The sequence below is a fragment of the Haliotis rufescens genome, unplaced genomic scaffold, assembly GCF_023055435.1.
Source record: "Haliotis rufescens isolate VD_foot unplaced genomic scaffold, xgHalRufe1.0.p SCAF_8, whole genome shotgun sequence".
In the NCBI taxonomy this organism is placed as follows: Eukaryota; Metazoa; Mollusca; class Gastropoda; order Lepetellida; family Haliotidae; genus Haliotis; species Haliotis rufescens.
This window is the reverse complement of record NW_025964372.1, coordinates 30,903,524-30,975,612: the sequence shown is the minus strand read 5'-3', so window position 1 is coordinate 30,975,612 and position 72,089 is coordinate 30,903,524. Positions and strand designations below refer to the sequence as shown.

At 40.0% G+C, this 72,089-nt stretch overlaps 3 protein-coding genes across 3 annotated transcripts; 1 reads left to right on the top strand and 2 right to left on the bottom strand.

Moving 5' to 3' along the window:
• The first annotated feature begins 5,500 nt into the window (after positions 1-5,500).
• Positions 5,501-9,972, top strand: LOC125376900. The gene is made up of 3 exons (XM_048389325.1): positions 5,501-5,577; positions 8,038-8,173; positions 8,927-9,972. Exons 1-3 carry the CDS (start codon positions 5,524-5,526, stop codon positions 9,823-9,825), a joined length of 1,089 nt encoding a protein of 362 aa, XP_048245282.1. The 5' UTR covers positions 5,501-5,523; the 3' UTR covers positions 9,826-9,972.
• A 6,085-nt stretch (positions 9,973-16,057) lies between these two features.
• On the bottom strand, positions 16,058-24,326 carry LOC125377004 (salivary glue protein Sgs-3-like). Its single transcript, XM_048389776.1, has 4 exons — positions 24,318-24,326; positions 23,760-24,282; positions 23,123-23,251; positions 16,058-17,684 (listed from the first exon to the last, which is right to left on the bottom strand). The coding sequence occupies exons 1-4, from the start codon at positions 24,324-24,326 to the stop codon at positions 17,431-17,433; spliced, it is 915 nt and encodes a 304-aa protein (XP_048245733.1). The 3' UTR covers positions 16,058-17,430.
• Positions 24,327-48,232: 23,906 nt separating this feature from the next.
• On the bottom strand, positions 48,233-61,063 carry LOC125376962 (cell wall protein DAN4-like). Its single transcript, XM_048389639.1, has 4 exons — positions 60,675-61,063; positions 52,463-53,045; positions 51,828-51,956; positions 48,233-48,994 (listed from the first exon to the last, which is right to left on the bottom strand). The coding sequence occupies exons 1-4, from the start codon at positions 61,005-61,007 to the stop codon at positions 48,741-48,743; spliced, it is 1,299 nt and encodes a 432-aa protein (XP_048245596.1). The 5' UTR covers positions 61,008-61,063; the 3' UTR covers positions 48,233-48,740.
• Positions 61,064-72,089: the final 11,026 nt, after the last annotated feature.

Sequence of the window (72,089 nt, the reverse complement as noted above, 5' to 3'; positions counted from 1 at the left end):
TTGGTTTTCATTGAATGTTAGGCAATATAGTTTGTAAACCAACTATTGAAAAACAAAAGAAATGTGTAACGCTTAATAGACGTACTTACACCTTGATGTCATTCCGACATGTCGAACAGACAACACGCTGACAATTCGTCGACAAGAGTAAAGTGTCATCTGCACGGATACCGCAAGATTAACACTGACAAACTGAATGATCGCTAAAAGATTAAGATATTGCCGTTTCCGTGAACACTCCACAAGAAAGGAGAAAGTGCGAATTTTTCACTGCACCACAAATTCCAGAAACAGCTTTTGATAAGGCAAATTGATTGAGTTTTTTTTCGTAGATGATCAGAAGCTTTGACCACCAGGAAACGCACCAAGGAATCATTGTTTGGAAAACAATTAAATTTTACCGGTTTATTTCAAAACTATTTTTTAGTTCCGATTTGAACCAAATACTTGTGGCATGGTGAAAGGAATGAGTCATCGCCCCTGCTCCTCACCCACGATCCTGTGCCAACAAGAACAGCGTTTAATTGCACTGGATATCCAATGGATGGAAACACAAAAGTTATGGTTTACTCCAGCAAATATGACATGAATAGCTACATCTGCTTACCAAGTTAATTTCAAGACTATAACATAAATGGAATTCCAAGGGTAAAATCACCAGAGTGGCCCATGCATCTTCCCGGGGCAAAAGAAGTTAACTGACTGCACAAGCCCATTTTCCACCCTTGCCGAACTACGCTGGAATTTCGTGGTTCACCACCAATGGTGATTACGAGTTATGTCCCTTCTATGTCCCTCCTACTGATCAATCAGAATCCACCTATCATATCACTTGCATTTGCTTCAAACAAAAGACGATTTTATCAAGATCTCTATGGTAATAAAAAAGGTCTTACCTCGCGAAGGAAATGAAATCACTTGAGCTCCTTGATTACAAACATGAAAAGATCTGGAAAACATCTGACTGTACACCATTTGGTGTTTATTGCAACGTTGGCAAACAGACGAATGCAGTCAGAGACCATCCTCGGAGTGGCAGGCCACGCGTAACCAATAACCGACAAGACAACTGGATTCGAACAACACACTTACGAAATCGATTCCAGCCAGCAACAGTGACTGCAAGAAGCATCCCTGGCCTTCGACGAATATGTTCACAAACCGTACGTCGCCGCCTCAGATGTGCAGGGATTGTCGCCAAAAGACCCGCCAGACGTTCCATTTTGACAGGAAACCACCATCAAGCACATGTACAGTGGTGCAGACAGCGCTACGCTGGACGGCCATGCGGTGGGGACAAGTTCTATTCACTGATGAGTCTCGTTTTCACCTGTTTACACAGCTATGGACGGATTCCAGTGTACCGACGTCGAGGTGAACGTGACGTCAATCATTGGGTCATGGAAGAAGATCGGTTCGGGGGCGTTATGATATGAGGTGGGATAACAGCAAGACAGAGGACCCGTTTGATAGTGGTAAAGGGAAATCTCAATGGACAGGGCTAGCGCGACGAGATCATCGGCCCTGTTGTTCTACCGTTTTTGCGTCGTAGTGTCCCAGGCATTACCTTTCAACATGACAACGTCCGGCCTCATATTGCTCGACTTGACCAGGATTCTCTTCAACAAAACAACGTGAATGTCATTCCCTGGCCGGCTCGCTTCCCTGATCTCTCACCAATCGAGCACATGTGGGATGAGATGGATCGGCGCCTTCGACGTCAACCACTTGTTCAACAGACACTCCAGGAACTTCGAAACATGCTCCAACAGATATGGACAGATATCCCACTTGACTTTGTGCGACGCCTGGTCCATCCCATGAGACGAAGATGTGTTGCTCGCATCGCAACCAGAGGTGGACACAGGTGGACACAGACACTGTTGATTTGTAAATTGACATTTTGGCATGTTCGTATTTTTTTATGAAATCACGCATTTTCTGAAGTCAGTATGGCAAAAGCTTTTATCTGTTGCAAACTGAAATTTGTTTCAGAATTGGTAAAAAAACATAACTTTGCATTAAATCTTATTCAATTTCAAAGAAACTTTTGTTGTTCAGTATATGTATTTCATCTTTTAAACACCACAACGATTGCCTATGTTTTTGTGTCAGGGATGTTATCGCGAATGTTATCGTTACCCGATCGACTAGGTCTTCGCCATTTTGTGAAGCTATACGCGATAAGAACAGTGATCTGACAGGATATCGCATTTGCATGTCAAGGGGCACAATTCGTGATCTACGCGGGATGGGCGCCAGGGTCGGGCCAAGAATGGCCTTGATGTGGCAAGGGTAGAAACTAGGCTTTGAAATAGGCTAGTGGACACGCTTGCCTCGGGAAGATGCCTTCACTGCTGATATACTCATGTCATGATGGATCATGGCTTTTGTGTTTTGTCGCTGAACGTTCCCCATGTTTGTCCATTTTTCAGGTCACAGACCCCTGTTTATTTTACACATTTACTCAGTTGAGTGAATGTTTTGTGGGTATATCACTATGAGATTACATCAAGTCCATATCAAAACCTGTGAAATATTATGCAACTATATGAGACTGAACTTAAAAATCGCTCTTCCCAATTGCGTATATCGATGTTCATGATTTCAATCACTGGATTATTGTCTCATCCAGGCTCCATTGTTTTCAGATTGCCGCCATAACGCTCGAATATTGCTGTGTGCGGCGTTTAGCAACAAACAAAATAAAACATCTAAGGACGGGACAACACACCTGGAATTACTTGAATGTTTATCATCTGGATTGACGACGGCGGCAAAGGAGTACGATCACATTAATATTCATTATTAAATGCGAGCGTTGTCTTTTACGTGTACGATATCAATCGTTGTTTACAAGTGTGTTATTCCTAATTTGTAATGTGACGCAGACTCCAAGGCTTTTGTTGTGACGAGTAAATTCAAAACGTCAACGCGTGAGAATATTCACTTTTTATGATTGTATTCTGTTGTTCTTCCTTAACAAGGTACAAAATTAACAAGCATAAAATACTCATATCACCCGCCAATATGACATGCCCGGTTGTCTGCAAGGCAAGAAATATAGTACGGTTTTTAAGACCTGCACCGGAAACGAGTACTACCGCGACTTTCAGTCTAAGTCAAAGTCGTTGCATTTGAAACACCAAAAATATTTTTTTCAAACATTCAAAACTATCAAAAGCACCAGTCCAACTTGAGCTACATGTATCTGTGCGCCATGTTTGGTAAAGATAGTGTCATGGTTGTTTTAGTTCTGCTCCGGAAACGAAACGTGACGGACCGAAAGCACCCAATCCACTTCGTGGCGGGGGACAATATTTTAACAAATATCTTAAAAGTCGGTAGCAAATAATTCCGAGATGAACATGTTCTAATAACATGTACGCTTGAATAGAATGATCCTTGGCCCCAAGTGTAACTCTTCGATGCCCTTCGAGTGCATCTATTCGAATTTTCTGTTGGAAAAGTAATTAGAAGCGAACGCACCTGAAACGCCTCAACTCCTCGGATGTCACATTAATATTCATCATAAACCGCGAGTGTGTCTTATTTCAAACGTTTTGTTTGTTTGCTCCACAATATTCAAGCTTCATGTATGTGAGCTGTTGACACGATGACACCAAGGCAACTATCCTGTCGACGGGATCCAAATGGTAGCTTCTTCCGACTCGCAGCGGTTGAAGATGAGGTTTTTAAAACCCTGAATCCAGATGGGTAATAAGTGTTCAAAACGATTGTCTGGATTTCTATATTTTCATTAGGACAAATCAAAGTAACTGTGTATTGCTTACTTGTCATAAGAAACAATGACGATGGCAACCATTCCACAAAGTTTACAAATGAACCTGATTGCTTCAATGTGCTGCACGGCGATACGCGAAAAGAGACTAAAATGACCAAACCGGAAGTTCAGTTCAGCACGCGCTAAATTAATGGGTATGTCACTTATAGTCACATCGGCAGCTGCTTAAGTATTGTGACTAAACAAGTGACATATGTTGAAAAAATATAATGAGGGAGACGTAATCTGAATATCAAATTCCATTAGTGGGAATTGTAGCTGATACCTTAATGTGACGAAAGAGTTGTTAAAGTAATCGGTTTTCACTTGATGGTAAGATATTTTAACATAAATTTGAAAAATACTCGATTTTGATTGGTCAGTCAGAGGTTTCAAACCAGCTTGTTTGGCGGACACTTTACCGCGCACTGATATGCATCTGCACTTAGTGCTTTCCCTTCAGATTGTCTTCAGATATGTTTTAAAAATTTCAGTCGAATAAACACGCAGACGACATTTGTTTGGCTTCGTCGGAAGTAGCTCTTGGTCGAGTGCAATATGACTCTAGGGGGCATAGGAATAATCAAATTGAAGTTCTCAGTGACATATCTCAGTGAGATAGTATTTAACAATTAAACATAAGATATTCACTTGAATAATTAGAAACATTGTTACACATGTTTGTTTTCTGTTATATATTTTATGTTGGCATTATATGGAAAAGTATGGGAAAGTAAACCCATCTTTTCATATATGGAGTGTCCTGCTCACTCAAGCAAACGTTCCAACTCAAACCGGTCATTGTAGAATGACGTAAAAGGTGACTATGCTTATCGTAAGATGCGACTGATGGGATCGGGTGGTCAGGCTCGCTGACTTGGTTGATGCATGTCATCGTATCCCAATTGCGTGGATCGATGCTCATGAAATTAATCACTGGATTGTCTGGCTCAGACTCGATTATTTACAGACCGCCGTCATATAGCTGGAATATTGGTGAGTGCGTCGTAAAACAACAAACCAACCAACATGTACATGTATGTTGGTAATGGTCTGCTTGATTAATTGGATAATCGGAAAGTTTTTGGGGCGTCATATCAGGTCACCTTTTGTGTGCAGCGGCCGCCTTAGAACATCTCAAAGGTTTGTTAGATGGTGGCAGCCTAAAGACATATCCACATAGTCTGGCATTGAGCAGGGGTTTTGAATCTCCTCATCATCTGAGCATATTTCTTGGTTTGTGTATGGAGTGAAGTTGTCTCTAAATGGCGTAATTCTGCAATGAAGGGAAACAGCTTATTGTTTAAATAGGTGTCATCGGGAAATGTAGTATGCATATACAAAATATTAAGTTTTGATTTGGAAAGGACACATACATGTGCTGTCACTCGTTTGGGGGCATGGAGGCCCGGTTAAAGTAAGGCGCTTCAATTTGACATTCGTATTGCAGGCGTTCCGGAACAGCGTTGATGTGAGTTCAGATTTAATTACCAGCATACCAGTATGTAAGAGGGTATGTAAAGGTTGCTAAAAACGTCTAGGTTGTCCCTTTCAATGTTGACAAAACTGTCCATGTAAAGTCTCTTTATGTCTCTTTCCCATCCCAGAATAGTTGTTATCCTACCAAGTAGGGATATTAATATATTAAGCAATTACTGCTTGAGTGTATAAAATACGTACATCCGGTTAATGTTAGACAAAGTAGCTGACATTTAAAGGCTATAGGAATCCATTTCAGCATGGCGGTTGTGCGCTTCGAACTGGTTCTGCCGTTGTTCCTTATCCTACAGACGGTAAGAAATTCTTATTATGAAAATTCACAGACTAAACTTAGCATATAAGACTATAGTCAATATTTAACGAGTGACGAGGAATGACGGATTACCTGTCCCGAGTGAAATTAATGTTGTTTCATCATTAATATCACAAGGGACAGATGATCCTCGTCACTAGTTGTGTATTGTTTTTGTTACCCATCGTCAAGTTTACTCTTATAACAGTGGCGACGTCGCATTTCATAATATTCATACGCGTGTTCGTTGAATTTTTCATGATCACACATAGTCTACACTCAACACTTAGATTCAGCGAATACGAAATAGTTCGTTTGAGCAGCATGAATTCATCGACAATTTAAGCAATATAATGAATTTTGGATACATATACATTTTGATTTATATACAATAGTACAACAATGAATTAAACATGACTTAGAATTATTGTTAATACAAAATTCAAACACGTGTAGTTCAAACTGGTCGCCAGTTTCTCTCGGTCGACTTGGCCGTCAGTCGCCTCAAAGTCGGTAGCTCTGATGACCGAGAACAGAAAACCAAAACTTTGGTCGGTCGGCACATTCTCAACACCTTATCTATGTAAACTGATTCTACAACAAATAAGGTATATTTGAGAGATTCTTTCTCGTGAGCATATGAATTACATTTTTTTTTTTTCAAAACGTAAACAATGGAATGTAGCGTGGCCTGGACCTCAAACTGACAGAGCTGGGCCAGAGTGTTTATGCAGCGTTTGCACGCAAATTCGTGAAGCGTTCCATATTTTTTTAAAAGCCTGCAAACTATGCTCATATGTGGCAGCTAAAATATAATGTAAGCAAGAGTGCACTTCTATACTTTGGATGCCACTTATGTATCAATTGGCGATATGCATGTTCCACAACTGAAATCTATTAAATATGCAGGTGTATATCTTAGTACAGATAAATCATCACTTGAACGTACACAATCTGCATGTGAAAAGTTACGAGTACTCATCAACACTAACCATAATAATGGGCTGTACTTTGGTGGTCTGAATCCTTTATCTGCAGCACGTATCTGGGAGAGGGTAATCTTATCATGTGCCCTCTATGGATGCAGCGTATAGGGTATACTTCCTCTTAAAGAGTATGAAATGCTTGAAGTTGTACAACGTCGATTTCAGGGACTACACAGGCGCACTCCCAGTATTGTTGTATTGGATGCTATCGGCATCATGCCACTACAGTATTACATAGATAAAAGAGCACTCTACTGCCTAGGAAAGCTATGTAATGCAAAGTTTAACTGTGTTTTTAAAGTAATGTTTCTAGTTCGCCTGGGTCAATTTATGTGTACAGATAGTTTTACATGCAATGTATGGAGTAGCAAATATGCTACAGCTTGTACAGAAGTGATACACTTGTTAACTATGTCAATAATTGTCAATTTATTAATAAGAAATGCTGGTCCAAGGCCGTGAATGATGCTATTAAATCTCATCGAGACGATGTATAATATGTCCATCTTAATTCAAGACTGTCACGAATAAGATCAAGTAATGAACACTATCTCTGGAAACTGGCCGTGGAGAAGTATGACCATTTAACTAATATTGCAAGGCTTGTATTCTATGGATCAGCTGAAATTTTCTCTACAGAATGCTATTGTAAAACTGTTGCCAATGATATTGTAAAGCACGTGTTTATGTCCTGAACGATCAATATGAATGACCGAAATCTACTTTTTAACACCATATGTGATATCCTGGATGTACATTTTTTGTTAAGATTTTGGAGAAAGATGATTATGTTATTCTTGTGTTTTTACTTGGTGGATGTCCAATAGAATGTATTATGGAACTAGAAAGAGATGTGTGGGCAGAAGTTATAATTAATGTAAGCCGCTTTATAAGGAAATGGCGACACCTGCTAAAAAACTTGTATGTTTATACACATGTGTAAATATACAACCAATTCATGTTAAACATGTAACATAATCATATCTGCTTATTGTAATCTTCATTCAAATGGAGGAAATAAAGAATATCTATCTAGCTATGTTATTGCATAAATTGGTGGGCTGCAACGCCCTTACTTGACAGTGATCGTATCATGTGTTACCTTGAGCTGTGATTACTAATGCGTTAAACATATTAAGGAAAGGTAAGGTGTTTTAATTATGGGGCAAGGACGTGTTTAGGTTTGTGTTGAGAATGAGAGTGAGGACATATTTGCTATAGTGTGGCTTGTGCAATGGTTTTATCGTCATAATTCCGTTTTGGTTTCGACTTAACGTTATTCAAACATAACAATTTACTAAAGTGCCTTGAGATTGATGACTTAATTCGTTGGGGTTTGTTTTTTCAAAAAGACTCATGCATAGTGTAGTAATAAAAACTTTCGCCTTTTCCCGATGTCCCTTGTCGTGGAACTGTTTGAATATTGTTTAATGCGGCTTAAACAAGACTCACTGACTTTTCTTCGTCACCCCCAGGCGTCTGTTTGTAGAAGTGTCCCGGTAGTGACCGATGTCCGGATGTCCGCTGAGGGGAGCATGCGACACATCACAGTGAGTTATGAAGCGGAACACCAACCTATCGTGCTGTGGAAAGTCGGAAGTTTTGTCAGCCGTAAGTATGAAAGTATAATTTTTTTTGCTTACGAAAACCAGTGATTGATATCATGAGCAAATTATCCCGCCGTCTGGATACGTTGACCAATATGAACCAGGTCACTGAACCTGACCAACCGATCCATTTACTAGCCTCGTACAAGAAAAGGTTACTGGAAACGAGAAATCCTATCCGATTAGGAAAATGTATTTGTACAGTTAATATGTGAAATGATGTTAATACAAACAGAAATGTTAAACAACACTTGTGCTATCAAGTGTGTAATTTTGAAGATTATTTCCTCCAGCACGACCATATATTCAACCTCTGCATATAAAGGCTCCGCCTCCGCTGTGTTTTCGATTCAGACTTTGCGATTGATACACTGGACAAATAGCGAAATAGATCTTATTTACGCGCTGCTTTCGATGTTTTGATTACGATATTTGCATAAGCTATGTTACGATCTGCCAAAATCTGTTTATATACCAATGATAATTGCACTTTAAACTTCAACCCCAACATTTAAACCTCAACCCCAATATTTAAACCTCATCCCCAACGTAGGCCAATCGACCAATGGATGATCCGGAAAGCATTTCCCATGTGAGCCAGTTTTGGATACTAAATTTGAATTTCGTTCCCCTTCCTGTCTCGAGACTTTGTAATGAATTGATATAAAACGGCATTATTTGGCTCGAACGATTAAACCCTACGAGTCACATCTTTTCCGCGAGTAATGTAACATTAATTGCTTCTTATGATTTATAGATTTTGACAACACAACCAATAACTTCACTGGATCGGAAGGGCAAGCAATGCTTCATTTGTTCATGGAAGGATATGCAATTAACATCAAGACCTTCATCTATGGAGACAGCTACCAAATAGAACTGATATTTAACAAGGAAGTCATTCTAAACGGCTCATTAGAACAAAACACCATCAACCCTTTGGTGTTCAGATCTCAGCCCGATGGTCTCATCACTTTTGACAAAGGCGAACTTGTTGACATTGATCTGTCTCTTGAGTCCGAGACTCTTGGGTCGCTCGAAATGGATTACACTGTCGGAATACTATCCTCGTTTGATTATGAATCGCTCCCTCCAACTGAAACTCGCATACATTCTTCTAAATCAGAAAGCCACCGGTCTTTTAGGAGAAACTCATTTATCTTACCGGCTCTGAACATCACACGCGCGTCGACTATAGAGCATACATTGGCGCGTATTAACACATCCTTCCCCTACACGGAAGGAGAGATAAGACTCGTGGTCGCATTAAGAGTTGACACTGCATATAACCTTCTTAATAGCATCAAACTCAGGCACTGGGTATATCTGAAGAATCGAAGACACGTTTCTCCTTTTCAGAGCAGTGTGAGTTTTGTTTTTAGTGAACTCGACAGGAATCCAGAATACATTAATTCGAGATGGCCTCACACCCATGCTGAGGCCATGGGCTATCCTAAACCGGTTCTGAAGCTGTTCCGAGATTGTCGCGAGATTACGGAGCAGGAAGTGGAGACTATCACCACCGGAACCCGTTACCGTACCCAAACCTTGTTCCGGTTCAAGAACATTACAGATAGTTTGGAGGGAGCCTATTACGTTAGCGCGTCGAACGGGGAAGGCGAAGTCACCAAGATGTACTATATCGAAATACTGTGATAGTGTACCGTTCGGCGATGTTGATGATAATCTGTGAGCATTTAATATGTACTGGAGATACAAAAAGTATCTTATGATAATCTGTAAGCATTGTATATGCACTGAAATTACATAAATTATGTTATGATAATCTGTAAGCATTTTGTATGCACCGAATTGAATAAATAAATTCAAGATAATATGTTGGAATTCTATAGGAATTCATCAGCATTCGTGGAATTGTACCAGGGATAAGGGTGAAACTGGTATTCGAAACGACGATCATCGAATCCTGGTACTGCTATTGAATGTAACAGCCTTATATCCAGCTGCTGTTAGCCAGTTTCAGAGATGACACGATATGGTTGCATCTGCTCTATTACTTTTGTTCGAGATGCCAGGGTCACTAAAGTATCAGTGAGGGAGCCCACAATAAAGAGAATAATGGTGATGCAGATGTCGTTGAAAGTGTCTTCAAAATATTCTTTTATACCAATATTCTTTTTATTATACATATAATCTCATCGAGTGTCTCTTGGTATCAAATATATCAACACGCGTTGTTAGGACACACAAGATGATATGTAATCATATCCAGTGATAAAGTGGTTGTGACAAGCAAGATGATGACGGTGTTGTGTGAACAGTAAACACCATAATGACCGAAATACAAAACAAAATCATCCGGACTAATGGGGTTTGTCTATTGAAATGTTTCAGTTGAGGTTGGTCGTACCGATCAGGTGATCTCTGGAAAGTATCATCGGTCGGGCATTATAATCATTACGGTTTCCTTCCTTAATAAGTTTGATTTTTTGCCATAAATGAAATCCGTTAGACTCGGTGGGAAAAAGTATTACAAAATAAATGTAGGTTGTGTGCAGCTTCCCGAGGCAAGGGAGCTTACGCCCTTGCCTTGGGAAGATGAGTTGTGTGATGAGTTGTGACATCCTGTTGACTCCAAATGTATCTGTATGTTATGTGTTCACAGCCATGACATGACACTGCATACATCAGCGCGCAATATGACTCACGTACCGGCTCATTTAACATAACAGACGCCTTGCCGATTCCGACGGAGCATATAGGTCAGCAACAGAATATGCTTGTGGTTAGAGCGACTTAAATGGAAAAAGTTATCAGGGTCATGCTTGATTTAGTGCGTGTTATCAAACCCATCGTGCTCATAATATCACTCACTGGTTTGTCAGAGCCCGTCTCGATGTACCGTCACAGAGTTTGAATAGTGATGAATGCGGCGTTAAACAACAAACAAATCAAACAAGTCAACGGATGTTGAGTTGCCTCCCTTAGGTATGCCAGGACTCGAATGTTCCATTTATAATTAGGCCAACTATGTTATTTGGTTTGTCAACACCGTACCGGTGTTCTAGTATTTCGCCACATCAGTTTGACCTCTGCTCCCACTTTAAGCTGAAGCGCTGTTGATAAGTGAGATAATATTTTCAAAGCGGCGTTTATTCCAATTTACTGACTGTCAGCCTGGTTCTTTTACCCAATGGTATAAAATAGACATATTAGGCATATCCTGTTGTTGATAATGGTGTAATTAGAACCTAAATGTAGCCGCTTGATCGGTGTTGTATGGCTTCCACAGTGTTGGCGCTGCAGCCAGCTCTACTTCTGCCATTATTACACGGGATAAGGGTTAGTTTCGTATCTTCTGTAGAAGTGCATCTGTACAAAGATGATAAGATACGATAGAAGTCCTTTATCAAAGAAAATTTGTTTACACTGACTCAATCATGACCTGATCATGAATATTTTGGGGATATGTTTTCGTTGTGAAAACTGAACATACAATTTAATTACAAATGTCCACCACATTATTAATGATCATAACTTCTTTGTTCAGTATATATACACACATAAGCTGGGAATATAATCGTGTACCTGCACTGTAAATGAGTGGGTTAAACGCCCCTTTTAACAGTATTCTAGTTACTATATCGCAGCGTGTCAGCTTAATGTGGGAGGAAAGCCCGAAGTGATGCAGGTCTCAGACGTTTACCGCTTCGGTGAAACCCACGAGAACGGGCATGGTACTGACAAACCTAGAAACATAATCGAGGGGAACCGGGATTCAAACCCACAATCATAGGTTCCTGGTGTACCCAAGGGACACAACTCTGCACAGCGAATCGCGGCGCCTCAGACGACTGGGCCACCCATGCCCACACACAGTAGATGAATGCGATAAGATGTGACATCGCATTAACATCAAATCTTAAATTGTAATCTATCAAGTCAAATAGGTTTTTGTCATGTATCAAATCAAATATGTGATTTTCAGAGGTGCGGTCAAATAGGTGCCTGTAGGCCATGGGCAGAGATCCCTAAAGGCTGTCAAAATTAGCAACTTTTATACAAATAATTCTAGTCAAATATACTGAACAACAAAAGTCCCTGAAACAATTTCGGTTTGCAACAGATAAAAGACTCCTGTAAGTGTTCAAATGGTTAAATATGCCATACTGACTTCATAAAATGCGTGATTTCATAAGAAAGGTGAACATGCCAAAATGTCAATTAACAAATCAATAGCGTGTGTGTCCACCTCTGGTTGCGATGCAAGCAACACATCTTCGTCTCATGGAATGGACCAGGCGTCGCACAAAGACCTGTGGGATATCTGTCCATATCTGTTGGAGCATGTTTCGAAGTTCCTTGAGTGTCTGTGGAACACGTGGTTGACGTCGAAGGCGCCGATCCATCTCATCCCACATGTGCTCGATTGGTGAGAGATCAGGGGAGCGAGCCGGCCAGGTGATAACATTCACGTTGTTTCGTTGAAGAGAATCCTGAACAAATCGAGTAATATAAGGCCGGACGTTGTCATGTTGAAAGGTAATGCCTCGGCCACGACGATTTAAAAACAGTAGAACAAAAGGGCAGATGATCTCGTCGCGGTACCGCTATCCATTGAGATTTCCCTCTTCCACTATCAAACGGGTCCTCTGTCTTGCTGTAATCCCAACCCATACCACAACGCTGCCGCCCCCGAACCGATCTTCTTCCATGACACAATGATTGACGTAACGATCACCTCGAAGTCGGTACACTCGAATCCGTCCATCGCCGTGGCTGAGGTGAAAACGAGACTCGTCATCGAATAGAACTTGTCCCCACTGCATGGCCGTCCAGCGTAGACGCTGTCTACACCACTGTGGACGTGCTTGACGGTGGTTTCCTGTCAAAATGGAGCGTCTGGCGGGTCTTCTGGCGACAATCCCTGCACATCTGAGGCGACGACGTACGGTTTGTGAAGATCTTCGTTGAAGGCCAGGGATGCTTCGATTTCGTAAGTGTGTTGTTCGAATCCAGTTGTCTTGTCGATTATTGGTTTGGTGTGGCCTGCTACTCCGAGGATGGTCTCTGACTGCATTCGTCTGTTGCCAACGTTGCCATAAACACCAAATGGTGTTTCTGTGGACGTTAAATTGTCTTGCAACATCACGTTGACTCGATCCTGTTTCAAGCATACCACAAGCTCGCAGACGCTCATTTTCGGACAGGCATGGCATTTCGTAATGTTGAAAATTTGTGTAATTTTGTTGTTTTTCTGAGTGGTTGTTGTCAGCACGATGATAAACAATACATATGGAATCCCGTTAAAGCACATGTTTTTATACCCATTCTTGATTAGTGAAAAATACATGCTCTTTTGCATGCTCTTCTGTAGCAGTTGCGTTTTTGTGACTTGATTCAATATATGTACAACGATATTGTAAACCAAACTTTACTTGTTTGAAAAATACACTGAACATATTGGTGTCACGGGAACTTTTGTCGTTGAGTATAGAACAAAATATACCTTGTCCACACCACATTACTCCTGAAAATATAAAACGTTAATGCCAGAAAATAACGCGCAGGGGACAGATACGGCAGGGTACGTCTGTATTAATACTAATAGACGTCACGTAACGATGATACATGTACGTTATAATCAGGAATTATATTTTAGGGTTCCACTGTTTGTGAAATATGAACAGAAACTTGACTGTCGAGTATATGTTTAAACTTTATGCGTAAACAGCAAACATATACAAAGATTGCATTAAAAGATTTCTATTTTATTGTCATCAACTAAATCACTGCACTTTAGACATAAAATCAATTTCTTTATTACCAGATAGTGATGAACGGACGCGAATTGCATCTTTTACGCAACGTAACACAATGGTGCACGACGCCATTTTAAGACGGCGTCAATAAGGATACCATCAACGTTAAATGCCGAATCACTTCAGCTCAAATTCGAAGGCCAATCAATTGGCGTCACCATCATCATCAACGTGGTCAATTTAGCATCTGGGAAGTCACTACTGGTAAGTGTGTGTGTGTGTGTGAGTTTGTTGGGATTAAGGAATGTTGTAACAGAACTTCAGTTCCCACACACCGTGTTTTCTTAACGAACGAAGGTCGGAGACGTTAACCGCTTTGGAAAAATCCACGACAGCGGAATGACTGAAGACGCTATCAACGACTTGGTCACCCGTACCCCTTTAAAACCTTGGTGAAACCCAAGAGTGTGAGTCTATGCTTATACACCAAGGATAATAGACCGCCTCCGTGGTCTAGTGGTAGAGCGTCCGCCCGGAGAGCGTAAGGTCCGGGGTTCGATCCCCGGCCGCGTCATAGCAAAAGACGTTAAAAGATGGTACTTGTTGTTACCCTGTCTGGCGCTCGGCATTAAGGGGCTGGTCGGATCGGAGTCAGTATACTGTGTCTGACGGGGGTATTAATGTTCAACTGCGGCATGGTACCTCAGTGAGCTAGCACTATAAATCGGCATCAGTCCGGACTAATACAAGCAGCCACACAAACACATACACGTACATGCACGTCGCTATATAAGTGCAATAATCTTGGACGCGACGGTAAACCTCACCCAAGGATAATAATCAAGACGATTTCAGAATTCTACCCCATAAATATCGGATCCTGGCACTCACATTATTATATTTCACTACTCACCCGTGAGCAGATAACACAAAACGAAACGTCTTTATAAAACAGTATTTAATATCCTCACATTATTCATGTTTTAAGTCCCTCGCTAATGACCCGGGATTGACGCCACTGATTTACTCGAGACAGATTATCCGTAATTCCGAGTTTCGAGTTAATTATTCTTTATATCACTAAGTTGAGTTTTTACATTACCCACAAGCGAAAGTGTATGATATAGGTGACATTATTTATCAGTAATTCTCTCTGAGCCTTATATTAACTGTAACATTGTTGTCGACCCGTGAAGATCAGGGGTAGAATAGGTCTTCAATAACCCATGCTTGCCGTAAAAGGCGACCATGCTTGTAAAACTGCGACTAACGGAATCGGGTGGTCAGGCTTGCTGTCTTGGTTGATGCATGTCATCGATCCCAATTGTGTGGATCGATGTTCATGATATTAATCCCTGGATTATCTGGTCCAGACTCGATTATTTACAGACCATCGGCATATAGTTGGAATATTGCTGAGTGCGACGTTAAACAACAAACCAACCAACAACGTTTTGCGAAGACAGCATATTTATGTTATGACCACAGGAACGTAAGGAGATATGAGCGCATTGTCGCAAATAATTGAAGATGACGATTTTAGTGACGTCGTTTCTACATTTTCTCACCAAAAAATACTATTGGTAATATAAAGATTATGGGTGATTATCTGCTCCAAATCAATTTATTTATAAATTCCTATCCTTGACGAGGAACGCTCAACATTAATTCCTAAAGGGACAGATAATCCGTTTATCCTTGTTGTTCGTAGGTTACTCTCTATACATCAGTCAACTAGTTTACAGGCCAATTTCTCTGTTAATATAAACCGAAGAGGTTGACTCTCGACTTTGGGAAGGGTTTTGTCGCTTTTATTCTCTTATGTTTGATTGGTATAGGAAACAACGAAAATATCTGGGTTCAATTTTATAGCAGTTTCCAAACTGCCGGGCACAATAAAGTATACACTTCAAATTTGGATTTGACCAACACATTCAAAATGTTACCAAACCGTGGCCGAAACTCTGCAAACTTAAGGTCGAAAACAGAACCAGGATACCCGAATCAATACATCACCATACGATAATCATTTCTTGTTAGTATCATTTTTAGCCACCATCAAACATAGTTGTATACTTTCTTTTCCCCGGCAGTTTACATTTAGTAGTAGTATCATAACGAAACAAAACAACAGTTTGAAGATTGTATGAGTTTTATTGACATCATTTTGTGTTAGTAATGAATTATAACGGCGTGTTCAACTATTGAAGAAATGTATAAGCAATTTGACATATATTGAAATGTAAATATTAACAGTGCGTGTTCATCCATAGAAAATATTAGCAGCTTGACACATATTTCAAATGTAATTATAGTAACAAGGTGAGGTGAGGTGAAATGGGGTTTAACGTCGCGTCCAAGATTATTGCACTTATATAGCGACGTGGTAATAGTAACAAAGTAAGCTAAACAAAATGTAGGTACAAATAAGTAATGTCAAAGATGATATCAATATTCATAAGAATCTAGCAGACGTAAGTGAGTAAGTTGGTTGAGCACAGCTGTGAACACAGATTTGCATGATTACCTACATCATGGCATCACAGCTTGGTGTGTTGGAACGCCCGAAGTGATTCGGGTCTAATACGTTTACCGCAATGCTGAAACCCCGAGCATCGGCATATTGCTGCCAAACCTAGAAACTTAATCAGGGCGAAGCTGGCCATATGTTTCAGGCATATCTAAGGGACGCAACTCTGCACAGTGAATTGCAGCGCCCCCGACAACAGTCTGATATTTGAAACAACACCGACAGTACGCAGGACATTAGGAAATCAAAACAAGAGTAATGACATACATCAATTAACCATATTTAAAAAATATTTGTGGTACATACTTACATGTAGTATAAAATTCAAACGTGTTATACAGTGCACACTAAATCATTGAAGGGGCTACACAAGAGATGAAACCCACTGTATTATATTGATAAGTGATTCGAACTGACAGTCAGCGGATCGACAAAGTAAAACGATGGTTAAACCAGGGGTTAACCAAAATATCTATGTAAGGATACCAAGGCCGATGCTTATCAAACTCCTTTAGTTCAACGTTTCAATGTTACCTGCTGTTACAAGAAGAAATGCAGACCACTACTGAATGACTTAATCTCACTTCTTTATGTATGTGATGTGGAAGTGAAATTGTTTATGCTGCTCAAGGGACCCAGGATGTAATAGTTTTCAGTCAAAACCCACGAACTAAACAATTTTTTCAAATATTTGTATTCACAGGTACATTAATACAGGACATCCAATATGACCTGCAAATAGATTTTTCGGGCTGGTGGTTAAAATTGAGGATGCATTAATTTCTTCCCTGTTATATCTGGACCAAATTATTTTCTTCGGAAAAAATCCAAGTAAAATGGTTAATCATTATTATAATACCAGCACCAAACCCTGGACACAATACATTGAAATCATAAGGTCTTGCACTGCTTCTGTGTGCTGGACAAGCACCGATATATAGACAAGCTGTTGCACTTTGGGATTGTTACTCCTGTAGCATAGAATGGCACTCAAGTTCATACCGTAGCTCACCAATTACATCTGCGTTGGCTATGATCGACATATTTCTTATATCCACGTTCACTTCCTGTAACATCATACCAGGAGACTTCCTGCAAAAAACAGCCACTTCCCAACATTTCAAACGATTTACATACGAATGAGGCGTCTAGACACAATTGTTCACATTGTGCTGACGTCTTCAATGAATGGGACTCAAGGTTATGACCGGTGATGGCAGTATCCGTGAAGGTGGTGAAGGTAGATCCAAAGGACGAGCACTCTGTAACGATAACAAATTATTAAAACAACACAGCTGTATTAATCCATCGTGCAAATGAATTACACATGAAAATACTTAACCCCAATCTGTTCATCAAACGTAACCCACTGCACTTGGAGGTTGTGGATGTTGTTTTCTGCGATCTGACTTCACATTCAGTGGCAGTATACTACTCAAAAGATGTTAGAGAGCACCCGATTCTGTCATGTCATCGTATGACAGATTAACTACAGTAATATGGCAAAAATCGGGTATTCTATGACTTCTTTGAGTATTATTTCTGCATGTTTCTAGATTACAACACTTTCGTTTCTGACATAAAAGTTTAATGTTTTTCGATATCTCCTTTTTGCTTTAGACCCGTGAAGATCCGGGATAGAATAGGTCTTCAGCAACCCGTGCTTGCCGTAAAAGGCGACTATGCTTGTCGTAAAAGGCGACTAACGGGATCGGGTGGTTAGGCTCGCTGACTTGGTTGATGCATGTCATCAATCCCAATTGCGTGGATCGATGCTCATGATATTTATCACTGAATTGTCTGGTTCAGACTCGATTATTTACAGACCGCCGTCATATAGCTGGAATATTACTGAGTGCGGCGTAAAACAACCAACCAACTTTTTGGTTTACAGTATTTGGTCTCATTCTCAAGATACATACAAAGATAAATGCATCAATTCTGTCTTTGAAAGTAAATTGATTATTAATGTTCTCTGTGTTATCGTTTTTATTGAACTGATGCAAGTGGACGTGTGGTCGCTGTGTGAGATTGTACGCGCGCATCCGTTGTTATTGGCTTAGGTCCAGTGTCACTGGCGGATCGGGGTATGAGGTGGTAACCGGTGGAGGTGACTGGTGCTGTGAGTACGAGCTGATCAGTAAAACATGTTCATCTTCACCTTTCAAATCCAATGTTACCTTTTTCACATTTTACACCAATAAGAAAACTTGTTGCCAGTGATGTATCAAAGCAACAAGCTCTAAAAATCTCAGGGGCAGCTAACTTTCATATGCGGAATATAGGGAAAATTCGAAAGTATCTTGTCCCAGAGACCGCTAACCTATTGATCCACTCGTATGTCTCATCAAGACTGGACTACTGTAATTCATTGCCAAATAGTTCCTGTTCAATCAACCATCTCAAAAGAGTACAAAACAGAGCAGCAAGAATAACAAGGACCAACTTAGAAAATTACATTTCACCGTTACTTAGGAAACTGTACTGGCTACCAATTCCACAAGGGACAAAGAGTAAACCTCTAGTCTTCACGTAAGGGACAGTTCGAGAGAGAGACAAGCTACCTGACTGATTCCTATATACAAACATGAAGCTTTCGTGTATTTCTTTTCAACTGCCAATGCTTTCAAAGCGCCACTGAACAGGCGCAACATATATAAAAAGGCAGAAACGCTTCAAGGTGGACCTCAAATAGGTTCAAATGCTCTCTGTTCGGTTGTCCGTCATTTATTTTTTTAAAGGGGCACTGATCTAACGCAATTCCCCGGACTGGTTGTTGCCTTTGTTATTGGTTTTTCCCCGTGAGTACCCGGATGATACACAACGCAACTGAGCGTGACCAGAGACTGGGCTACCGTCTGCAAGGACAGCTAAATAAACTTGGAGGCTGGAGGCAATATTTGCTTTACGAATGTTTGCATAAACACTGATTGGTTAACTTGATCTATAAAGATTTCGACAAAGGGCGCATGTTAATTAATTTCTTCAGCCTAAACAAACAGACAAAAGAACGACGGAGCTCATCGGATGTCGTCATTTGGAAATACCCCAGATGGTTATAGTTTAAGGCTATAAAAAGTATCTATGCAGTGAAAGCAATTTCGGATTTCGGATTGCGTCGATAATACGATTACTACTCCCTTGTTGTCATCCACGTTTTCTGGTATAACCCTACACTTGTGTATTTGTCGTCATTCACTTGATGCTCAGTTTATGAATTTATTACAGGTACAATTAGTGGTAGCACCACTTAGATCACCCGACAAAGGTTCCCATTTGACATTTATTGTGTCTGGGGTAATTATTCAATCTAAATCCAGGTTTGAAGTGAGGTGAAATGTGTGTTATGTAATATGCACGTGGCAGACCAGCAAGAGGGGAATGATCAGTTGATTTACTTTTTTTTGTAAATAAACGGATCGTTCCTAGTCATCAAAGGATTAACAGAAAATATGTTGATTGATTAATCACTGTTATCTTGCACAGTGGATATGTCAAAAGTGAGTGTTTACATGTCTAGGTTTACTAAAACAAAGGAAATATACTCATATCATGGCTAAAGTGTCGATGTAAAAACAACATACTTTGTTCAACGGGTTAACTGATAATACGTTGTTATAATTGTTATCTATCTATCTAATGGATTTTTTTAGGATACCGTGGACGTTATGAAAATAGTTGTCACGTGGGCTTTCTCAGCCGACCCTTGAGGCTTGACAACTATGTGAATCACCTGAAACAATCCAAGTGATCAGTTGAGAAACGAACACGGGTTATAATATCCCGAAACGATATATATCTTTTAAAATATTTGATTGTTACAGAGACACGTGACATCAAATAAGTTTCTTTGTACAGCTGCAGACGAGTGGGATATTGTTCCTTTGTGTGGATATTCACGGATACATTCCTCGAACAAGGAAGCTCCTAAAATGTATACACATAAATTTGGTAGGTTGCAATTTTGGTATTTGCATTTTGTTTTCCTTCATTTGAACCGATTCGTTCTTGTTTCTCTACGTCTTGGTTGGGAAATTCTTCAATGCGCGATAGGCGTTGTTTTCACAAGTCTTTTCCTTTGTAAGCGTGTATATATTACCGTCAATTTGTAAAATGTGATTCTCTCAGGCAATTTATAAAATGTGTAAATATTTCAGTCATTTCGACTAAAAGTCTGTCCAGATTGATTAAGATGATCAAAAGGGCCTACAAACATCACAACAGATTATTATGTAGGATTAGAAGCCTAACAACATAGACATGTACTTTTCAACGTAACACATTCAGTCTCTTGGTGATGACATTAAACATCAAATGTTTGGAATTCGTTACCATAATAATACAGATGGAAATGTTTTTCAGTCACTTTGTAAAATAACTGAATATTTAGACTTTTAATAAATTTGAAAATGTTACACATTTTGACAGTAAAAAAATATACACACTTTAAAAAAAGCAATGCTCAGGTGAAATATTTACTTTGTGTTTCAAATCAAAATAGTGTAAACGAAAATCGAAAAATTACCAAGCAAGTGACTTATCAAATCTTCGTTACCATTACCGGTGCTACCCACAAAGATACCTTCATTTCCTTATTATTTTGAAAACTGTATTTCATTTTGTTGATCAATGTGACCATACGCCCTCATTACTACCCATAAAAGTGACTGATACGCTTACGAATTGCGCAGCAGAGGTCGGGAACCAGTCTAGATTTCTGCTATACATCCGGGTACTCACTGGGAAAAAACAATAACAAAGGCAACAACCAGTCGCGGGGAATTGCGTTAGATCAGTGCCCCTTTAAGTTTGTTTCATTTATTTTCAACTGCCAATGCTTTCAAAGCGCCACTGGACAGCTGAGCTAGGCGCAACATATAAAAAAAGGCAGAAACGCTTCAAGGAGGACCTCAATTAGGTTCAAATGCTCTCTGTTCGGTTGTCCGTCATTTATATTTTTAAGTTTGTTTCATCTTAGGACGCATTTTAGTTTGATGAGAGAAATCTTATGAAATAGTCAAATACACTAAACCGCAAAAGAAACGTCACCCCAAGTAACATTGCATGAAAAGTTTTCCTTTTTAAATATCCGGGTAATTTTTGTCAAAGTTTCTAAAATTTAACATTACCTTGTCCGGAAAAATGAAATTTGATGATAGAAAAATATGATGACAATAAAACCGACCGCCCAAACGCATCACGGCAACGGCAATGGTAACCCGATGCACGTGAATTCCGTGAGTTCCTTGCAAATTGAAACATGCGTTCCCCCATTTCTTGCCCTCTAAAAATCCACCCAGATCGGATGGCATTCATTCGTTATTGAATCGCTACCACATGTCAAGATTTAAAAGAAATGAGCGACACCAGGCCCTTGGACGATTGCAAACTGGACAAACCGCCCGACAATTAGCCAATGCATTTCAAGTCCCCGTAAGGACCATATACAGGCTCCAGCAACGGTACCAGACGACCAACAATACAGATACCAGACCACGTAGTGGAAGACCAAGGGTCACCACCCGACGTCATGATCGTCAGAATGTGCGACAGCATCTTCAAGATCGCTTTGTTACTGCTGCGGAAACTGCACGACAGACAATGGGGACACACCAGCGACACATTAGTGTAGACACAGTGAGTCGACGATTGACGAGCCGACACCTCCACTGTCACAGGCCACACCGAGGACCCATTCTGACACCACGTCATCGCCGGGATCGTCTTCAATGGGCAACACAGCACCCACCTTGGCACCACTAGCAATGGAGAAGAGTTCTCTTCTCAGACGAAAGCCGTTACTGTATCTGAACAGCTGATTGCAAAGAGAGAGAGAGAGAGAGACTGGCGACGCTGTGGGGAACGTTATTCGGATGCTTGTGTTGTTGAGAGAGACTCGTGGGGTGGTCCGAGCATCATGGTGTGGGCTGGAATTGGTCTTGCACAGAGGGTCGGCCCTGTGGTCTTCCAGAACATCGGTCCAGGGAGAGGCAATGGTGTCACAGCAGCTCGGTACATTGATCAAGTCTTGAGACCACACGCCATACCTCATTTGGCACGTCGCCGCAACCACGAGTTTCAGCATGATAACGCCCGTGCCCACACTGCGAGAGCTAGGGGAGATGTCCCCCAGCAGAATGGCATCAGAACCATGCAGTGGCCTGCATTCAGTCCCGATTTAAATCCCATTGAAAACCTGTGGGACGAGATTCAAAGACGGCTGTGAATGACGTCCGACTAAGGCCGACAACTGCAGCTGAACTGCGTCGGGTGTTCCTCAGAGTGTGGGCTCATGTGCCCATGGCCTTCATCAACCGCCTCATCCATTCCATGTATCGACGTTACACGGCAGTCATCAATGCACATGGCGGACACACGATGCCATTTTCTCAGAGACTAGTGTTGTGTTTCGCAAAAACATTAGACACTTTAATTTCAACCTTGATGATCAGTTTTTCCAAGTTTCGTCTTTTTAAAATGTCTCAAAGTATGTTTACATCGTTTGGACAAATAAGGTTTCTCATAAATCGATCAATGGTGACGTTTCTTTTGCGGTTCAGTATAGTTTCGACAGCAATCAGTGTCATATTATCTTTAGAATGTCAAAGTGTTCAATATTTACCTAATTATTTCAATATTCTACTGAAGCGATAGTAACACTGATGATGCTCTCTTACTATCAAAAGATATGTCAATATACCTGCTAATGATCTGCATATGCCAGTGGCATCATCCATATCACTTCCCACGGTGCATACGCAGAGGCTGTTTGAACACTCTGTGAAGGGAAGGGAACTGCAGTCACTGTTATCAACGCACGTGCCATCATCTGGGTGAAAAGAACAGTAATTAAGCCAAGGGTTCCGTACGTCCTGCTTAACAGCCGCACTTCATTGCCTCGAACAATTTAAATTAAAATATCAGAGAAAGTTTCTTTACGACATAATTGCTGTAGATACCAAAGCCAAAGGTTAAAGAACATGAGGTAATAATGTTGCAGTTTAATTAGGCAGGTAGGACCAATTCATCGGCTGAGAAGCCTGAAACAAAGTTGGTAAGTGACAAACTGAATGGGTAGTCGGGCTAACTGATAACATCACATCATGTTTTGATGTTTTTGACCATTCGAGCCATATCACTGTGGGGGACACCAATAATGGTCTTAAAGAACTGTACGATGTCAATGTCTTGAATCCTCGGCTAGTTCGAGCTACTGGAACTTCGTCTGCCCCGGAATGCCAACGGAAGTCATTTGTGACATGACCAGCAACTGCCAAGAGCACCTGATAACCTATTGCCTATGGAACCTATTTCTGGGTTTACTCTTGTGTACTTACGGGTAGTAGTTGTTGGTGTAGTCGTTGTTGGTACAGCTGTTGTGGTAGTCGGTGCTGGTGTCGTCGTTGGTGTAGGTGTTGTAGTCGGAGCTGGTGTTGTAGTTTGGGCGAATGTTGTAGTTGGTGCAGGTGTTGTAGTTGTTGGTGCTGCTGTTGTAGTTGGTACAGATGTCGTGGTAGTCGGTGCTGGTGTGGTCTCTGGTGTAGGTGTTGTAGTCGGAGCCGGAGTTGTAGTTGGGACGGGTGTTGTAGTAGTGGGTGATGCTGTTGTAGTTGGTGCAGGTGTTGTAGTAGATGGTGCTGCCGTTGTAGTTGGTAAGGGTGTTGTAGTCGGTGCCAGTGTCGAAGTCGGTGTGGATGTTGTTTGTGTAGGTGTCGTAGTTGGTGCCAGTGTTGTTGTCAACGCCGGTGTTGTATCCTGTACAGAAGTTGTTGCAGCAGTAGGTGCAGTACCGGTCGTTATTCCAGTCGCAGGTGCTTGGTTTGTATGTGTGTCGACGTGTACACATACATAGTTGGTAGACTCGGTCACAGGGACACACACGTGTACATCTCCACAGGGTTCATCTGCGCATGGGTGAGTCTGGGAAGATTTTTAAAAAAAGGAAAGATTGAAATAACTAAAACAACTGACATTACCATACTAAAGATACCTTTGTCTGGAATAAAAGAATAAAGTTCATAGAGCAACTGAAATAAATAATTAGATGTTAGCAAAACTTAGAAAAGCTCGAGTAATCCGATAAAATAAATTTATGAACAGATATCCTGAAACGAGCACGAGGACCATTTAGACAATATTTGTGAGACGTCTAGGTCTCCAAATACTTCGTGATGTGTCAATCAAAAGGGAGAGAGGGCCGGAGTAACGAGAGCAGTCAAATTCTTGAAAACACAACATGACTTTTTGACAAACTGCAAGGCCGCATGTTGGGGTTTTAGATAAGTGATTTTTTCGTATTATTTCAGGTCACCCTAAGAATACAAGCCAACCATATAGGATAATACAAGGCAAATACAAACAAAGCAAATACAAACGGTTTGGTCCCGTGAAGATTCCGTGTTAGAATTGGTCTTTAGCAACCCATGCTAGTCGTAAGAGGCGACTAACGTGATCGGGTGGTCCGCGGTCATATGGATGGAATATTGTGCGGCGTCAAACAACAAACAAACAAACGAAACACAAACGTCTTAATAATGTCGGCAACATAGAAATGCTGCAGAAAAGATGAATCTGCAGTTAATTATTCACAACGAGAATGCTTCTGCATTTCTGATCCTACGTAAGCAGTGCCGCCATCACAGTGTGATGGACATTCTACTTCTCTGAAATCTTGTATGAACTCCTTTATATTTTTCACAATTATATATTCACAGAAAGTATTTGAGACAAGTGGAATTAATACCATGTGGATTCTCAAAAACTCAAAGGAGCTGCTAGACTTTTTCCAGTTTAGAAAAGAACCAAGTTCCATTCTGTCAAAACATTTGATTTTTGAACTTTGTACACAACTATCTCAGATGACAAATTTAAGGGATACAATTCATTCCTTGATCAATGGGGCTTTTGTTACAAATTGTGGTGAACACAGATACAGTTGCGTGCCCTTATTCAGATGTTCAGGACAATTTGTGAAAAATGAAAGCAAATGTCGTCTGAAGTTTACTGAGAAAACAATATTGATAACTACATGCCATTGGCACCAATTGTGGCCCCCTTCCTGCGGATCTGGTTCTTTATACATATGAATCTTAATTTCTGTTCGGATTGCCAAAGTCAAAACAAAGTAAGATGATGTGATATCGTTCAATAACAATCCAATAGCCAATTCCCTTCCCCTGATTTACCCACCTGAACTAGAAATAAAGGAGACCAGTGAGACCGTCTAATTTTGCTGAGTGAGGCGTTAAACAACAAACAAACAAACATCTGTTTCACATTCAGATCTATGCATAAAGATTCAGAGTGACAAAACACTCTCCACAAGACTGTATGACAAGAGGGACGACTTCAACTTTCCTATAGTCAACTTACCATTCATGTCGAGCAGCTCCAGCCTTTGAAGTTCAAATTTCACAACTTTTGATATTCAATCGAGCATGCTCTTTCCAACAAGATTTCAAAGAGCACCATACGACTCTTGTTCAGAAGTTGTTTCATCAAGGTTACAACATTTAAGGCCTCAGTGAAGCTTTCAAAACCTTTTATGGTAGACATTTCCAAATTTGACGCATCAGTGACAAAAATTATGTTCAATGTAATTCCTTATTTTGACTTGTACCATATGTTCTCGTGATATCTATTGAATATGGAAGGGGTTTTGTCCCTTATTTCAAATTGGATACAAAATATGAGTTGGAAAGGGAACATTGCAAATTGCTGTCTTCTTTGAATTCCTTACAGCGAAATATGCTGGAATTGTCGGCAAAAGGTGGGGATTCACCTATTGTACAAGTTCTTTGTTCTCAGTGGATACAATGCAAACGGCTTGTTTGAACAGGATGATTTTAATATGTAGTTATGTATCTTAAAGAAATCGCTCTTGGGGACAGAGATATTTGCTGAGAGAATAAAGTTTTTTAACACAATTTTAGCGATTACCTATCGAACAAGCTAAAATATCGCTTCTCCATTTCGATAACATATATGGCTTGACATGGTTTGTTTTAGGAAAACCACTTTGCGACAATATAAGGTTTGTTTTAAATGTCTGAAGCACAATATATATTTTGCGATAAAATCCTAGCCCAGCCCCAGCTCCAAGATGAGTAAAAAATAATCAGACTAATACCAAAAGTTGATTTTGGATTATTTGACAAGTTCGGATAATGGCGTCTGGTGTGGTTGAACAATGGTTACAGCGTTTGTATGCCACATCAAATATCGATTATATTCCTACGTGTGTAGAAGGCATGACATATAAGAAAAGCTTAGCCAGTCACTGCTTAATCCTACACAACGCCTGGTGTTAATGAGGTTCATGCGTGTATGTTTTACCACACCTTTGCAGTGCGCACATACTATCAACTTTTCTTTCGGTCATTCTAGATGTTTGATTGGCTGAAAGGGACTACTTCATTATACGTTTAACTTCGTATGTTTTGAAGAATAAATCTATAAAATAGCAAACATCCACTGTTGGTATATTATTAATCTATAACAAGGTTAGGAGCACTATTGTTGAAAAGTACAACCGTTATGCTTCATGCACATTTTTATGTCTTTTGGCCGTGGTGACATATTTGTGAACTATATTTAAGTAGTTTTCTTTTCTAGTTTAAAAATCATTTGGCATAATATGTTTTCGCGGGCACATGGTACCATCACTATTTGTTAGGAGGAAAGCCCGAAGTGATGCAGATCTCATATGTTTACCTGGTTGGTGAAACCCACAAGGCGGGATTGGAACCCACAATCATAGGTTTCTTGCGTGAAACACCAACATGCTGGATTTCCTTCAAAAGTAATGTTTAACAAACGCCGCTCCTCCTTTCCCAGTTGTGTTTTTTGTCTCCTACAATACTCCTAAGAATACTAAATGGTTGGTCCTGATAATAACATTTTGAGTGTGAGTATAGATACAAAAACCTTCCAACTCAGGTTGGTACGGAAGCGTAGTAGGGCCATTTGACATTTTTTGGGGGTCTAAGTATTTAATACGTAGGACTTATTATCTTCTTTGTAGGACTTCTAAGTAGGATAAACTATCTCCTACGTAGGACTTACTATCTCCTACATAGGGATTACTATCTCCTACGTAGGACTTAGTATGGCCTAGAATCACGATCTCCTACGTAGGACTTAATATCTCCTACGTAGTACTTAGTATCTCCTACGTAGACTTACTGTCTCCTTCGTAGGACTTACTATGTCCTACGTAGGACTTACTTTCTCCTACGTAGGGATTACTATCTCCCACATAGTGTGCCAGACTGAGGCCCGATTGAATTTGATATATTGTGGGTTGACCATTTTGAATCACGATAAATTGGAAGAGTGAGTGAATAAGTTGAGCGAAATGACGCTTTGAACAGTATGTCGCTTACATCACAAGTGTAATATGGTTGGTTGGTTGGTTGGTTGTTTTATGCCGCATTAAGCAATAATCCAGCTATAAGACCGCGGTCTGTAAATAATCGAGTCTAGACCAGACAATCCAGTGATAGACATCATGAGCATCGATCCAAGCAATTGGGATCGATGACATGCTTTAACCAAGTCAGCGAGCCTGACCACCCGATCCTGTTAGTCGCCTCCCACAACAAGCTTAGTCGCCTTTTACGGCAAGCACGGGTTGCTGAAAACCTATTCTACCCCGGAACTTCACGGGTCCAGTGTAATATGGAGGAAAACCTGATGTGAGCAGTTTACAGGTATAGTACTGTAACACCATGTATCAACATCAGGGCAAATGTGGGATTCACACCCACCTCCAAATAATTATACGCGGGTTTCGGGAGTCCATTTAGAGGGTACTCTGCAGTGTGATGCACGGAACGCAAATACAATCGTATTTGGTAACGATGCAGATTCAACATTTAAAAAAAATAATTCTATACCTTATATATTGTTGTCGATATTTTTCAGTAATTTTAATTTCAAATGTCTTCCTTCTATGACCAAGGAACGTGTTCTATAGTTTTTGGACTGTGGCTGACATTCTGCCTTTGTACATTCAATTCTTACATATGATTTTGGGGTTGTGTTAAGTAGTATTCGGAATTCATGGTTTAGGGTGAACAAATGAGATGAAAACATGGATGGTATTCGGAATTTTTAGAGTTCACAGCCTCATGATCATTAGTCAACTAGGGTATCTGTTACCCTATTGAACTGTCATGATTCAACATTCACGCATTCATATGGAAACTGCCTACCTGTGGAGGAAATTGATGAACCGGAAGGTACACGTTGTTCGCGGACACTTGCAAACTACCGTCACCTACAGCACTGGTACTAAGTTGACATTCTCTAGTTGACAAGATCCAGTTGGCCGAAAGGCACCTTGCTGAATATCCACAGAGTCGGTGACACTGTCGAACTGTTGCTGTCTGAAATACCTGAAAAACATGTCCGGGTAAAACTCTGTCCTGCTCTCCACCTATCTCTGACAGCCAATCTGATGACACACATGAAAACATCAACATTAACATGATGGTCTTCATTTTGATTTTATCCCAGATCATTTTGTACCGAGAATAGAAAGCCATTCTGCACTCGCTAAGATCTGTTGAACACCTGTGCTTAAAGGGGAAGTGTACACGCAAAAATCACTTTCTTTCTTTCTCTAAACAAAACGCAATTTTAGAATTAATTAGTATCTGTGTTTGAAAATATACACTCATTTCTTTCACAGTGAACGTAGGAAGCTCACAATAGTGTGAAAATGATATGCCGTTATGAGGCCTTCGTTTTTCGAGCTAAACAGGCCTGAGTTATCCCCCTTAGATTATGACGTAATTGGTGCCAATTCAACTGGGTCCCTGTCTATTCTCAACGCAAAAGATATCAAGTACCAGTTTGCGGTAAAACAACATGGCCTACGACACACTCCGGCGCAGTGGTGACTCAGCATAACACTATGCTGGCTGGCATCTGAGACGCTAGAATCACACACCTGGACCTACACCACGTGAAGCGGCTCTAACAAAGCATGATGACGTCATAATGTTTATCAATTGGCACCAATGACGTCATATTGCAAGGGGCATAAGCCATGGTGTTTTTGTTGTGGAAATAGAACACTTGGTAAATGTGAAAAATATAAATCGTTTTAATGCGAAAAATATGTTAATTAATTTTGATATTTTTATATTTTTGTCTATGACACTTCTATGTTAACACTTTTAATGTGGAAAAAGTACAAGAAAAATAGGTTCATTTCCGTGTGAACTTGCCCTTTAACGTGTCAAGGGTGCTGGAGACTGGTGTGCACTGATGCTCTGATTCCTCGTGGCGCTCCCGTATGGTTACCATAGCGAGAATGTGGTCAATATGTTACATGCACTAAGGAGGTAGTTTGTTTTATTATATAATTCATAAAATTACCACTTTTATAATCAGTATATGCAAACCTATTGATTAATCGCTCACTGCATATAAATACAGATCAATTACTTAAGTTTGATGTTTCTTATAAATCAATCATATATTGAGTTTGCGATTATGGTATAGTTCTACGGAATCAATCGTTCGTCATTCCGTGACGATGACATACTGTAACAGTACACAAAGATGTTTGCAGGCGTATTCCTGTAATCAGAGTGTGATGAGTGAGTGTATCGTGTCGTACGCTGTATCAGTGAGATGGCTTTAACAACACTTAAACGATATTTCAGCTTATATCACCGTGTGTTAGTTTGATGTTGGAGGAAATCTTAATGTGACGCGGGTCGTAGAAGCCGACGGGCAACGCAAACAATAGAACATTATCTCAGGTACAGTTTCCTTTGGGCGAATGAGCTTGGTTACTGTGAGATCGAACTTTGAGTGATATACATGTATGTCTACCGACGACCAGGTGTTCGCGAAAAGGTGAGCGTATCCTTCCCCACCGGTGGCACCCATCACAAACACATGCAAAGGCAAGTCAAGTGTTTACCAGGTAAATACACGGGAACATAGAGTACATCCTCACTACTAGACTTTGACATAACATTCTTGTCTTAGATTTTATAGACGAATCACAGACTCTGATCTGTGATCAACGTGAACTGGACATGTGATATACATCGGTTTCAAGATAACCATCTGAGGGGCGTTTGACCCCAAAATGTACGCAGATGTTATCAATGTGAGGTGAGGTGAAATGGAGTTAAACGTCGCGTCCAAGATTATTGCACTTCTATAGCATGCACGTGTATTTGTGTGTGTGGCTGCTTGTACTATTTCGGAGTGATGCCGATTAATAGTGCTAGCTCACTGAGATACCATGCCGCAGTTTAACATAAAACCCCGACTCAGACACAGTATACTGACTCCGAGCCGACGAGTCCTTGTTTTACCCCCTAATGCAGAGCGCCAGACAGGGTAATAACGTTTAACGTCTTTTGGTATGACGCTGTCGGGGATCGAACCCCGGACCTTCCGCTCTCTGGGCGGACGCTCTACCATTAGACCACGGAGGCGGTGTAGTGATCAATGTGGAAGTCAAGGATTTCACATATTCTTTTCTCAGTAAACGTAACATGGCATTTGCTTTCATTTTTCACAAATTGTTCTGAACGTCAGAATATAGATACGTAGCTGTATATGTGTACACCACGTTTTGTAACAAAAGCCCCATTGATCAAGGAATGATTTGTATCCCTTAAATTTGTCATCTTGGATAGTGGTGTACAGAGTTGAAAAATCAAATGTTTTGACAGAATGGAACTTGGTTCTTTTCTGAGACTGCAAAAAGTCAAGCAGCTCCTTTGAGTTTTTGAGAATCCATATGGTATTAATTCCACTTGTCTCCAATACTTTCTGTGAATATAAAGAAAGTCCTTCCTTGTTGTATAAATGATTATGGTCAGTCTTTGAGACAGGGATTTTGTGGTACATTTGCTGGACCCAGCAATATATCTCTCTTTGTAGGGTTTTATAGTTGACGCACTGCTTGTCCAATATTGTAGAACCTCCAGTAGCCTTATCATCTGGAGGTGGACAAGAATGGCGACAATTGTACTTCCAGAAGTCAAAGATTATCTGTCTGTTTAAGATATGTGTCTTATTTTAATAATTCTTGCAACAAAGTCTTGCTATGTTACAACGTGTTTGGTTTTCATTGAATGTTAGGCAATATAGTTTGTAAACCAACTATTGAAAAACAAAAGAAATGTGTAACGCTTAATAGACGTACTTACACCTTGATGTCATTCCGACATGTCGAACAGACAACACGCCGACAATTCGTCGACAAGAGTAAAGTGTCATCTGCACGGATACAGCAAGATCAACACTTACAAACTGAGTGATCGCTAAAATATTAAGATATTGCCGTTTCCGTGAACACTCCACAAGAAAGGAGAAAGTGCGAATTTTTCACTGCACCACAAATTCCAGAAACAGCTTTTGATATGGCAAATTGATTGAGGTTTTTTTTCGTAGATGATCAGAAGCTTTGACCACCAGGAAACGCATCAAGGAATCATCGTTTGGAAAAACAATTAAATTTTACCGGTCTATTTCAAAACTATTTTTTAATTCTGATTTGAACCAAATACTTGTGGCATGGTGAAAGGAATTAGTCATCGCCCCTGCTCCTCACCCACGATCCTGTGCCAACAAGAACAGCGTTTAATTGCACTGGATATCCAATGGATGGAAACACAAAACGTATGGTTTACTCCAGCATATATGACATGAATAGCTACATCAGCTTACCAAATTAATTTCAAGCCTATAACAAAAATGGAATTCCGAGGTGAAAATCACCAGAGTGGCCCATGCATCTTCCCGGGGCAAAGGAGTTAACTGACTGCACAAGTCAATTTTCCACCCTTGCCGAACTACGAACTACGCTGGAATTTCGTGGTTCACCACCAATGGTAATTACGTGTTATGTCCCTTCTATGTCCCTCCTACTGATCAATCAGAATCCACCTCTCATATCACTTGCATTTGCTTCAAACAAAAGACGATCTGACCAAGATCTCTATGGTAATGTAATAGGTCTTACCTCGCGAAGTAAATGAAATCACCTGAGCTGCTTGATTACAAACATGAAAAGATCTTGAAAACATCTAACGGTACACCATTTGGTGTTTATGGCAACGTTGGCAACAGACGAATGCAGTCAGAGACCATCTTTGGAGTGGCAGGCCACGCGTAACCAATAACCGACAAGACAACTGGATTCGAACAACACACCTACGAAATCGATTCCAGCCAGCAACAGGGACTGCAAGAAGCATCCCATGCCTTCGACGAATATCTTCACAAACCGTACGTCGTCGCCTCAGATGTGCAGGGATTGTCGGCAGACGTTCCATTTTGACAGGAAACCACCATCAAGCACGTGAACAGTGGTGCAGACAGCGTCTACGCTGGACGGCCATGCAGTTCTATTCACTGACGAGTCTCGTTTTCACCTGTTTCTACAGCTATGAACGGATTCGAGTGTACCGACGTCGAGGTGAACGTTACGTAAATCCTTGTGTCATGGAAGAAGGACGGTTTGGGGGCGTTATGATATGAGGTGGGATTACAGCAAGACAGAGGACCCGTTTGATAGTGGTAGAGGGAAATCTCAATGGACAGCGCTAGCGCGACAAGATCATCGGCCCTGTTGTTCTACCGTTTTTGCACCGTCGTGACCAAGGCATTACCTTTCAACATGACAACGTCCGGCTTCATATTGCTCGACTTGTTCAGGATTCTCTTCAACAAAACAACGTGAATGTCATCCCCTCGCCGGCTCGCTCCCCTGATCTCTCACCAATCGAGCACATGTTTGGATGAGATGGACCGGCGCCTTCGACGTCAACCACGTGTTCCACAGACACTCCAGGAACTTCGAAACATGCTCCTACAGATATGGACAGATATCCCACAGGACTTTGTGCGACGCCTGGTCCATTCCATGAGACGAAGATGTGTTGCTTGCATCGCAACAAGAGGTGGACACAGACGCTATTGATTTGTATATTGACATTTTGGCATGGTCGTGTTTTTTTTTTAATGAAATCACGCATTTTCTGAAGTCAGTATGGCAAATTTAACCATTTGAACACTCACGGGAGTCTTTTATCTGTTGGAAACTGAAATTTGTTTCAGAATTGGTAAAAAACATAGCTTTGAATTAAATCTTATTCAATTTCACAGAAACTTTTGTTGTTCAGTATATGTATTTCATCTTTTAAACACCACAACGATTGCCTATGTTTTTTGTGTCAGGGATGTTATCGCGAATGTTATCGTTACCCGATCGACTAGGTCTTCGCCATTTTGTGAAGCTATACGCGATAAGAACAGTGATCTGACAGGATATCGCATTTGCATGTCAAGGGGCACAATTCGTGATCTACGCGGGGTGGGCGCCAGGGTCGGGCTAAGAAAAATGGCCTTGATGTGGCAAGGGTAGAAACTAGGCTTTGAAATGGGCTAGTGGACACGCTTGCCTCGGGAAGATGCCTTCACTGCTGATATACTCATGTCATGATGGATCATGGCTTTTGTGTTTTTTCGCTGCTCGTTCCCCATGTTTGTCCATTTTTCAGGTCACAGACCCCTGTTTATTTTACACATTTACTCAGTTGAGTGAATGTTTTGTGGGTATATCTCTATGAGATTACATCAAGTCCATATCAAAACCTGTGAAATATTATGCAACTATATGAGACTGAACTTATAAATCGCTCCTTCCAATTGCGTATATTGATGTTCATGATTTCAATCACTGGATTATTGTCTCATCCAGGCTCCATTGTTTACAGATTGCCGCCACATAGCTCGAATATTGCTGTGTGTGGCGTTTAACAACGAACAGATAAAACATCTAAGGACAGGACAACACACCTGGAACTACTTGTTTGTTTATCATCTCGATTGACGACGGCGGCAAAGGAGTACGATCACATTAACATTTATTATTAAACGAGAGCGTTGTCTTTTACGTGCCCGATATCAATCGTTGTTTACAAGTGTGTTATTCCTAATTTGTAATGTCTTTGAACGTTTGAACTGTCACTGATCTGGGATGTCTCTGAAGTTTACACAATAGGTTAGAAGGGTTTTGTGCTCATTAAAGAGAGGACACACAAAAGGGCTTCCATATTGCGCACGTGGGGAATCGATCGATCCAGGGCCTTTGTCGTTACGAGTAAATTCAAAACGTCAACGCGTGAGAATATTCACTTTTTATGATTGTACTCTGTTGTTCTTTCTTAACAAGGTACAAAATTAACAAGCACAAAATACTCATATCATCCGCCAATATGACATGTCCGGTTGTCTGCAAGGCCAAAAATATAGTACGGTTTTTAAGACCTGCACCGGAAACGAGTACTACCGCCACTTTCAGTCTAAGTCAAAGTCGTTGCATTTGAAACACCAAAAATATTTTTTTCAAACATTCAAAACTACCAAAAAGCACCAGTCCAACTAGACCTATCTGTGCGCCAAGTTTGGTAAAGATAGTGTCATGGTTGTTTAAGTTCTGCTCCGGAAACGAAACGTGACGGACAGAAAACACCCAATCCACTTCGTGGCGGGGGACAATATTTTAACAAATATCTTCAAAGCTGGTAGCAAATAATTCCGAGATGAACATGTTCTAATAACATGTACGCTTGAATAGAATGATCCTTGGCTCCAAGTGTAACTGTTCGATGCCCTTAGTGCATTTATTTTAAATTTTCTGCTGGAAAAGTAATTAGAAGCGAACTCACCTGAAACGCCTCAACTCCTCGGATGTCACATAAATATTCATCATAAACCGCGAGTGTGGTCTTCTATGTGTCTTATTTCCAACGTTTTGTTTGTTTGCTCCACAATATTCAAGCTTCATGTATGTGAGCTGTTGACACGATGACACCAAGGCAACTAGCTTGTCGACGGGATCCAAATGGTAGCTTCTTCCGACCAGCAGCGGTTGAGGATGAGGTTTTTAAAACCCTGAATCCAGATGGGTAATAAGTGTTCAAAACGATTGTCTGGATTTCTATATTTTTATTAGGACAAATCAAAGTAACTGTGTATTGCTTACTTGTATAAGAAACCATGACGATGCTAACCATTCCACAAAATTTACATACGAACCTGATTGCTTCAATGGCTGCACGGCGATGCGCGAAAAGAGACTAAAATGACCAAACCGGAAGTTCAGTTCAGCAAGCGCTAAATTAATGGGTATGTCACTTATAGTCACATCGGCAGTTGCTAAAATATTGTGACTAAGCAAGTTACATATGTTGAAATAAAATAATGAGGGAGACGTAATCTGAATATCAAATTCCATTAGTGGGAATTGTAGCTGATACCTTAATTTGACGAAAGAGTTGTTAAAGTAATCGGTTTTTACTTGATGGTAAGATATTTTAACATGAATTTGAAAAATACTCGATTTGACTGGTCAGTCAGAGGTTTCAAATCAGGATAAATCCCCTCTGAAACAGCTGGTTTGGCGGACACTTTACCGTGCACTGATATGCATCTGCACTTAGTGCTTTCCCTTCAGATAGTCTTCAGATATGTTTTTAAAATTTCAGTCGAATAAACACGCAGACGACATTTGTTTGGCTTCGCCGGAAGTAGCTCTTGGTCGAGTGCACTTGAATAATTAGAAACATTGTTATACATGTTTGTTTTCTGTTATATATTTTATGTTGGCATTATATGGAAAAGTATGGGAAAGTAAACCCATCTTTTCATATATGGAGTGTCCTGCTCAGTCAAGCAAACGTTACATATCAAAGAGTTCCAACTCAAACCGGTCATTGTAGAATGGAAATAAACCTACTGTGTTTTCAACTCGTGAATGGTCTTCAGCGACCCTTACTTCCCGTAAAAGGTGACTATGCTTATCGTAAGATGCGACTGATGGGATAGGGTGGTCAGGCTCGCTGACTTGGTTGATGCATGTCATCGTATCCCAATTGCGGGGATCGATGCTCATGAAATTAATCACTGGATTGTCTGGCTCAGACTCGATTATTTACAGACCGCCGTCAAATAGGTGGAATATTGGTGAGTGCGGCGTAAAACAACAAACCAACCAACATGTATATGTATGTTGGTAATGGTCTGCTTGATTAATTGGATAATCGGGAAGTTTTTGGCGCGTCATACCAGGTCACCTTTTGTGTGCAGCGGCCGCCTTAAAACATCTCAAAGGTAGGTGAGATTGTGGAAGCCTAAAGACATATCCACATAGTCTGGCATTGAGCAGGGGTTTTGAATCTCCTCAATGATCATCATCTAAGCACATTTCTTGGTTTGTGTATGGAGTGAAGTTGTCTCTAAATGGCGTAATTCTGCAATGAAGGGAAACAGCTTATTGTTGAAAAAGGTGTCATGGGGAAATGTAGTATGCATATACAAAATATTAAGTTTTGATTTGGAAAGGACACATACATGTACTGTCACTCGTTTGGGGGCATGGAGGCCCGGTTAAAGTAAGGCGCTTCAATTTGACATTCGTATTGCAGGCGTTCCGGAACAGCGTTGATGTAAGTTCAGATTTAATTACCAGCATACCAGTATGTAAGAGGGTATGTTAAGGTTGCTAAAAACGTCTAGGTTGTCCCTTTCAATGTTGACAAAACTGTCCATGTAAAGTCTCTTTATGTCTCTTTCCCATCCCAGAATATTTTTTATCCTATCAAGTAGGGATATTAATATATTAAGCAATTACTGCTTGAGTGTATAAAATACGTACATCCGGTTAATGTTAGACAAAGTAGCTGACCTTTAAAGGCTATATGAATCCATTTCAACATGGCGGTTGTGCGCTTCGAACTGGTTCTGCCGTTGTTCCTTATCCTACAGACGGTAAGACATTCTTATTATGAAAATTCACAGACTAAACTTAGCATTTAAGACTATAGTCAATATTTAACGAGTGACGAGGAATGACGGATTACCTGTCCCGAGTGAAATTAATGTTGTTTCATCATTAATATCACAAGGGACAGATGATCCTTGTCACGAGTAGTGTATTGTTTTTGTTACCCATCGTCAAGTTTACTCTTATAACAGTGGCGACGTCGCATTTCATAATATTCATACGCGTGTTCGTTGAATTTTACATGATCACACATAGTCTACACTCAACACTTAGATTCAGCGAATACGAAATAGTTCGTTTGAGCAGCATGAATTCATCGACAATTTGAGCAATATAATGAATTTTGGCGATACATATACATTTTGATTCATATATAATAGTACAACAATGAATTAAACATGACTTAGAATTATTGTTAATACAAAATTCAAACACGTGTAGTTCAAACTGTTCGCCAGTTTCTCTCGGTCGACTTGGCCCTCAGTCGCCTCAAAGTCGATAGCTCTGATGACCGAGAACAGAAAACCAAAACTTTGGTCGGTCGGCACATTCTCAACAACGTATCTATGTTAACTGATTCTACAACAAATAAGGTATATTTGAGAGATTCTTTCTCGTGAGCATATGAATTACATTTTAATTTTTTTTCAAAACGTAAACAATGGAATGTAGCGTGGCCTGGACCTTAAACTGACAGGGCTGGGCCAGAGTGTTTATGCAGCGTTTGCACGCAAATTCGTGAAGCCTTCCATATTTGTTTTTAAAGGCCTGCAAAAACTTCTTGGTGTCGTTCAAAACTATGCTCATATGTGGCAGCTAAAATATAACGTAAGCAAGCGTGCAGTTCTATACTTTGGATGCCCAAACAATAAGGTTCAAACAACTTATGTATCAATTGGCGATATGCATGTTCCACAAACGAAATCTATTAAATATGCAGGTGTATATCTTAGTACAGATAAATCATCACTTGAACGTACAAAATCTGCATGTGAAAAGTAATGTGTACTCATCAACACTAACCATAATAATGGGTTGTACTTTGGTGGTCTGAATCCTTTATCTGCAGCATGTATCTGGGAGAGGGTAATCTTATCATGTGCCCTCTATGGATGCAGCGTATGGGGTAAACTTCTTCTTAAAGAGTATGAAATGCTTGAAGTTGTACAACGTCAATTTTGTAAAAAAGTTCAGGGACTACACAGGCGCACTACCAGTATTGTTGTATTGGATGCTATCGGCATCATGTCACTACAGTATTACATAGATAAAAGAGCACTCGACTTCTTAGGAAAGCTATGTAATGCAAAGTATAACTGTGTTTTTAAAGTACTGTTTCTAGTTCGCCTGGGTCAATTTATGTGTACAGATAGTTTTACATGCAATGTATGGAGTAGAAAATATGCTACAGCTTGTACAGAAGTGATACACTTGTTAACTATGTCAATAATTGTCAATTTATTAATAAGAAATGCTGGTCCAAGGCCGTGAATGATGCTATTAAATCTCATCGAGATGATGTATAATATGTCCATCTTAATTCAAGACTCAGTCTGTCACGAATAAGATCAAGTAATGAACACTATCTCTGGAAACTGGCCGTGGAGAAGTATGACCATTTAACTAATATTGCAAGGCTTGTATTCTATGGATCAGCTGAAATTTTCTCTAGAGAATGCTTTTGTAAAACTGTTGCCAATGATATTGTAAAGCACGTGTTTATGTCCTGAACGATCAATATGAATGACCGAAATCTACTTGCGTTAAACATATTAAGGGAAGGTAAGGTGTTTAAATTATGGGGCAAGGACGTGTTTAAGTTTGTGTTGAGAATGAGAGTGAGTACATATTTGCTATAGTGTGGCTGGTGCCATGGTTTAAGCGTCATATTTCCGTTTCGGTTCACAGTCCAAATTGTTTCGACTTAACGTTATTCAAACATAACAATTTACTAAGTGCCTTGAGATTGATGACTTAATTCGTTGGGGTTTGTTTTTTCAGAAAGACTCCGGCGTAGTGTAGTGAATAAAACTTTCGCCTTTTCCTGGTGTCCCTTGTCGTGGAACTGTTTGAATATTGTTTAATGCGGCGTAAAACAAGACTCACTGAATTTTCTTCGTCACCCCCAGGCGTCTGTTTGTAGAAGTGTCCCGGTAGTGACCGATGTCCGGATGTCCGCTGAGGGGAGCATGCGACACATTACAGTGAGTTATGAAGCGGAACACCAACCTACCGTGCTGTGGAAGGTCGGAAGTTTTGTCGGCTGTAAGTATGAAAGTATAATTTTGTTTGCTTACGAAAACCAGTGATTGATATCATGAGCAAGTTAACACGCCGTCTGGATGCGTTGACCAATATGAACCAGGTCACTGAGCCTGACCAACCGATCCATTAACTTGCCTCGTACAAGAAAAGGCTACTGGAAATCCTATCCGAATAGGAAAATGTATTTGTACAGTAAATATGTGAAATGATGTTAATACAAACAGAAACAGAAACAACACTTAAGCTTGTGCTATCAAGTGTGTAATTTTGAAGGTTATTTCCTCCAGCACGACCATATATTCAACCTCTGTATATAAAGGCTCCGCCTCCGCTGTGTTTTCGATTCAGACTTTGCCATTGATACACTGGACAAATAGCGAAAATAGATCTTATTAACGCGCTGCTTTCGATGTTTTGATTACGATATTTGCATAAGCGATGTTACGATCTGCCAAAATCTGTTTATATACCCATGAGACTTGCACTTTAAACTTCAACCCCAACATTTAAACCTCAACCCCAACGTTGAAACCTCAACCCCAATATTTAAACCTAAACCCCAACGTAGGCCAATCGACCAATGGGTGATCCGGAAAACATTTCCCATGTGAGCCAGTTTTGGATACTAAATTTAAATTTCGTTCATCTTCCTGTCTCGAGACTTTGTAATGAATTGATATAAAACGGCATTATTTGGCTCGAACGATTAAACCCTACGAGTCACATCTTTTCCGCGAGTAATGTAACATTCATTGCTTCTTATGATTTATAGATTTTGACAACACAACCAATAACTTCACTGGATCGGAAGGGCAAGCAATGCTTCATTTGTTCATGGAAGATTATGCAATTAACATCCAGACCTTCATCTATGGAGACAGCTACCAAATAGAACTGATATTTAAAAAGGAAGTCATTCTAAACGGCTCATTAGAACAAAACACCATCAACCCTTTGGTGTTCAGATCTCAGCCCGATGGTCTCATCACTTTTGACAAAGGCGAACTTGTTGACATTGATCTGTCTCTTGAGTCCGAGACTCTTGGGTCGCTCGAAATGGATTACACTGTCGGAATACTATCCTCGTTTGATTATAAATCGCTCCCTCCAACTGAAACTCGCATACATTCTTCTAAATCAGAAAGCCACCGGTCTTTTAGGAGAAACTCATTTATCTTACCGGCTCTGAACATCACACGCGCGTCGACTATAGAGCATACATTGGCGCGTATTAACACATCCTTCCCCTACACGGAAGGAGAGATAAGACTCGTGGTCGCATTAAGAGTTGACTCTGCATATAACCTTCTTAATAGCATCAAACTCAGGCACTGGGTATATCTGAAGAATCGAAGACACGTTTCTCCTTTTCAGAGCAGTGTGAGTTTTGTTTTTAGTGAACTCGAAAGGAATCCAGAATACATTAATTCGAGATGGCCTCACACCTATGCGGATGCCATGGGCTATCCTAAACCGGTTCTGAAGCTATTCCGAGATTGTCGCGAGATTACGGAGCAGGAAGTGGAGACTATCACCACCGGAACCCGTTACCGTACCCAAACCTTGTTCCGGTTCAAGAACCTTACAGATAGTTTGGAGGGAGCCTATTACGTTAGCGCGTCGAACGGGGAAGGCGAAGTCACCAAGATGTACTATGTCGAAATACTGTGATAGTGTACCGTTCGGCGATGTTGATGATAATCTGTGAGCATTTAATATGCACTGGAGATACAAAAAGTATCTTATGATAATCTGTAAGCATTGTATATGCACTGAAATTACATAAATTATGTTATGATAATCTGTAAGCATTCTGTATGCACCGATTTGAATAAATAAATTCAAGATAATATGTTGGAATTCTATAGGAATTTATCAGCATTCGTGGAATTGTACCAGGGATAAGGATGAAACTGGTATTCGAAACCACGATCATCGAATCCTGGTACTGCTATTGAATGTAACAGCCTTATATCCAGCTGCTGTTAGCCAGTTTCAGAGATGACACGATATGGTTGCATCTGCTCTATTACTTTTGTTCGAAATGCCAGGGTCACTAAAGTACCAGTGAAGGAGCCCACAATAAAGAGAATAATGGTGATGCAGATGTCGTTGAAAGTGTCTTCAAAATATTCTTTTATACCAATATTCTTTTTATTATACATATAATCTCATCGAGTGTCTCTTGGTATCAAATATATCAACACGCGTTGTTAGGACACACAAGATGATATGTAATCATATCCAGTGAAAAAGTGGTTGTGACAAGCAAGATGATGACGGTGTTGTGTGAACGGTAAACACCATAATGACCGAAATACAAAACAAAATCATCCGGACTAATGGGGTTTGTCTATTGAAATGTTTCAGTTGAGGTTGGTCGTACCGATCAGGTGATCTCTGGAAAGTATCATCGGTCGGGCATTATAATCATTACGGTTTCCTTCCTTAATTAGTTTGATTTTTTGCCATAAATGAAATCCGTTAGACTCGGTGGGAAAAAGTATTACAAAATAAATGTAGGTTGTGTGCAGCTTCCCGAGGCAAGGGAGCTTACGCCCTTGCCTTGGGAAGATGAGTTGTGTGATGAGTTGTGACATCCTGTTGACTCCAAATGTATCTGTATGTTATGTGTTCACAGCCATGACATGACACTGCATACATCAGCGCGCAATATTACTCACGTACCGGCTCATTTAACATAACAGACGCCTTGCCGATTCCGACGGAGCATATAGGTCAGCAACAGAATATGCTTGTGGTTAGAGCGACTTAAATGGAAAAAGTTATCAGGGTCATGCTTGATTTAGTGCGTGTTATCAAACCCATCGTGCTCATAATATCACTCACTGGTTTGTCAGAGCCCGTCTCGATGTACCGTCACAGAGTTTGAATAGTGATGAATGCGGCGTTAAACAACAAACAAATCAAACAAGTCAACGGATGTTGAGTTGCCTCCCTTAGGTATGCCAGGACTCGAATGTTCCATTTATAATTAGGCCAACTATGTTATTTGGTTTGTCAACACCGTACCGGTGTTCTAGTATTTCGCCACATCAGTTTGACCTCTGCTCCCACTTTAAGCTGAAGCGCTGTTGATAAGTGAGATAATATTTTCAAAGCGGCGTTTATTCCAATTTACTGACTGTCAGCCTGGTTCTTTTACCCAATGGTATAAAATAGACATATTAGGCATATCCTGTTGTTGATAATGGTGAAATTAGAACCTAATTGTACCCGCTTGATCGGTGTTGTATGGCTTCCACAGTGTTCTGTAGAAGTGCATCTGTACAAAGATGATAAGATACGATAGAAGACCTTTATCAAAGAATATTTGTTTACACTGACCCAAACTATTCGGGATCATGAATATTTTGGGGATATGTTTTCGGTGTGAAAACTGAACATACAATTTAATTACAAATGTCCACCACATTATTAATGATCATAACTTCTTTGTTCAGTATATATACACACATGAGCTGGGAATATAATCGTGTACCTGCACTGTAAATGAGTGGGTTAAACGCCGCTTTTAACAGTATTCTAGTTACTATATCGCAGCGTGTCAGCTAAATGTGGGAGGAAAGCCTGAAGTGATGCAGGTCTCAGACGTTTACCACTTCGGTGAAACCCACGAGAACGGGCATGGTACTGACAAACCTAGAAACATAATCGAGGGGAACCGGGATTCAAACCCACAATCATAGGTTCCTGGTGTGCCCAAGGGACACAACTCTGCACAGCGAATCGCGGCGCCTCAGACGACTGGGCCACCCGTGCCCACACACAGTAAATGAATGCGATAAGATGTGACATCGCATTAACATCAAATCTTAAATTGTAATCTATCAAGTCAAATAGGTTATTGTCATGTATCAAATCAAATATGTGATTTTCAGAGGTGCGGTAAAATAGGTGCCTGTAGGCCATGGGCAGAGATCCCTAAAGGCTGTCAAAATTAGCAACTTTTATACAAATAATTCTAGTCAAATATACTGAACAACAAAAGTCCCTGAAACAATTTCGGTTTGCAACAGATAAAAGACTCCTGTAAGTGTTCAAATAGTTAAATATGCCATACTGACTTCAGAAAATGCGTGATTTCATAAGAAAGGTGAACATGCCAAAATGTCAATTAACAAATCAATAGCGTGTGTGTCCACCTCTTGTTGCGATGCAAGCAACACATCTTCGTCTCATGGAATGGACCAGGCGTCGCACAAAGACCTGTGGGATATCTGTCCATATCTGTTGGAGCATGTTTCGGAGTTCCTTGAGTGTCTGTGGAACACGTGGTTGACGTCGAAGGCGCCGATCCATCTCATCCCATATGTGCTCGATTGGTGAGAGATCAGGGGAGCGAGCCGGCCAGGTGATAACATTCACGTTGTTTCGTTGAAGAGAATCCTGAACAAATCGAGTAATATAAGGCCGGGCGTTGTCATGTTGAAAGGTAATGCCTCGGCCACGACGATTTAAAAACAGTAGAACAAAAGGGCAGATGATCTCGTCGCGGTACCGCTATCCATTGAGATTTCCCTCTACCACTATCAAACGGGTCCTCTGTCTTGCTGTAATCCCAACCCATACCATAATGCTGCCGCCCCCGAACCGATCTTCTTCCATGACACAATGATTGACGTAACGTTCACCTCGACGTCGGTACACTCGAATCCGTCCATCGCCGTGGCTGAGGTGAAAACGAGACTCGTCAGTGAATAGAACTTGTCCCCACTGCATGGCCGTCCAGCGTAGACGCTGTCTACACCACTGTGGACGTGCTTGACGGTGGTTTCCTGTCAAAATGGAGTGTCTGGCGGGTCTTCTGGCGACAATCCATGCACATCTGAGGCGACGACGTACGGTTTGTGAAGATCTTCGTTGAAGGCCAGGGATGCTTCGATTTCGTAAGTGTGTTGTTCGAATCCAGTTGTCTTGTCGATTATTGGTTTGGTGTGGCCTGCTACTCCGAGGATGGTCTCTGACTGCATTCGTCTGTTGCCAACGTTGCCATAAACACCAAATGGTGTTTCTGTGGACGTTAAAATGTCTTGCAACATCAGGTTGACTCGATCCTGTTTCAAGCATACCACAAGCTCGCAGACGCTCATTTTCGGACAGGCATGGCATTTCGTAATGTTGAAAATTTGTGTAATTTTGTTGTTTTTCTGAGTGGTTGTTGTCAGCACGATGCTAAACAATACATATGGAATCCCGTTAAAGCACATGTTTTTATACCCATCCTTGATTAGTGAAAAATACATGGGGCTTGCATAAAAGTCAACTTTTGCATGCTCTTCTGTAGCAGTTGCGTTTTTGTGACTTGATTCAATATATGTACAACGATATTGTAAACCAAACGTTACTTGTTTGAAAAATACACTGAACATATTGGTGTCACGGGAACTTTTGTTGTTGAGTATAGAACAAAATATACCTTGTCCACACCACATTACTCCTGAAAATATAAAACGTTAATGCCAGAAAATAACGCGCAGGGGACAGATACGGGAGGGTACGTCTGTATGAATACTCATAGACGTCAAGTAACGATGATACATGTACGTTATAATCAGGAATTATATTTTATGGTTCCACTGTTTGTGAAATATGAACAGAAACTTGACTGTCGAGTATATGTTTAAACTTTATGCGTAAACAGCAAACATATACAAAGATTGCATTAAAAGATTTCTATTTTATTGTCATCAACTAAAACACTGCACTTTAGACATAAAATCAATTTCTTTATTACAAGATAGTGATGAACGGACGCGAATTGCATCTTTTACGCAACGTAACACAATGGTGCACGACGCCATTTTAAGACGGCGTCAATAAGGATACCATCAGCGTTCAATGCCGAATCACTTCAGCTCAAATTCGAAGGCCAATCAATCGGCGTCACCATCATCATCAACGTGGTCAAATTAGCATCTGGGAAGTCACTACTGGTAAGTGTGTGTGTGTGTTTGAGTTTGTTGGGATTAAGGAATGATGTAACAGAACTTCAGTTCCCACACACCGTGTTTTCTTAACGAACGAAGGTCGGAGACGTTAACCACTTTGGAAAAAATCCACGACAGCGGAATGACTGAAGACGCCTTCAACGACTTGGTCACCCGTACCCCTTTAAAACCTTGGTGAAACACAAGAGTGTGAGTCTATGCTGATAGACCAAGGATAATAGACCGCATCCGTAGTCTAGTGGTAGAGCGTCCGCCCGGAGAGCGGAAGGTCCGGGGTTCGATCCCCGGCCGCGTCATAGAAAAGACGTTAAAAGATGGTACTTGTTGTTACCCTGTCTGGCGCTCGGCATTAAGGGGCTGGTCGGATCGGAGTCAGTATACTGTGTCTGAGTGGGGTATTTATGTTAAACTGCGGCATGGTACCTCAGTGAGCTAGCACTATAAATCGGCATCAGTCCGGACTAATACAAGCAGCCACACAAACACATACACGTACATGCACGTCGCTATATAAGTGCAATAATCTTGGACGCGACGGTAAACCCAATTTCACCTCACCTCACCCAAGGATAATAATCAAGACGATTTCAGAATTCTCCCCCATAAATATCGGATTCTGGCACTCACATTATTTTATTTCACTACTCACCCGTGAGAAGATAACACAAAACTAAAACAGTATTTAATATCCTCACAACATTCATGTTTTAAGTCCCTCGCTAATGACCCGGGATTGACGCCACTGATTTACTCGAGACAGATTATCCGTAATTCCGAGTTTCGAGTTAATTATTCTTTATATCACTAATTTGAGTTTTTACATTACCCACAAGCGAAAGTGTATGATATAGGTGACATTATTTATCAGTAATTCTCTCTGAGCCTTATATTAACTGTAACATTGTTGTCGACCCGTGAAGATCCGGGGTAGAATAGGTCTTCAGCAACCCATGCTTGCCGTAAAAGGCGACCATGCTTGTAAAACGGTGACTAACGGAATCGGGTGGTCAGGCTTGCTGTCTTGGTTGATGCATGTCATCGATCCCAATTGTGTGGATCGATGTTCATTATATTTAATCCCTGGATTGTCTGGTCCAGACTCGATTATTTACAGACCATCGGCATATAGTTGGAATATTGCTGAGTGCGACGTTAAACAACAAACCAACCAACAATGTTTTGCGAAGACAGCATATTTATGTTATGACCACAGGAACGTAAGGAGATATGAGCGCATTGTCGCAAATAATTGAAGATGACGATTTTAGTGACGTCGTTTCTACATTTTCTCAGCAAAAAATACTATTGGTAATATAAAGATTATGGGTGATTATCTGCTCCAAATCAATCAATTTATAAATTCCTATCCTTGACGAGGAACGTTCAACATTAATTCCCAAAGGGACAGATAATCCGTTTATCCTTGTTGTTCGTAAGTTACTCTCTATATATCAGTCAACTAGTTTACAGGCCAATTTCTCTGTTAATATAAACCGAAGAGGTTGACTCTCGACTTTGGGAAGGGTTTTGTCGCTTTTATTCTCTTATGTTTGATTGGTATAGGAAACAACGAAAATATCTGAGTTCAGTTTTATAGCAGTTTCCAAACTGACGGGAACAATAAAGTATACACTTCAAATTTGGATTTGACCAACACATTAAAAATGTTACCAAACCGTGGTCGAAACTCTGCAAACTTAAAGTCGAAAACAGAACCATGATACCCGAATCAATACATCACCATACGATAATCATGTCTTGTTAGTATAATTTTTAGCCACCATCAAACATAGGTGTATACTTTCTTTTCCCCGGCAGTTTACATTTAGTAGTAGTATCATAACTAAACAAAACAACAGTTTGATAGTGGTGAGTTTTATTGACATCACTTTGTGTTAGTAATGAATTATAACGGCGTGTTCAACTATTGAAGAAATGTATAAGCAATTTGACATATATTGAAATGTAAATATTAACAGTGCGTGTTCATCCATAGAAAATATTAGCAGCTTGACACATATTTCACATGTAATAGTAACAAGGTGAGGTGAGGTGAAATGGGGTTTCACGTCGCGTCCAAGATTATTGCACTTATATAGCAACGTGGTAATAGTAACAAAGAAGCTAAAAAAAATGTAGGTACAAATAAGTAATGTCAAAGATGATATCAATATTCATAAAGAATCTAGCAGACGTAAGTGAGTAAGTTGGTTGAGCACAGCCGTGAACACAGATTTGCATGATTACCTACATCATGGCATCACAGCTTGGTGTGTTGGAACGCCCGAAGTGATTCGGGTCTAATACGTTTACCGCAATGCTGAAACCCCGAGCATCGGCATATTGCTGCCAAACCTAGAAACTTAATCAGGGCGAAGCTGGCCATATGTTTCAGGCATATCTAAGGGACGCAACTCTGCACAGTGAATTGCAGCGCCCCCGACAACAGTCTGATATTTGAAACAACACCGACAGTACGCAGGACATTAGGAAATCAAAACAGGATTAATGACATACATCAATTAACCATATTCAAAAAATATTTGTGGTACATACTTACATGTAGTATAAGATTCAAACGTGTTATACAGTGCACACTAAATCATTGAAGGGGCTACACAAGAGATGAAACCCACTGTATTATATTGATAAGTGATTCGAACTGACAGTCAGCGGATCGACACAGTAAAACGATGGTTAAACCAGGGGTTAACCAAAATATCTATGTAAGGATTCCGAGGCCGATGCTTATCAAACTCCTTTAGTTCAACGTTTCAATGTTACCTGCTGTTACAGGAAGAGACGCAGACCACTATTGAATGACTTAATCTCGCTTCTCTATGTATGTGATGTGTAAGTGAAATTGTTTATGCTGCTCAAGGGACCAAGGATGTAATACTTTTTAGACAAAACCCACGAACTAAACAATTTTCAAAGATTTGTATTCACAGGTATATTAACACAGGACATCCAATATGGCCTGCAAATAGATTTTTGGGGCTGTGGTTAAACTTGAGGATGCATTAATTTCTTCCCTGTTATATCTGGACCAAATTATTTACTTCGGAAACATTCCAAGTAAAATGGTTTATAATTATTATAATACCAGCACCAAACTATGAACACAATAAATTGAAATCATAAGGCCTTACACTACTTCGGTGTGCTGGACAAGCACCGATATATAGACAAGCTGTTGCGCTTTGGGATTGTTACTCCTGTAGCATAGAATGGCCCTCAATTCATACCGTAGCTCACCAATTACATCTGCGTTGGCTGTGATTGACATATTTCTTATATCCACGTTCACTTCCTGTAACATCATACCATGAGACTTCCTGCAAGAAACAGGTATTGAAAAACATTTCAAACGATTTACATACGAATGAGGCGTCTAGACACAATTGTTCACATTGTGCTGACGTCTTCGATGTATGGGTCTGAAGATTATGATCGGTGATGGCATTATCCGTGAAGGTGGTGAAGGTAGATCCAAAGGACGAGCACTCTGTAATGATTACAAATTATTAAAACAAAACAGTTGTATTAATCCATCGTGCAAATGAACTACACATGAAAACATTGAACCACAATCTGTTCATCAAACGTCACCCACTGCACCTGGTGGGCGTGGATGTTGTTTTCTGCGATCTGACTTCACATTCAGTGGCAGTATACTACTCAAAAGAAGTTAGAGAGCACCCGATTCTGTCATGTCATGGTATGACAAATTAACTACAGTAGTATGGAAAAATCGGGTATTCTATTACTTCTTTGGGTAGTATTTCTGCATATTTCTAGATTGCAACAATTTCGTTTCTGACACAAAAGTATATGTTTTTCGATATCTCCTTTTTGGTTGAGCCCCGTGAAGATCCGGGTTAGAATAGGTCTTCAGCAACCTGTGCTTGCCGTAAAAGGCGACTATGCTTGTCGTAAAAGGCGACTAACGGGATCGGGTGGTCTAGCTCGCTGATTTGGTTGATGCATGTCATGGATCCCGATTGCGTGGATCGATGCTCATGATATTAATGACTGGATTGTCTGGTCCAGACTCGATTATTTACAGACCGCCGTCATATAGCTGGAAGATTACTGAGTGCGGCGTAAAACAACCAACCAACCGACCAACCTTTTTGGTTTACAGTATTTGGCCTCATTCTCAAGATACATACAAAGATAAATGCATCAATTCTGTCTTTGAAAGTAAATTGATTATTAATGTTCTCTGTTGTTCTCGTTTTTATTGAACTGATGCAAGTGGACGTGTGGTTGCTGTGTGAGATTGTACGCGCGCATCCGTTGTTATTGGCTTAGGTCCAGTGTCACTGGCGGATCGGGGTATGAGGTGGTGAGCGGTGGAGGTGACTGGTGCTGTGAGTACCAGCTGATCAGTAAAACATGTTCATCTTCACCTTTCAAATCCAATGTTACCTTTTTCACATTTTACACCAATAAGAAAACTTGTTGCCAGTGATGTATCAAAGCAACAAGCTCTAAAAATCTCAGGGGCAGCTAACTTTCATATGCGGAATATAGGGAAAATTCGAAAGTATCTTGTCCCAGAGACCGCTAACCTATTGATCCACTCGTATGTCTCATCAAGACTGGACTACTGTAATTCATTGCCAAATAGTTCCTGTTCAATCAACCATCTCAAAAGAGTACAAAACAGAGCAGCAAGAATAACAAGGACCAACTTACAAAATTACATTTCACCGTTACTTAAGAAACTGGCTACCAATTCCACAAGGGACAAAGGGTAAACCTCTAGTCTTCACGTAAGGGACAGTTCGAGAGAGAGACAAGCTACCTAACTGATTCCTATATACAAACATGAAGCTCAACTGCCAATGCTTTCAAAGCGCCACTGAACAGCTGAGCTAGGCGCAACATATATAAAAAGGCAGAAACGCTTCAAGGAGGACCTCAAATAGGTTCAAATGCTTTCTGTTCGGTTCTCCGTCATTTATATTTTTAAGTTTGTTTCATCTTAGGACCCATTTTAGTTTGATGAGAGAAATCTTATGAAATAGTCAAATACACTGAACCGCAAAAGAAACGTCACCCCAAGTAGCATTGCATGAAAAGTTTTCCTTTTTAAATATCTGGGTAATTTTTGTCAAAGTTTCTAAAATTTAACATTACCTTGTCCGGAAAAATGAAATTTGATGATAAAGAAATATGATGACAATAAAACCGATCGCCCAAACGCATCACGGCAACGGCCATGGTAACCCGATGCACGTGAATTCCGTGAGTTCCTTGCAAATTGAAACATGCGTTCCCCCATTTCTTGCCCTCTAAAAATCCACCCAGATCGGATGACATTGATTCGTTATTGAATTGCTACCACATGCCAAGATTTAAAAGAAATGAGCGGCACCAGACCCTTTGACGATTGCAAGCTGGACAAACCACCCGACAATTAGCCAACGCATTTAATGTCCAATGCATTTCAAGGACAATATACAGGCAATACAGATGACCGACCACGTAGTGGAATACCAAGGGTCACCACCCGACGTCAGGATCGTCAGGTTGTGCGACAGCATCTTCAAGATCGCTTTGCTACTGCTGCAGAAACTGCTCGCCAGACAATGGGGACACACCAGCGACACATTAGTGCGGACATCGTGAGTCGACGATTGACGAGCAGACACCTCCACTGTCACAGGCCACACCGAGGACCCATTCTGACACCACGTCATCGCCGGGACCGTCTTCAGTGGGCAACACAGCACCCACCTTGGCACCACTAGCAGTGGATAAGAGTTCTCTTCTCAGACGAGAGCCGTTACTGTATCTCAACAGCTGATGGCAGAGAGAGAGAGAGAGAGAGAGAGTCTGGCGACGCAGTGGGGAACGTTATTCGGATGCTTGTGTTTTTGTCAGAGACTCGTGGGGTGGTCCGAGCATCATGGTGTAGGGTGGAATTGGTCTTGCACAGAGGGTCGACCCTGTGGTCTTCTAGAACATCGGTCCAGAGAGAGGCAATGGTGTCACAGCAGCTCGGTACATTGATCAAGTCTTGAGACCACACGAACACAAGAACATTTGACACTTTAATTTCAACCTTGATGATCAGTTTTTTCCAAGTTTCATCTTTTTAATATGTCTCAAAGTATGTTTACATCGTTTGGACAAATAAGGTTCCTCATATATCTATCCATGGTGACGTTTCTTTTGCAGTTCAGTATAGTTTCGACAGCAATCCGTGTCATGTTATCTTTAGAATGTCAAAGTGTTCAATATTTACCTAATTATTTCAATATATGTACTACTGAAGCGATATTCACATTGATTGTGCTCTCTTACTATCAAAAGATATGTCAATATACCTGCTAATGATCTGCATATGCCAGTGGATTCATCCATGTCACTTCCCACGGTGCATGCGCAGAGGCTGTTTGAACACTCTGTGAAGGGAAGGGAACTGCAGTCACTGTTATCAACGCACGTGCCATCATCTGGGTGAAAAGAACAGTTATTAAGCCAAGGGTTTCGTACGTCCTGCTTAACAGCCGCACTTCATTGCCTGGAACAATTTAAATGAAAATATCAGAGAACGTTTCTTTACGACATAATTGCTGTAGATACCAAAGCCAAAGGTTAAAGAACATGAGGTAATAATGTTGCAGTTTAATTAGGCAGGTAGGACCAATTCATCGGCTGAGAAACCTGAAACAAAGTTGGTAAGTGACAAACTGAATGGGTAGTCGGGCTAACTGATAACATCACATCATGTTTTGATGTTTTTGACCATTCGAGCCATATCAATGTGGGGGACACCAATAATGGTCTTAAAGAACTGTACGATGTCAATGTCTTGAATCCTCGGCTAGTTCGAGCTACTGGGAATTCGTCTGCCCCGGAATGCCAACGGAAGTCATTTGTGACATGACCAGCAACTGCCCAGAGCACCAGATAACCTAATTCCTATGGAACCTATTTCAAGGGTTTACTCTGTACTTACGGGTAGTAGTTGTTGGTGTAGTCGTTGTTGGTACAGCTGTTGTGGTAGTCGGTGCTGGTGTCGTCGTTGGTGTAGGTGTTGTAGTCGGAGCTGGTGTTGTAGTTGGGACGGATGTTGTAGTTGGTGCAGGTGTTGTAGTTGTTGGTGCTGCTGTTGTAGTTGGTACAGATGTCGTGGTAGTCGGTGCTGGTGTGGTCTCTGGTGTAGGTGTTGTAGTCGGAGCCGGAGTTGTAGTTGGGACGGGTGTTGTAGTAGTGGGTGATGCTGTTGTAGTTGGTGCAGGTGTTGTAGTAGATGGTGCTGCCGTTGTAGTTGGTAAGGGTGTTGTTGTCGGTGCAAGTGTCGAAGTCGGTGTGGATGTTGTTTGTGTAGGTGTCGTCGTTGGTGTCAGTGTTGTTGTCAACGCCGGTGTTGTATCCTGTACAGAAGTTGTTGCAGCAGTAGGTGCAGTACCGGTCGTTATTCCAGTCGCAGGTGCTTGGTTTGTGTGTGTGTCGACGTGTACACATACATAGTTGGTAGATTTGGTGACAGGGACACACACGTGGTCATCTCCACAGGGTTCATCTGCGCATGGGTGAGTCTAGGAAGATTTTCAACAACAAAAATAAGATTAAAATGTTTCGTTTCTATCGTGAACTAAAACAACTGACATTACCATACTAAATAAACCTTGTCTGGAATAAAAGAATAAAGTTCATAGAGCAACTGAAATAAATAATTAGATGTTAGCAAAAACTTAGAAAAGCTCGAGTAATCTGTTTAAATAAATTTATGAACAGAAATCCTGAAACGAGCACGAGGACCATTTAGACAATATTTGTGAGACGTCTAGGTCTCCAAACACTTCGTGATATTTCAAACAAAAGGGAGAGAGGGCCGGAGTAACGAGAGCAGTCAAATTCTTGAAAACACAACATGACTTTTTGACAAACTGCAAGGCCGCATGTTGGGGTTTTAGATAAGTGATTTTTTCGTATTATTTCAGGTCACCCTAAGAATACAAGCCAACCATATAGGATAATACAAGGCAAATACAGACAAAGCAAATACAAACGGTTTGGTCCCGTGAAGATTCCGTGTTAGAATTGGTCTTTAGCAACCCATGCTAGTCGTAAGAGGCGACTAACGTGATCGGGTGGTCCGCGGTCATATGGATGGAATATTGTGCGGCGTCAAACAACAAACAAACAAAACAAAACACAAACGTCTTAATAATGTCGGCCACATAGAAATGCTGCAGAAAATATGAATCTGCAGTTAATTATTCACAACGAGACTGCTACTGCATTTCTGACCCTACGTAAGTAGTGCCGCCATCACAGTGTGATGGACATTCTACTTCTCTGAAATCTTGTATGAACTCCTTTATATTTTTCACAATTATGATCTGGAAATATGTCTGTTGACAAGTAAAGTACAAAAGCGTTTTCCTGTGACCTTCTCGTTACATTTAACTATGACTATTAATCAGTACGGTTCAATTTAGCTATACTCCTAACATCAACAATGTGTGTCTACACTTTTATTATAATTATCAAGTACCAACTGTCCTATGTTGAGTTAATGTCTTGGAGCAAGTCACTTGTAACTATGGACCTGTTAGTGTTTATACCTAACATGTAAACAGTTAGATTTGGCACAGATCGATCATTATTTGTTTGAAATAACCTGATCTTAATGAAGTCATTTAGTGTGGCTATTGATCTGAATGCTCACTGGTTATTGAAATTGTCTTGCATTCCCTCGTCTAAATGAATCAATATATGTTGAAAGTAATGCTGAGAAGACATTCCATGTAATTTTTTTTTGTTATTATCAATTATTCGTTTACTAAACTTGAAATGACTTCACAACTTGCTACTTCTCCATAAAACACCACTTGTGGTATAAGAGAATAGTACATATTTCATATATAATAGTGATAACAAGATGGCAACACTTCGTAGATCGTATTTTCGAGTTTATAATTCATATTAACGAACATAAAGATTTCATTTGTCCATTGCTCTTTTGTACTTTTCCAAAGCTCAAAAGAAATCCGTACGAAGAGAGATATGTTGCTGGGTCTAGCAAATGTACCACCAAATCCCTGTCTCAAAAAGTAACCATAATCCTTAATACAATCAAGGTAGGACTTTCTTTATATTAACAGAAAGTATTTGAGACAAGTTGAATTAAACTTTTGCAATCTCAGAAAAAATACCAAGTTCAATTCTGTCAAAACATTTGATTTTTCAACTCTCTACAACACTATCCCAATATGACAAACTTAAGGGAAACTTCATCCCTTTATCCATTGGGCTTTTCTTAAAAAATGTGGTGAACACAGTTACGTATCTATATTCAGAGGTTCAGGACAATTTGTGAAAAATGAACGCAAATGTCGTCTGAGAAAACAATATGTGAAATGCTGGACTTCCTCATTGATAACTACGTACCATTTGGCACCAATTGTGGCCCCCGTCCTGCGGATCTGTTTCTTGATGCATATGAATCTTAATTTTTTTTGGATTGGCAGTGAAAACAAAGTTATTTGGCCCAGAAGTTTAACTTAAGTTATAAGGGTATATCGATGATCTTATATCGTTCAATAACAAACCAATAGCCAATTCCCTTCCACTGATTCACCCACCTGAACTAGAAATAAAGGAGACCAGTGAGACCGTCTAATATTGCTGAGTGAGGCGTTAAACAACAAACAAATAAACATCTGTTTCACATTCAGATCTATGCATAAAGATTCAGAGTGACAAAACACTCTCCACAAGACGAGGGACGACTTCAACTTTCCAATAGTCAACTTACCATTCATGTCGAGCAGCTCCAGCCTTTGGTGTTCACATTTCACCACTTTTGGGATTCAATCGAGCATGCTCTTTCTAACAAGATTTCAAAGAGCGTCCTACAACTCTTGCTCAGAAGTTGTTTCATCAAGGTTACAACATTCAAGGTCTCAGTAAAGCTTTCAAAACCTTTTATGGTAGACATGTGGAGGACATTTCCAAATTTGACGCATCAGTGACAAAAATTATGTTCGATGTTATTCCTTATTTTGACTTGTACCATATGTTCCCGTGCTGTTGTTTTTAGGAGAACACCTGACTTTCCTTTTTCATGTGTTTGTAACGTGTGCCACCAGTGCGGCAGGATATGCTCACCTTTCGCGAACACCTTGTAATATTTGATAGTGATTCATAAACACATGCTCATAATATAGTCGGAATCGTACAATGAACTCTGCTTTATGTAGGGATTTCTATTGGATATGGAAGGGGTTTTGTCCCTTATTTCAAATTGCATACAAAATATGCGTTGGAAAGGGAACAAATTTTGCCAACATAAGTACTTCTTAGATATGTGCAAATTTCTGTCTTCTTTGAATACCTCACAGCGAAATATCCTGGAATTGTCGGCAAAAACTAGTGATTCACATAATGTACAAGTTCTATGTTCTCAGGAGATACCATGCCAACGGCTTGTTTCAACAGGAAGATTTAAATATGTAGTTATGTATCTTAAAGAAATCGCTCTTGGGGACAGATATATTTGCTGAGAGAAGGAAGTTATTTAACAAATTGATAGTGATTACCAGTCGAACAAGTTAAAATATCGCTTCTCCATTTTGATAAAATATATGACCTGACATGTTTTTTTAAGAAAAACACTTTGCAACAATGTAATGTTTGTTTTAACTGTCTGAAGCAGAATATATATTTTGCGATAAAATCCCAGCCCAGCCCCAGCTCCAAGAAGATCAAATAGTCAGACCAATACCAAAGGTTGATTTTTGATTATTTGACAAGCTCGGATAATTGCGTCCGGTGGGGTTGAACAATGGCTACAGCGTTTGTATGCTACATGTAATATCGATTATATTCCTACGTGTGTAGAAAGCATGACATATAAAAAATAGCTTAATCAATCACTGCTTAATCCTAAACAACGCCTGGTGTTAAAGAAGTTCAAGCGTGTATGTATTTGCCACACACCTTTGCAGTGCGCACATATTATCATCTCTCGGTCATTCTAGGTTTGATTGGCTGATAGGAACTACTTCATTATACGTATTAACTTCACGGTATGTTTTCAAGAATAAATCTATAAAATAGCAAACATCCGCTGTTGGTATATTATTAATCTATAACAAGGTTAGGAGCACTATTGTTGAAAAGTACAACCGTTATGCTTCATACACATTTTAAATCTTTTGGCCGTGGTGAAACCTTCACAGAACATATTTGTGAACTATATTTAAGTAGTTTTCTTTTCTAGTTAAAAATCATTTGGCATAATATACCAAACACATGTTTTCGCGGGCACCTGGTACCACAACTATTTGTTTCATGAACACATGATTATGATTTTTTCGGAATTGCAAAATGGAAGCTACTTCAAGCAGAGATATCTTATGACTATGGAATGATTTTGTCCTTTCTATTTTACATATAGCAAATATCTCTTGTGCGAGGGAAGTCAATTATCCATTGATGGTGAGATCATCCAAGGTGTGTGCGATGGCATCAAGAAAGACATTGATCCAAATCAAAATAAGACGGTGCACCTGAAATCTGCAATGGGCAAAACGACCAGTGACAGAGGCAAGCAGATGAAGAGATGGGTTGAGCACTATTCATCTACACTCCTGGGAAAACATTTTTAAACTGCACTGGAAGCCACTTGGCGCCTACTAGCAATGGAGGAGGACGTGAAATCCTATTAGTTAGGGCTCGGAATGGATGGGATACCTCAGTTGCGATCCTGCAGCTGTGTACTTGCCCATCCCTGCTTGGAATCTTCTTTACAGTCATGTTTACACTTGAACCACACATCGAACCTTCGACAGACTGAGTCTAACGCCGCACAAAATCGGATGGGAAGCTGTTTAATTAGTCAAGTACGTAAAGCCCTCTGCTTTTGCAGACGACCCAGCTCTGACACACTTAACAAAGACCAAGAGAAGAGAAGCCAAACATGCTGGGCCACGGCATCGAGCAGACGACATCGCGTTAACCTACCTCGGCTCAGTCATCACAGACAATCTGTCCTTGAATGCTGAGATCAAAGGCGGATCGGCATTGCGTACACCATCCCCGCCAGTTTGACGAGAACATCAAGCTGAAAACCCATACCGAGGTTGTTGTGTACAGAGTCTGCGTCTTGAGCGCATTGATGTACGGCAGCGAGTCTTTGACCATCTGCTCTCGACAAGAAAAAAATCTCAAGAGAAAATCAAATCGTCGCTCCCTTATTGCAAAATTACCATAGATAATACCTGAAGCGCACATTTAGCCAGATTTGTGTGTGGACTTGAGCTATGTCTTTTCCAACGATTTGAGTCGACTTAATGCCATGTGCCATCGCGAGATGTCCTTTAATCAATTCAAGTTCTCTCAATCAAGTATTGGTATAAAGTATTGGTTAAAATCTTGAAAACAGTGTTTGTCAAAGAAGGATTATCACATATTACGCTCAATAGAGATACATGTGCTTCCACTATTAGACAGCTTATGCCCTCTCGCTTTTTGAATTTTTATATTGTTAGATCAATATAAGTACTAAAGTTCATGGTCCTTAAAAGTTTCGTGATTGTTTATTCAATATGTTCTGTCTGGAATGGAGTATATATTGATTCAATAATGTCAGCGAAAAGCGCTCAATGCAACCTAATGATTTGAATGTTCAGGTTCGATGATTTGGACGATTGGGTATCGTACCTATCAACCTTCATTCTCATAAAAGTGAGTGAGTGAGCTGGGTTCAATGATGCTTTGAACAGTATCCCAGTTCTATTACAGCGTGTAAGCTTAATGTAGGAGGAAAGCCCGAAGTGATGCAGATCTCATATGTTTACCTGATTGGTAAAACCCTCGAGCACGGGTATGGTGCTAACAAACCTAGAATCCTAATCGAGGTTGACCGGGATTCGAACCCACAATCTTGGGTTCCAGGCTTGCATAGCGAATTGCGACGGCTTTGACGACTGGGCAACCAGTGCCCCCTATTCTCACAAGGACAATGTGGAACTATTTTGTGCTCACAGTATCAAATATCAGTTTATAAACATAGACGTATGACGTTGTAGAACGAAAGATACAGATCGACTGATTCTTGCCTTAATGGTTTGTTTGTTTTAAATAATGAACACCAACATGCTGGATTTCCTTCAAAAAAAATGTTTAACAAACCCCACTCCTCCTTTCCCAGTTGTGTTTATTGTCTCTTACAACACTCCTGAGAATACCAAAGGGTTGGTCCTAATAGTAACATTTTGACATAGTGTGATCCCACAGTATAGATACAAAAACCTACGAACTTCCATACAGCAACTCAGGTTGGGGCCTTTTCCCCAAATTAAAAGATGGATTCGACCGAATATTTGCCTTGTTTAATGTTGTCGCTGGGTGTACGTCTGACTCTGCTCTTCGTAACGTCATGGCAGGCCAGGCAGACTCTAAACAAACGTGACGTCTGAAAGATTAGGTTAAAGTAGCCACCCTTGGATAAAGGGCAGTTACGGCCAGTTTTTCGACCGATGGATTGCCGCGAAAGGCAATAAGAAACAATATGTGTAGGCAATTTTTATGTTGCCTATATGTAGTTACCCCAATGTAGCTTCAGTTGTAACTATTCTGACTGTTGCCACTGCCCGACTGACAAATCACTGACCTTCTGACATCATGTATATTAAAGCACACATTCCAGGAATACTAGCAATGTTTAGGCAATGCTTGTGAGAGATGGGAACTAGTTTTCGATGACTGAATTTAACAATGATCACGCTTGTGTGTTTTGGGGTGGTGAATATCCTATATTACCACACCAAGGCTTTCTAAATAGAATATTCATACCTAATACAGGATATTTACAATCCCAAAACACACAAGCGTGATCATTGTTAAATTTACTCTAGTTTTAACCTCCATATCTCACCCAAGTGATATATCCTGTTTAAGCCAGTATTGGATGATAATAGTTAAACATTGAAGATACACGCACCTAATATCTTCCATTAATATATTCGTATTCTTTATCACATAAAATTTATAACTCTTGTTCTCTTTGTCAAAACTAGTCCTACCGAGTCCATGATGCTTAGAAACCAATTGCAAGCTACCAGCAAACCTTGCAGTCAATCAAGCTGTTAAATATATTCTCTCCTTGAAACCGGCACTGGTTGATAGATGCCAATTTATAAATCAACCCTAAAGTTCATACACACATCACAACTACACTGATCTGTCTATCGGTGCGGCTGAAGAGACTCTAAGATCAGTTTGAATGAGCATAGAGGATTACATAGTGTGCCAGACTGAGGCCCAATTGAATTTGAGATGTTGTAGATATTGTATTGTTCAGAGTAGGTTGACCATTTCGAACTGTGATAAAATGAAATAGTGAATGAGTGAGTGAGTGAGTGGGTATGGTTTTAGGCCGCTTTTAGCAATATTCCAGCAATATCGAACGGGGGACACCAAAAATGGGCTTCACACATTGTACCCAAGTCGGGAATCGAACCCGGGTCTTCGGCGTGACGAGCGAACGCTTTAACCCCTAGGCTACCCGACCGCCCCAAATAGTGAAATGCCGCTCTGAACAGTATGTCGGTTACACCACAACGTGTAATATGGTTGGTTTGTTGATTTACGCCGCACTCAGTAATATTCCAGCTATATGACGGCGGTCTGTAAATAATCGAGTCTGGACCAGACAATCCAGTGATTGATATCATGAGCATATAGTACTGACATACCAGTGATCATCATCAGGGCAAATGTGGGATTCACACCCACCTTCAAATAATTATACGCGGGATTCGGGGGTGCATTCAGAGGATACTCTGCAGTGTGATACACGGAACGCAATAAAATCGAATTTGGTAACTATGCAGATTCAACATTTAAAAAAAATAATTCTATACCTTATATATATTTAATTTCAAATGTCGTCCTTCTATGACCAAGGAACGTGTTCTATAGGTTTTGGTCTGTGGCTGACATTCTGCCTTTGTTCATTCAATTCTTACATATGATTTTGGGGTTGTGTTAAGTAGTATTCGGAATTCATGGCTTAGGGTGAGCAAATGAGATGAAAACATGGATAATATTCGGAATTCAGGAGAGTTCACAGCCTCATTAGTCAACTAGGGTATCTGTTACCCTATTGAACTGTCATGATTCAACATTTACGCATTCATATGGAAACTGCCTACCTGTGGAGGAAATTGATGAACCGGAAGGTACACGTTGTTCGCGGACACTTGCAAACTACCGCCACCTACAGCACTAGTACTAAGTTGACATTCACTAGTTGACAAGATCCAGTTGGCCGAAACGCACCTTCCTGAATACCCACAGAGTCGGTGACACTGTCGAACTGTTGCTGTCTGAAATACCTGATACACATGTCCGGGTAAAACTCTGTCCTGCTCTCCACCTATCTCTGACAGCCAATCTGATGACACACATGAAAACATCAACATCAACATGATGGTCTTCATTTTGATTTTATCCCACACCATTTTGTACCGAGAATAGAAAACCATTCTGCACTCGCTAAGATCTGTTGAACACCTGTGCTTAACGTGTCAACGGTGCTGGAGACTGGTGTGCACTGATGCTCTGATTCCTCGTGGCGCTCCCGTATGGTTACCATAGCGAGTGGTCAATATGTTACATGCACTAAGGGGGTAGTTTGTTTTGTTATAAAATTAATAAAATTACCACTTTTATAATCAGTATATGGAAACCTATTGATTCATCGCTCAATGCATATAATACAGATCAATGACTTAAGTTTGATGTTACTTATAAATCAATCATAAATTGACTTTGCGATTATGGTATAGTTCTACGGAATCAATCGTTCGTCATTCCGTGACGATGACATACTATAAGGGTACACAAGGATGTTTGCAGGCGTATTCCTGTAATCAGAGGGCGATGAGCTTATATCACCGTGTGTTAGTTTGATGTAGGAGGAAATCTCAATGTAATGTGGGTCGTAGAAGCCGACGGGCATCGCCAACAATAGAACATCATCTCAGGTACAGTTTCATTTGGGAGGAATTGAGCTTGGTTGCTGTGAGATCGAACATTGAGTGATATACATGTATGTCTACCGATGAATCGATCTTTGCAATTATGGTCGGCGGAATTAGTGATCGATATACACGATTTCCTCATCTTCATTGTAGAGGCTACAGAGAGTTGCTGCCAGAATAGGGTAGCGTCATTCGTCCTTAGAAAAGAACAGTGACAATGCATCAACCGTTCTACTTGAACAATGCTAAGGAGAACATTGAGTGACCATCGATCCGTAAAAAAGACTCGTCGTGCCCCATAATTCTTTTCACCCACCAACAGGTACGAGTATGTTTATATTTTTAACACATCCCTACCTATATCTTATAAGAAACCTTTTCTTAAATCAGAGTCCATTGCACGATTCCGAATGAATCATGAGCATGTATTTACGAATCACTATTTAATAGTGATGATACCAGATGTTCGCGAAAAGGTAAGCGTATCCTTCCCCACCGGTGGCACCCGTCACAAACACATGCATAGGCAAGTCAATTGTTTACCAGGTAAATACACGGGAACATATAGTACATCCCAACTACTAGACTTTGACATAACATTCTTATGTACAGTTGTAAGTAGTTTAAACAGACGTCTTCGTGACTATGTGTTTAAACGTGTGTGATGCACGTTAAATATCTTGTCTGCTACTGAAGCACGTGTCCAAAGTTTCGTCAAGAGTTATTTTTTATAATGCATAGTCATGGGATCCAAACATGTCAAAACAAAATAATTGCTCTGTCATGTCCAAGTTTACATGAATTGAAATGTGGGTTGAAGGTTATATGACCATGGCTAATTGACTATTCATTCGTAAGACATAATAATCAAAGACTGGAGTGACGTCACTGGGCCCACTTGCACAAAGCGATCTTAGCGCTTAGATAATCGTAACTCCCATTCTTTAACATAGGCTTACAATAGTCGTAGCGCTAAGATTTCTTTGTGCAAGTGGGCCCTGGTGTGTTTCAATGGGAACTGAACTCATATGAGTGAGTAAGTGAGTATGGTTTTACGCCGCTTTTAGCAATATTCTAGCAATATCACGGCGGGGGACACCAGAAATGGGCTTCACACATTGTACCCATGTCCGGAATCGAACCCGGGTTTTCGGCGTGACGAGCGAACGCTTTAATCACTAGGCTACCCGACCACCCCTAAACTCATATGATTGTATTATGAAACGCCAGAGAATAACCAGTCTCGATTATCTGCCGCAACAGACTCCACTGGTCGTAACAGGCAAAACACTGGCGAAAACCATATGAATCGATCACGGAAAATAACTGTTCAACCCAGGTAAAACCTCGCTTGTAATTAATATAGAGTGAGTGAGAGAGTTTGATTTTACGCCACTTATAACAGTATCCTTGTCCTAGATTTTATAGACGAATCACAGACTCTGATCTGTGATCAACGTAAATTGGACATGGGATAGAAATGGATAACCATCGTACATCTGAGGGGTGACCTACGCAGGCTCAAAAGTGAATCGCCGAATATAGGACATTTGATGCACATGGGTTTAAAGGTGAATAAGCGTAATCAATTGTGTGATCTAAAGGAGTTTCAAAGTGAATTACCGTAAATCAATTGTGTGATCTAAAGGAGTTTCTAGGTGAATTACCGTAAATCAATTGTGTGATCTAAAGGGGTTTCAAAGTGAATCAGCGTAAATCAATTGTGTGATCTAAAGGGGTTCCAAGGTGAATCGCCGTAAATCAATTGTGTGATCTAAAGAGGTTTCAAAGTGATTCGGCGTAAATCAATTGTGCGATCTAAAGGAGTTTCAAGGTGAATTACCGTAAATCAATTGTGTGATCTAAAGGAGTTTCAAGGTGAATCAGCGTAAATCAATTGTGTGATCTAAAGCGGTTTCAAGGTGAATCGCCGTAAATCAATTGTGTGATCTAAAGGGGTTTCAAAGTGATTCGGCGTAAATCAATTGTGCGATCTAAAGGAGTTTCAAGGTGAATTACCGTAAAGCAATTGTGTGATCTAAAGCGGTTTCAAGGTGAATTACCGTAAATCAATTGTGTGATCTAAAGGGGTTTGTTTCAAGATGAATCACCGTAAATCTGATAATTGATCTTTACGGAAAAGATGCAAGCGTGAAAGAACTTCAGTAAATGTATCACAGGTTTGTTTGTCAAACAAAACATCTATTTTGATACCAAATATATCAATAACAATCGACTGAGGTAGAACATTTCCTTGATTTGACAAGGAGATTTCGACTTTTGACGAATGTGACATTTTGTTTATTATCAAATATCATTCTTAATCATAAGGTCCGAAAATATGGATTCAAATTGATACCAATTGCGACGCTTGAGACAATCTTGAAATAAGAAAGATACATCATCTCGCAAACAAAATATTAAAACGCGGCCTACTTCATGTGACGGTCAATATCTATGAGAAAGAACTTCCCATATGTCGTTTTACCTGTGTTCGTCAAAGTAAGAATACAAACTTGAGTGAAACATCTTTTATTTGTACAAAATAGTAATATGGTTTAGAAATACTGCTTGTCTGCAGATGTGGTATCATTCGCTTATGACATCACATTGGAGGCGAGAGATCCAATTGATAATGCTTCAATGCTATAACGTAACCGTAAAATGCTATAATGTAACCGTAAAATGTTATAACGTAACCATAAAATGCTATAATGTAACCGTAAAATGTTATAACGTAATCGTAAAATGCTATCATGTAACCGTAAAATGTTATAACATAACCATAAAATGCTATAATGTAACCGTAAAATGTTATAACGTCACCGTAAAATGCTATAATGTAACCGTAAAATGTTATAACGTAACCGTAAAATGCTATAATGTAACCGTAAAATGTTATAACGTAATCGTAAAATGCTATAACGTAACCGTTAAATGTTATAACGTAATCGTAAAATGCTATAATGTAACCGTAAAATGTTATAACGTAACCATAAAATGCTATAATGTAACCGTAAAATGCTATAACGTAATCGTAAAATGCTATAACGTAACCGCTAGGGAATAATGTGTGTATCAACTACATACATCTGTTTTGGAAACCCGTGGGGATTGTTCACGACGGACACCTGAGAAACAGTCCACGACATAAATTTACTCGATTTCCGTCAGATGTGCTAAAATATGAGTGAGTGACCTGGGTTCAGCGCCGCTTTTAACAGTATCCCAGTTCTATTACAGAGTGTCAGCTTAATGTGGGAGGAAAGCCCGAAGTGATGCAGATCTCGGTTACCGCTTCGGTGAAACCCATGAGCACGGGTGTGGTGCTGACAAACCTAGAAACATAATCGGGGCGAACCGGGATTCGAACCCACAGTCATAGATTTCTGGCGTGCCCAAGGGACGCAACAATGCACAGCGAATCGCGGCGTCTTAGACGACTGGGCCACCCGTGCCCCCGCTAAAATATGAAATACGAGCGAATGCACTGGTATTTTGGGCCCGAATATTAATTGTGATTTTGGACAAAAGTGTTTACACCTGTGTCAAAAATGCGGAAATCAGACAATAATCATTCTTGTTGAGTTACGATAAACATAGGTTTTTTTCCTTCTGAAGAGGTAAGGAATCAAATTTGCTTCCTTAATTATAGAGATGACATGCACAATCAGCTACCGAAACACATTCTGGCTAAAAAAAAGTGTTCTGTCTTGTTGTAGTCATAGCAAAACTACTCATATCCTTTTTGTTTCAACTTACATGAACAAAAATACATTATCGAGCCATATTCAGTAGTCTTGTTTGTGTGGTATTTTTTACACAATGCTCGGAAAAAATAGTAATCGCCTTCAAAAGCCCCTAAATGTCTACAGCAAAGTGTCTCACATAAACCACTGGGTATATTTTTTAAAACTTTATTTTACGTAACCAATGTGGCTACTTTCGTTTCATTCGAAAAAGAAGAAAATGGAAAGTAAACAATACAAGACTCATATTTGTACAATTGGTAAATCATAATAATACAAACGATAAAACCCTTTCCATATTTACAAGAAATCACTGCAGAGCATAGTCCAATGTACGATTTTGTATGTCTCATTATCAAAAGAAGTTACGATACCAGGTGCTCGCGAAAAGGTGAGATTATCCTGCACTGCCAGTAACCTCCGTCACAAACACATGCACATGCAAGCAAATAGTTCACCTGAAACAAACATGGAAACATATGATACAAGTGAAAAAAGGGAATTGCATTGGACATCATTTTTGTCACTGTTATATCAAACAAAAACACTTTGAAGAAGTACTGGCTATAAGGACAGAGCTATGATTTTGATAAGGAAGCTGCATATTGATTAAAGACACAACCATCGAAATCACAGACATAACCGTGATGTATGGAACAATGTGATCCTGAGATTTCACTGGAACTATAACGCGAGTGTTTTATCTATGCTAAGGGATCCAGTCGACACAATGGAACAGTGATAGTTTCAAATATCGAAAAAGCAAGGTGTTTGTCATGGGGAATAATACATAAATGTCCTTAACATGTTTGCATTAGCCTCACATTTAGCCTAATGCGGCTTTATTGATCACGAACCTCCTGCTTGTATATATCAAAAGAAGACGCTGATTGCAAATTGTAACGTTTGAAGTGGAGACAACCAATCGATGTGTCGAAATATGATCCTATCATGTAAAGGCCACTAAATCATTTCTAATATCATAATAAATCCATTGTACAATTACTTCTATATCATAAACAGAGGCCCGTAGTTCAACACAATCACAAGGTACGCGTGTTTCATGAACAATGCAGGATTGAACACATCAGTATGTTGTTAAACGTAAGGAGGTTGACGTGAGTATGCGCTACAAATTGATATTTGGATATCACATATGCTTCGTTCCTTAATTGAAGATGGAGTTTGCAAACGAGAATAAAGTGATACTCATTTCCCACAATATTAAGGTTACAAGATCTATAGATATTGTTCGACGTTTGAAATATGTCTTTATAGACCTTCAGATCAAAATAACCTGCGCTGAATTGAGCTGGCGAGACTCGAATCTCTCTCTGATATTCTTCACGTACAAGTTGTTTCTTTGTAAAGAAAGTTGATATATGTACATTTATTTTGCTATTTCTTAGGTTTTGTATCCACATTGCTGAAAACACTATTTAGCTCTTTGAAGTGATAATGGCATACAAAATGACAAATATATATGTGCCACTCGCGAAAATATCTCCTTTTCGACGTTACGAGATGAAAGATGAAAGATAAATCATATTTCCCTAGACCATGAAATATCCTATTTATTAAATACTTCATTTGTTGTTGACACTTTGTTTTAAAACAAATTACCCAAAACACTTCATACTCAAAATATAAATTATCCCTACTATACACACTGACCTTTTTACACATTGATTGCACGCATACATGATATAGTGGTAAAAAAATAAAATACTTTTATATTTACACAAAAAATACTTGAAATAATGCGAAGATTTTATCTCATACCTTTTGAATTAATGAATACTCATTTTCTGTTAGAGGTATTTAATTTAACTTACAATTGCATTGAAATATCACATTTTAGACAACAACCATGGCGCAGGGAACCAGGAGGCGCGATTGCTTTGCAATGCATTTAAGCATAGCTGTTAGAATAAGAAGGGTTTCAAACAAATAACGCTTAAGAAGATATATTGTCCAGTAAATATTTTACTGGATTTAAAATATTTTTACAGCCAACACAAGAGATGAAAGTGTTCCGAAGCCCGGCTACCGCCGCATGAGATAATTCACTTTAACACCCTTCAGGAATCTCAGTCTTTCACTCTTTTAATAAATTTATCACAGAACACGGGTGGAACAACACAACTATAATAGTTGTTCACGGCGTTTAGAAAATGGTATTCTTACGCACTTGCCTACACAGCTGGCAGTCAGACGTTGGGCCAACGTTATTTTGACAGTCGGCCCAACATTGACTAGAATCGTTGGCCCAACATTGGGCCAATACAAGGATTACGTTGGATATCAGCCCAGACAATGAGGAACCAATACATATAAATATTTAATATATATTCAAATATATATTCAAATATATATGTGACCCCTAATTTTGTCATTTGCAGTACAACTTCACCTTATGCCTCCAGCTACACGTTTAACAAGCGAAAAGCACTTATCTTGGAAAACACATACCCACTGCCGTACAGCTTTCAAACAGAAAGTTCCATTCTCAAGCTAAGTCAAAAACAAAGTGACAGTTACTTCCGGTTTAATATCATCACTTCCGCTAAAGGAACATACATGCCATATGAACCCACTTCAGTGACATCTCGTCGGTTTGGACAAAGTCATGTCTAATGCCATACATTTTGAAAAGTTAAAGTTCAGTTAAAGTCTACCTACATTAATAAGAATATTTTTATACTTCTGATTTAATTACCCTGACCCTCAAAGGGCATTGGAGGGAAAATGGCCAACACACTTAACCGTGACCTGAACCACTATAAGGTATGTTTGTTATTCAACACCGCACTCAGTATTATAAAGAACTACATGACTTCGGTATGTAAATGATGGAGTCTGGACCAGACAAACCAGTGATTGATATTGTGAGCAACGCTCCACACCGTCGGGATACGATGAACGACATCAGCCAAGTCACCGAGCCTGACCACCAAATCCATTAAGTCGCCTCTAAAGACCAGCATAGATAGGCTGGTGACGACCATTTCTAATCCGAAGGTCCCACGTAGATTGACCTTACACTTAGGTTTCTCATAAACTTTTCAGATCGTATCCCCACCCCAAAATGCACCAGGTTTTCCTGACATACAGTAAATGTTACAATGATGACCTTGACAAAACTGGTCAATCTGTTCAACAAAATTCCCGGGCCACAAAGGATACACACATTGATGATATCCCCGAGGTGTGGTTCAAAAAGAAAATGCTGATAAAATTATGATCAACGATCCCCGCCGTCGGGGTATGCTCTCTACCAAATCACTGAGACTGACACCCGACCCATTCAGATGCTTTGTACGACCAACATGTGTTGTTTGGGGTCAATTCTATCAAAGAATCCCAATGGGGAATGTAGGTGCATGAAGTTAGCAGGTATGAAACACGTCACCAAGGAAACTGTCACATCACATCAATATATGCACATGCACCCATGAAAGAAAACTACTCATACATAAACTAGAAGATCAATATCTGTATTCGGTTGTTATTCGATCGAGTTATTCAAACCTAAGCTTATATCACGTGACGTACTAGCCTTGCAAGAGTTAGGATCGATCTCTGACGAGAATCACCAATATCTCGAATAATACATTTATGGGAGCGTATTAGTGCCACAGTCTAAAAAAAGTATCATCTACGTAGATGATACTTACATTAACGCAGATGGTGCTATTATCTACGAAGATGACACATTTACGTAGATGGTACTATAATCCACGTAGATGATACTTACATTTACGTTGATGGTACTGTTATCTACGAAGATGACACTAACATTTATGTAGATGGTACTATAATCCACGTAGATGATACTTACATTTACATAGATGGTACTATAATCCACGTAGATGATACTTACATTTACGTAGATGGTACTATAATCTACGAAGATGACACTAACATTTACGTAGATGGTACTATAATCTACGAAGATGACACTAACATTTACGTAGATGGTACTATAATCTACGAAGATGACACAAACATTTACGTAGATGGTACTATAATCTACGAAGATGACACTAACATTTATGTAGATGGTACTATAATCTACGAAGATGACACTAACATTTACGTAGATGGTACTATAATCTACGAAGATGACACAAACATTTACGTAGATGGTACTATAATCTACGAAGATGACACTAACATTTACGTAGATGGTACTATAATCCACGTAGATGATACTTACATTTACGTTGATGGTGCTATTATCTACAAAGATGACACTTACATTTACGTAGATGGTACCATAATCCACGTAGATGATACTTACATTTACTTAGATGGTACTATAATCTACGAAGATGACACTAACATTTACGTAGATGGTACTATAATCCACGTAGATGATACTTACATTTACGTAGATGGTGCTATCATCTACGAAGATGACACTTACATTTACGAAGATGGTACTATAATCCACGTGGATGATACTTACATTTACGTAGATGGTACTATAATCTACGAAGATGACACTAACATTTACGTAGATGGTACTATAATCCACGTAGATGATACTTACATTTATGTAGATGGTGCTATTATTTACGAAGATGACACTTACATTTACGTAGATGGTACTATAATCTACGAAGATGACTCTTACATTTACTTAGATGGTACTATAATCTACGAAGTTGACACTCACATTTACGTAGATGGTACTATAATCAACGTAGATGGTAGATACATTTACGTAGATGGTACTATATTCCAAGTATATGATAGTTACATTTACGTAGCTGGTACTATCATCTACGAAGATGACACTTACATTTACGTAGATGGTACTGTAATCAACGTAGATGATAGTTACATTTACGTAGATGGTACTATAATCCACGTAGATGATAGTTACATTTACGTAGATGGTACTTTAATCCACGTAGATGATAGTTACATTTACGTAGATGTACTCTAATCCACGTAGATGATAGTAACATTTACATAGATGGTACTATAATCCACGTACATGATAGTTACATTAACGTAGATGGTACTATAATCTACGTAGATGATGCTTGCATCTACGTATATGATACTACTCACATATACAAAGAAGATACTTTCATCTACGTACATAATATGATAGTCTACGGGGGCGAATGTATCATCTACTATCAAATTATCGACTAAGGTAACAAAATTTTCTCGAGTAATCGACACTAGTTCCGGGTCAGTATAAGCCTCTGGTTTAATCAATGTTTGACTTTCTACCTTGACATGTCTTTATTGAGGTACTATAGACACATTAAATACAGCATATCGTCATTTCAATGTGTCGACACACGTCGCATTCTCTTATAACCGTAATAAAGAGAAGCACAAAATGTTCTCCGGACTACAAACAAACAACAAACAACTGCAGGTCATTATTCAAACTTTTAGCGAAATAATATATCAACCATAACATGGTTAAAGCAGAACATGTTGATTCTTAGAATTATCCATAACGGAAATTAGGTTTAAGAGATAAAATATGAATATGAAGGGTTGAGAATCACTAAAACTATATGAAACCAATACCAATACGACCCGTAAAGATCGGAGTAGAATAGGTTTTCAGCAACCCATGCTTGCCGTAAAAGGCGACTAACGGGATCGGGTGGGCAGGTTCGCTGACATGGTTGATGCATGTCATCGATCTAAATTGCGTGGATCGATGTTCCTGATGTCAATCACTGGATTGTCGGGTCCAGACTCGATTATTTACAGACCGCCGTCATATAGCTGGAATATTGCTGAGTGCGGCGTTAAACAACAAACCAACCAACCAATCAAACCAAAACTCGTCATCATCCGATGAATCACTAAAGATACAATTCCGCTGTTCGTGGTTTTATTTTAGCGCTACGAGTTTGACAATTTGAAATGATCTCAGTATGTTGTAATAATACGGAAAAGGCTAAATGAAAATATACGACCATTTTAAAGTTAATTAAATGAACAGTAATAAAGTTATCACATTTATTTATGATATAAGTGTTTGTATAAACTACTATCCAACCAACTTCACAAGACAATATCTCTGACTGAGTGACGATACATACAATTATAATATCACATACGTATATGTAAATATCATCTACATAGATGTAAGTATCATCTACTAAGATGAAAGTATTATCTACATAGATGATAAAAAAAAAACATTTAGACCGTGGCACTTACACGCTTCCATAAAAATTATATTATTGTTCCCTACATAAATGATTGCTGACGAGCCAACATGATTGCATTGGTGTTTACACGTTGGCGTTCGTTATCATTCGCATCTTCCGGTAACCCGAAAGGAGGCTCGTCAGCCTCTCGAAGGCCGCCATGTATTTAACTAGTCACGATTTCAAAACCAATTATTCATGTACATATTGAACTCTCATTATGTGATATTGTATTGCGGACAAGTAAATCCATTTGCGATATTTACGCATTTGATTGTGAGAGACCAAGACAGCTAAGGCTCCAATATTAGTAAGTGAGTGAGTGAGTATGGTTTTACGCCGCTTTTAGCAATATTCCAGCAATATCACGGCGGGGGACACCAGAATTCGGCTTCAAACATTGTGCCCATGTCGGAAATGGAGCCCGGGTCATCGGCGCGACGAGCGAACGCTTTAACCACTAGCCCCGGCTCCAGTATTAGAATTTGCAAAGTGGACATGTAACGGTAGAGATGGATGAATTTGCTCAGGCCATTCATTGTTTTCATGGCTTTCATGGATAATGTCAAAAGTACTCAATTAAAGCCACTATCAGCTCGGCTGAGTTTAGACATATGTACCAAATGATAGCTTCTATAGAA

Coding starts and splice junctions, on each gene's coding strand:
- LOC125376900 (XM_048389325.1), top strand. CDS start 5,524: ATGGCGGTTGTGCGCTTCGAACTGGTTCTGCCGTTGTTCCTTATCCTA. Junction 5,578..8,037: donor TGTTCCTTATCCTACAGACG/GTAAGAAATTCT, acceptor CGTCACCCCCAG/GCGTCTGTTTGTAGAAGTGT. Junction 8,174..8,926: donor AGTCGGAAGTTTTGTCAGCC/GTAAGTATGAAA, acceptor TATGATTTATAG/ATTTTGACAACACAACCAAT.
- LOC125377004 (XM_048389776.1), bottom strand. Junction 23,252..23,759: donor TACACCAACAACTACTACCC/GTAAGTACACAA, acceptor CTTTTCACCCAG/ATGATGGCACGTGCGTTGAT. Junction 17,685..23,122: donor CATATGCAGATCATTAGCAG/GTATATTGACAT, acceptor TTATCGTTACAG/AGTGCTCGTCCTTTGGATCT.
- LOC125376962 (XM_048389639.1), bottom strand. CDS start 61,007: ATGGTTTTCTATTCTCGGTACAAAATGGTGTGGGATAAAATCAAAATG. Junction 53,046..60,674: donor TTCATCAATTTCCTCCACAG/GTAGGCAGTTTC, acceptor AAATCTTCCTAG/ACTCACCCATGCGCAGATGA. Junction 51,957..52,462: donor TACACCAACAACTACTACCC/GTAAGTACAGAG, acceptor CTTTTCACCCAG/ATGATGGCACGTGCGTTGAT.